The 61,645-nt window shown below is 48.2% G+C and overlaps 1 long non-coding RNA gene, 1 other non-coding gene and 1 pseudogene across 2 annotated transcripts in view; 2 read left to right on the top strand and 1 right to left on the bottom strand.

Moving 5' to 3' along the window:
- Positions 1–26,076: 26,076 nt before the first annotated feature.
- On the bottom strand, positions 26,077–28,308 carry LOC144120811 (cullin-3 pseudogene; annotated as a pseudogene).
- A 17,027-nt stretch (positions 28,309–45,335) lies between these two features.
- Positions 45,336–45,407, top strand: TRNAS-ACU (transfer RNA serine (anticodon ACU)). Its single transcript has one exon. It is a non-coding gene; the product is annotated as a tRNA-Ser (tRNA).
- A 9,800-nt stretch (positions 45,408–55,207) lies between these two features.
- The window catches only part of LOC144099318 (uncharacterized), an 8,468-nt gene continuing 2,030 nt past the window's right edge, over positions 55,208–61,645 (top strand). Inside the window, exons 1-2 of the long non-coding RNA XR_013307374.1 lie at positions 55,208–55,398; positions 60,544–60,650. This is a non-coding gene — a long non-coding RNA (uncharacterized LOC144099318). The remainder of the gene's footprint in view (positions 55,399–60,543; positions 60,651–61,645) is intronic.

The following is a 61,645-nucleotide window of genomic DNA, read 5'->3' as shown; positions in this document are numbered from 1 at the left end:
GGCTCGTGCACTACGATTTCTTGCTCTGCGCCGGCCCCGCTGGGAGCGATATGAAAAACATAAACGCAGTAAACAGGAAAGCACCCATATTGAAGGGCACTGTGGGGCTCGCAGCAAACAATAACATGCTAATGCTTTGGGGAGGGGGGGGGGGGGTAAAGAAAACAAAACGAATGTGTGCTGTCACCATGTTTAAGATACACTGCTGTTTCTGGGGAATCAATCACTCTTCAGGCGATAACACGTCACAGACATGGTACGTACCTGTAGCCGCACCGTTCTTGCCTATATCTTTTTGCTCATGCACTGAAGACAGGCAAGGTGCTCACGAATCACGTTTTTGGTACTCTGACTGCCAAGAGCCGGTCGCAGTTCTCTGAAAAACTAGTATAACTGAACTTGCTTTTTCGAGGTTCTGCATTCCAGGGTCCCAGGCCGCTGACTTCCACTTTTTTAGTAACTTATCATAAACCACCTTAACAATTCATGCAGGCAAGAACGCCTGCTAGAGTCTTCTAACCTGTTCCTTGGAGCTACAAGTCATCGCATAAACACATGATTGTGGCACAGCCGACGAAAGACACAAAAAGAACAGGGAAGGACCGGACTGAAGACTCCCGGAGAAAAAAAGTGCACTGCAAAGCACACGTGCTGCTTGAAGAATATTCGGAGCGAGTTGTTAACAGACGCCCGCTATCGTGTGGCAAAGTGTACATAAGCAAAACGGGGCGGGATGCAAACACACGCCTAAGAGAAAACAGAAATTCAATGCGGTCGAACACGAATGGGCACTTGGCTCCCCATAGCAAAACGTTTCTCTGTCATCGCGAGTTTGGAAAAAATGGTATTCCTTTCAAGCTTGCTGATCAGATTCCAAAAGTGAGACCCTGAAACTGTCCACACAAAAAGGCGCCATGGGAAGTGTGTAAGCTTTCCTTCTTTGAAATTGCATGATAATGCGATTGCCTTTATGGTTGCCTCGTGCAAGGTCTCGTTTCTTTGTTGGTTTATGTTTTGTTCGTGTGTCAAGGATGACTTCTCCTTTTACGGTGTTCTTCCTCCAATAAATATCCGTTTGAGAGTTGGCGAGTGACCTGTGTGTTCTTCTCTGCGTATAGTACCGATCCAGTCTCTATATTACACCAATACATGCCGCGTCGTCGTTTGTATACGCAGCTTCTGAGTAAACGTTGCCGCCAACGTGTTGCCAGCAGGCAGCGCGTCTAAATACAAACACCTGGCATCCCTGCGAGGCAAGGGCACAGGTATACTACTGCAAGTCAGCCTTCAAAGACTCCTTTCACTTTTCGCAGGAACTTTTACCGGGAGAAATCTGGGGCCAAAAAGACATTTAGATCGTTGCGCCTTTGAAGATTTCCTGTTGCGTTACAAGACTACTGAATCGCACGTTTTTAGGCAAATAACGCGTGGATTTTTTATTTAGAGTGAATTCGTGACTCTGAGTCCACGTCTGAGAGATTGCTGTGAAATTTCTGTATCGAAAAACATTCCGTTTTTAGCAACAGACAATGAATACTACAAGCTCTCACTGGTTCAATTTGCATATGAAACTTGTTTCGCCAGAAAAAAAAGGCTCACATAGCTAGCACAGCAAATACTAAAACAAGTCTAATAGCTTCCACATTGACAACACAGGTGACCACTTGGAATGCAACGTGCGCTCCGTAGTCAGATACAACTGAAGTTCTCCCACATACCGGACCGACAGCCAGAATTCCTCTGTGATAAAAAGCAGACTCATAAGACGAAATCATAGCTCAAGTAATTTAATGCCTAAGGATTGTTTGATACAGTAAAACATTAAAAAGCTGATTTTGTTTCCTTTTGTCATTGATCAGCGGAATACAGGACGCCGTGGACCGTGGCCCATTGTTGCACACTGCTGTTTTTTTATAGTATCCTACTATAAAGAAAGCTCAGTCGCCTAATACAAACAATGACCGCCGCAGTCATTAGGGAGGAAACAGTGACACAAAGAGTGGTCTTGGTTTTTTTCCGCAGTATGTGGAAAAGGAGGAGTGAAGTAGACGGGAACAAACTGCTCCGAATAACATAATTCCTATTGCAACGTGGCGCCAGAAAAACATGACTCCTCTCAGTTCAAATGCAATGCGCACATCTGTCTGAGCCAGAACAACTACATTTTGGGCTACTTCTCTCAACAATACAGCCCTCCTGGTTGGTATTACAAAACTCGCGCTTCCGTTTATTTATTCATAAAAACATATATGACACAAAAGTTGAATTGAAGGAGCAATACAGCAAGAGGTCCCGAGACTGTAGAGGGGACCTCTTATGAGAAAGTAATAACTTGAGAAAGTGAGAAAGTAGACTAGTTTGGTTGTCCACTGTCCCGAATTTGCGGATTTTGTAGCAGAGCTGAGTCACTCTGACGTCACCCTGACAGTACCCTAGCATCGTGACCTATTACGTCACTCTCCTGTATCTTTATAAACCCCTTTCCTATCGGCAGTAAAGGATGTTCTTCACTGACTGCAGGCCTGCACACATGGTGGCAGCGGTCCCTAGTCTGCATGTCAACGCCAGCGTCCCTTCCAGCGACCCTTCTTCCGCCACCGAAGCCCTTGGACACATCAGGCAACACTTGGCTAGGATAGCAAACGTGGAAGAGTGAGTTCACGTTGTTTTCTATTGCTACCCAGCTGAACAAGCAGAACAAAGAAGTGCAGGCAGCCACACTGAGAGTGAGGGTTGGTGAAGAAGCAATAAGGCGTACAGCACGTTCAAGTTTGAAGCAGGAGAAGACAAAATTGACGTCGGCGTCCTGCTAAAAAAGTTTGAGGATTTCTATAAGCCCGAAACCAACCTAACCTTTCACGAATTCCGCGTCGGCTCAAGAAACCAAAAGGAAGGCGAAGCTTCGGTGAATGGCTCACAGAACTACGAATACTGGCAAAAAACTGCGAATTCGGAGAGCTAGAAGACCGTATGCTGCGTAGCCGCATTATTCTGAGCATTCGAGACAGAAACTTGCAGCAAAAGTTGGTCGCTGAGAACCCGTCCTATCAGAAGACGGTTGAAATCTGCCGAGCCCTAGAACAAGGGAAAGAACAGTTCCGCGAGATAAACGAAGCGGCAGGAACGACCCATGAAACGACAGTTTGTGCAGTAGCTGCTAAAAAAGACGTCTGCAATAGATGTGGTTATCAGACGCACCGCAGCGGAATATGTCCCGCGAATGGTAAGACTTGCAAGAAATGCGGCAGGCGCAACCACTTCGCACAAGTCTGCAAGTCGTTGCCGCATTCACGCGGCGCGATTCATAGAAGAAAAGATTTGCGAGAGCTGCAGGTAGAAGAGGACGAGGATTACTTCTTGGAAACTTTGACAGTGCACACCCTGACGGCAGACAACTGGAGTGCGATTGTGGACATTGAAGGCACACCAATGGAGTGCAAATTAGACACGGGGGCAAACTGCTGCGTGATTTCAAGTAAGGACATTAGAAAGCTACCAGATAAGCCAGAACTGAACTGCCTGGTCCCACTTACGGCATTTTTTGGGCACAAAACCACTTCCCGTGGGAAAAAACGGCTGTTGCTTACTGCAAACGACAAAGATCACGAAGCAACGTTTTTCAATGTGGACCAGGACGTGCCGGTAACACTGAGTGGTACAGCAGCCCAACGTTTGGGGTTTATCAGCCGCTTGCAGAGCATTCAGCATGACAAACTCTGCCCACAAGCACAGCCTTTTGCAGAAGTCTTCAAAGGGCTCTGCCAGCTAAAAGACTTCGAGTACAACATGAAGCTGGAGACTGGTGCCGCGGGTGTCGTCGTGCCAGCTAGAAGAATTCCGGTCGCCCTTCAAGACAAGGTGAAAGCGGAATTACAGCGCATGGAAGAGCAAGCCGTCATAAAAAAGGTAACAGCCTGACTGGTCTAGTCCCATGATCACAGTAGTGAAAAAGGATAAGGTACGCATTTGTCTCGATCCAGCAGGGCTAAACAAGTCGCTTTTGCGAGAAGACTATACGATGCCGACAATAGAGGACGTAGTTCCGCGACTTTCCGGGGCTGTGTTTTTTTTTCTACTTTAGATGCCGCATCAGGATTTTGGCAGATTAAATTGTACAAGGCAAGCTCAAAACTCTTAAGAATGAGCACGCCATACGGCCGCTACCGGTTTCTTCGCATACCGTTCGGAATCGCCTCTGCTCCAGAGATTTTCCAAGCAGCAATGCACCGCTTGTTAGAAGGGTTACCATGCGAGGCGGTAGTTATGGACGACATATTGCTCTGGGGAAGAACTAAAGAGGAACATGACTACCACTTGACACTCCTGTTGACACGCTGTCACAAGAAAAATCTTAGGCTGAACCAGAAGAAATTCGCGTTTTTGCAGCCCCAAGTGCGTTACCTGGGCCACATCTTCACTGCAGAAGGCCTGCGAGTAGACCCCCAAAGAGTTCAAGATGTACTACAAATGCCAGCGCCCAAGAACTGTAAGGAGCTACAAGTATTTCTTCGCATGATTAATTTTGTGCAGCGGTTCATTCCCAGCATGTCGGATGCGACTGCCCCACCCCGAACATTGCTGCGCAGAAATATTGCATGGGTGTGGACCGAAGAGCAGGAAAGAGGTTTTAAGAGGTTGCGGCAGTTCTTGGTAGAAGCACCTGTGCTATCGTACTTCAACCCAAGTAAATCTATCATCCTCTCAGTCGATGCCAGCCAATTGGGAGTTGGCGCGGTTCTTATTCAAGAAGGCCGCCCTGTCGCTTTTTCGTCTCGGTCGCTCGAAGGCGCACAACAGCGGTATGCGCAAATTGAAAAAGAGACTCTCGCTATTGTGCACGGTTGCACAAAATTCCACGATTACGTTTATGGTCGGCCAGTAGTAACCGTTGGGACCGATCACCGCCCTTTGGTGCCGATATTCAAGAAACAGTTGCATGAGTGTCCTCTTCGATTGCAACGCATGAGACTGACCCTGCAGCGCTATCCTATCAATGTTATCTACAAACCGGGCAAAGAACTATTTCTCGCAGATGCTTTGTCGCGGTTTCCCAGCAAAGAATGCATGGCTGAAGAGACAGTAGCTTGACGTAATAGGTCACGATGCTAGGGTACTGTCAGGGTGACGTCAGAGTGACTCAGCTCTGCTACATCTTTCTTTTCATAAACAATTAGTTTAAAGTCTCTCCGAAAGTGAGTAGCGGCAGAGCTGGAGACGTTGTCGTGTGCTTCGCCGTAGCTCTGGGGGGTCGTGCGCGACGTCTGGGTTGTCAGACGCCGGAGGATCGTCTGGCCAAGCTATTACTTCCCGTATGTGCTCCCTGGTCCTCCTGATCTCCCAGCCGTGGCCAGGAGATCAGGAGGACTCAGGAATAACGGATTTACACCGGCTTTTTCAATGTTGGTGCATTAGCTCGCGTAGTGCAGCAGGTATTATTTTTTCACTCCGTTCTCCCATAATTTTGGCGTTAAAGATCAAAATGTATGGAGATATTAAACGGTACGAACTGCTAGCTTTTTCAAGCAAGTTCACAAAAGAACGGAAAACAGTGTTAAGGCAACGTTGTCGTCAGCGGTGGAGAAAGGAAAGGAGAGGATTAAGGGAACGAAGTCAAGCTTTAGACGCGGCAGTCCCAACCGCACTGCACAACCTAATATGGAGGCATTAAACATAATAATCAGCGCGAAGTAGACTTCAAAGGCTCCTCAGAAGCTGAACAGTCAGTGGAGTTAATGACGGACGGCTAGAACGGATGACGTAGTTAGAATTTGTCAAGCTGTGCGCCCATGCTGTTCCCCACGCATAGTGCCGCCATCACTCGGCGCGCGGGTGAACTGCATCCGCTCGGCGCCGCAGGACTCGGGGAAGGGATGGTGCTGGCGTACCGTTGTGGTTAGGGGTGCTCCAATGGAGCTGACAACTTGGCACAGTAGTTGTGATTGTGATCTAACGTGCACCGAACGACACTGCTGCCAGACATCGGCGTCTTTTCAGGCAGGAACTTGGCAGCTTCGTGTCCACACCACGCCTTACGCAGGCGTCACGTACCAGCTGGTTTTTTAACAGCAGTTAAAAGTGCGCCGCTCTGTGCTATACCACTGTGCAATGCGCCATCCATACCGCCGCCATCGCATTCAGTCAAATAAAAACTGTGTTTATTAAAACGAAATCTCCCTTGCATAAACAACCGTCACACACGCGCACAAGCACACCACCGACGACCATTAAGACTCTACACAAGTGTCTGCACAGGCCTTGAGCCAGGCTGCTGCCACTCGCGACGTGATTGAAACCTTTAGCACTATGTGACAAACAGTTCAGGACGCAGGAAACCACAACCGCCGTTCCATTTCGATACATACGGCTGCGCTTCCGAAGTTGGTGCAGCATCGATGGCGGCGCCAATGCTGGTGATAGCTCGCTCAAACTGCGAGCAGATCAAGCTGATAGATCACGAGGCACCGAACGAATCCACTTTTCGATTGGCGCACGTCGTGTCGCATGCCGCAGTCGCTTCCCATCGATGTACGAGTGACATTTGTGCTCGCTACGCATGACCGGGTGCGCAAGCACCGGTTCGCGGCATTTGTGGGAGCGCTCGGATGTGCTTAACTACGTCTCGACATCGGCAACCTGCAATTCAGTTTGCCGCTACTCGTATCGCCACCTTGTTGGCACGAACATCAACGCTGAGGCGGCCAAGCAGTGCTCAGGATATTAATTGTTGCCTCCGTTCGCTTAGAAATTGGGCGTTTGCATCAAGCTGGACTAAACTGACTCATCGTAATTGGTCTCGTTGGGCTCCTCTAACACTTCGACTGCTACGGACCTCAAGTGGAAGAAAGAAAAGCTCCAGTGCAGCTGCGCAACAGACTGCCACAGCATCACGCCACAGTCGTGAAGGAGACCCAGGCGACAATAGACCTCTTCCCGTCGCGACCGTGGGAAAAATTCACCGCTCGTTTACCGTTCTGCGAACGCGACTCTCAGCAGCGGGTGGCTTTGAGCGAAGTACTTACAACAGTTGGAGTGTCATGTGACTCGATGCAAGGGTGTATACCTCCGTTGTGTTTGTGCCGCTACACTCGCAGTCGCGCACGCTCAAGCTAGAGAAGGCGCTTTGCTTAACGTTATAAAATACAAGGGTGCAGTAACCAGTACTGGGGTGCGGGGGGTGAGCGGTCATAAAAACCGACGATGAGGCCCCGATTTCAACGAAGGTGCCGGCGACAGATGTGGATTGGGACTGTGCCTCCCTTTCCTGGTGGGCAACATTTTCTCTTGCCTTGTGTTTGAGCACAGCTATGAAGGGAGCCTAACACCCTCACAACGGCTTAGCGCGTGGCGCGATGGGAATTCCTCTCTTTGTCTTCTGTCTACGAAAAGCATTGTTCTCTTCTAAAGCCAGGAAGGAGGCGATAACAACTGGGCATTAGGCAACGATGCATAAGTTGGTATGTTATCTTTCTTGTAACTCAGCGTCCCGCATCCCTTTTATAGTGAACTTTAGTTGTGCATGGTTTCGCAAACAGGTACGCTGAGGGCAATAGAGGTCATATATTCAGCGAGTGGTCTGGGACTACTTAGGTTTGATAAAAAGCCAAACATAAGCACCACATAAATAGGCGAAGTCATGCAAAAAAAAATGCAGCACAGATTCGGCACGTGGCATTGTCACAGCTGGTGGAATTCTAGAGTGTCTCGCGATACACGGTAGCGAATTCGTTCGTTAACGCAAGTGCCTTCAATAGCTCCCTGATTAACGTTTATCTTTGAGCGCTTGCTTGTCCACCGGCTTCCCCACACTTGATCCACGCTGATTCAAGGTGCCTAGCTGCTCGGGAACATCAACGAATCTCGTTAATCCCGAGCAGTGATTTTAATGGGGAAAACAGTCGTGGCGGCAGCTGCACTTGCCTGCCTCTGAGTTTCGTGGCGTTGTCAAAAGCTGCAAAAGGCAAACTAAAATTTAAAGCATGGTGTGACATTACAGGGCGAGATTACAAGTAAACATATATGTTGGGGCAGAAAAGACAACGATAGGCAACTGGTATGCTTTCTATCTCGTTAGGTTGAGTCTGCAGACATAAAGTGTGCGTAAAGGTAAGCGTAACTAACTGGTTACTTTGGTAAGCGTAACGGCGCACGCATGCTTATTTTGTTCCCATAGGCACCTCAGGCGCCTCGCCATGAGGTTCTTGCCACTCTCCTCTTTCACGCTTTATACGTGGCCGTTTTTAAACAGGCGCCCTCCTCGAGGCAATATCGCTGGCGGAAAATAGCCGAAAGGGCCCTCGAAGGCTTTAAAACCGTGAAAAACGGTCACCACTGCCTTATAAAATGCCTTGCTCAACTGCCCGACTGCAGCCTCAAGGCTACTCGGCGCCGGTGTTGCTAGCGCGTTGAACGCTGTGCTCCAGTGGCGCCGCCTGGCCATTTAAGGTTGCCTAAAATCGTCTGTTTACGATCGCGGATTTTGCATAGCTGTATGCGGAAGCGTCGCCTAACGAGATAACGAACTTGATGTTCCGCAGTCCCCGCATCGACAGAGCTAGGTACAGCTGGAGACGTACAAAACTGGCGGGCTAATCTTTGGCGTTCCTTGAAAGTCGCGAATGTGGTGTGTAACTTTTATACGCTACGTGGGGAAAAGAGTGCGTAGAAGAAACATGACGTGGATATTCTGGACTACAATTTAGCCATGACCCAACAAGGACGTCCGCCATACGTTCATTGAGAACCAACTGGGAACGTTGGACGTATCTTTAGATACTTTGTAATAATATTTAGTAACAAATATGACGTCCAAGACCTGAAAGCCTGTACACCCTTTAGTCTGTTCGTCGTGCACAAGACATCGAAGGGCTTAATACAACACCGCATGTAGCGACAGTAACTTTAACTTGCCCGTTCTCAACTACTACCCCCATAAACTGTTTTATGCTCTTTACATGTTGTGAATACCTCTTCATCTTAAAGTTTTACCAAGTACGTTACCAGGAGGTTCATTTGGCAAAGTTTTAATGTTTGTACGTTTTAGCCAATACTTCAACCTATTTTAGTGATTATTGGTTTGTAGCGTGTGCACAAATCTGGTATTAGAACTTTACATATCGTGTTTGGTGGATTATATCCTTCATGGCTGCTGTACCATAACGACCGAAATGATTAGCGCGGCTAGCAGCAGGCGCTACCATACCTTAATACGCCGGCAGCTGCTCATGCAGACGTGGCAGCAGTTGATGACCAAATTGCTCGTCTTTTGGGAGAGGTCATCAAGGTCCACCAATACCACTAACATCTAGCTTCCGAATCGATTGACTCCACCACCGTCAATTAGTGCTCGTCACCAGTGTCTTTCAATGACTGGATTCACGTGTATTGTCTATGCTACCAAACATGTTTGCTACATCTCGGCCATGTTTTATAACCAAGCGGTTGTGCAATCAGACACCGGTGCTTTTACGAACCTTGGAATTGTATCCAACCATGCCCTATGCTTGCATTTCTGGCGTGGTTCAGTATAATTACAGACTCCCGAAGTGGGAGTGTTCAAGACTCATCTTCTTAGAGACAAGCGTAAGGAGCCGTACGCCTTGCCCACTCCGTCCGTACGGACAACCGTCGTTCGCACCCCACATTCCATCCCGTCCCCACCAGGAAACGCGGCAGTGCTTTAGGTCACTCGCCAGTAGAGGTGGGCAACGTCATGAGGTGACGTCAACCTCAAAATGATCTCAGCCTCACGTCGTGAGGTGGTGCTGAGGTGAGGTCGGCGATGGCGCGAAATTTTGTGAGTGAGGTCCGCAAATCAGACCTCAACCTCACTCGTGAGTTTGAGGTTGAGTGAGGTCGTCATTCAGTGAGGTCGAAATTTTGAGGTCGAGGCTTTTTGCAGTTGCCACGTCTTACTCCGACGAGTGCCGCTTCCGAAGCGGAGTTGCAGCGCATCACCGCAGTGTTCATGCAATGACGCTTGGTGTTCGGTTTCCCCTGTTTGGACAACCGGATGCCACAGTTCCCTCTTAGCTGTCAATGCTGCGCTGTAATGTCCGTTCAGCCCGAGTCAACACGAAGACGCACCCCTCTGGTCTTCCCGGAAGGAGTGTTACTTTCGAGAAGGTTTCGCTGCGGGGAAATTTGAGTGGAGAGCCATGGTGCTCTTGACAGAGAGAGCGGTTCCCGCTGCCCACTCAAGGCCAGTTGATTTGACCCATGTGATTTTAGCAGTTGGCACAGTGTTCGAAGAGCCGCCGCGGTGGCTGAGTGGTTACGGCTCTCGGCTGCTGGCCCGAAAGACGCGGGGTCGATCCCGGCCGCGGCGGTCGAATTTCGATGGAGGCGAAATTCTAGAGACCCGTGTACTGTGTGGTGTCAGTGCACGTTAAAGAGCCACAGGTGGTCGAAATTTCCGGAGACCTTCGCTACGGCGTCCCTCATAGCCTGAGTCGCTTTGGGACGTTAAACCCCTATAAACTAAACCAAACCAGTGTTCGAAGACGTAATCTAGCCCCTTCTTTCAAAACGCCGCGGGTTCACCGAGTCATCGAATTCCCAGGATTTCCAAAACCATTACCATCGCCACTTGGAGGGAAGTGGCAGAAACGGGGGAGGGCCTTGACCACCCCGGAGCTTCAGCATCATCATCCTTAATTATTAGCGGCAGGTATTCCTATTTTCCCGCACAATAATTGTCTCCGGTTGCTGGGTAATGTACAATATTTAATCAATATTCTGGCAACTTTTAATTTGGTAGCATTATGTCAGACTTCCCCGGGCTCATAAGGGTACACTGTTAGCATCATCATCATCGCCATCATCTCGAGAGTCAAAGGCATGTGTCTTTGCATCATCGTTGCAGTATGTCATACATGAAAACTGGCGCGTTTACCTGCTGGACAATCCGAATGTCATTAATGTGGACAGGGTTGTGGGCACTCTTTGTAATGCGTCATGCGCTCATGTGTAGTAACGTGGGATCCATATGAATCTAGAAATGAGGGTGCAAAGGTAGTGGATGGGAGCCTGGTATGACGAGAAATTACATCGTTGTCACGTGAGCAGATATGACGTCATATTACAGCGTCGTCACGTGCATAGGTTTGATGGCACATTACATCGCTGGCATGTGACCTTGTATAACGTCACAATCGCTTGATGCCATCACTAATTATACTAATTAGTATTAGCGTTATCTAAGTAAATTATTTAGCATTAATTATGTGACGTCATTATCTTCGCCGCGTGACTCGTCGGCTCGTGACGTCGCATGGCGCCGTTTCTGACAGACACTTTACTGAGAATATGACCTTGAAAGTGAGTTATCTAATGCTCTCGAATTAATAAAGAAGCCGCTCGCCTTTACACAGACATAAATATAACGTGCCGCTGTTGGTGCACTACAGTCGCAGCTTGTTAGGTGTTTTCGAAGGAAACATAGAGTACTGAAAGAGCATTCTCGCTATGCCGGACAGAGCTAGAAAATCGAATATACTCATAAGCGTCTGCATAACCGTCGCATTTAAAGTACATCAGCGACCAGTTTCTTTATATTGGGTAACTATTCTCAACCCTGAAAAGGGTATGGTGAATACCTGCCCCCTCCTCCGAATTTCTGGTAGATGGTGTAGAAAGGCTGTGTTTGTCAATTGTCGGTTCGTGCCTGAATTATCGAAAGGATTCCAATATGAACAAGTATACCCGAAACAGGTTGCCAAATACTGACACGTATGAAGTACTCACCGATGTACTGGTGATAACCGCGTATGAGACACCCCTGCCTGCAGGCCATATTCTCTCTGAGGGTTCACCCCAGATTATAAGCTTATCCTATTGCGTGTACATGAATAGTGTCTGTACACACCTTATTAAACAATACCATCATCATTTTTGGCTTCCCTGTCTCAGATTATTCTCAGAATAGTTTTGACTGAAAAACTTCTTAATCGTTTTTTTTTTCGTTTGCTCTCTTAGGTTCAGCAGCCGACCTCAACCTCACAATTTGAGGTTGAGGGGAGGTTTAGTGAGGTCAGCAGTGGCATCACGAAAAGTGAGGTGAGATCGTCTAAGGAGACCTCAACCTCAACTGATGAGGTTGAGGTTAAGTGAGGTCGGCGAATTCTTTTGGAGGTTGAGGTGGGGCCCAGAATTTTGAGGTCATATGCCCACTTCTACCCGCCAGTACTCCCTCTCGAGTTATGGCTGCTTATTGTTTTTTCATTGGCATGCTCTTGGCGATTCAGGTTTTAGTACACAGGGACTTTATCACGCCGCATTGTACTGTGGTTACTTTTCTTGCAATCGCCGTGGCTGGCATGTGCGGGATGCCTTCGCGAACATGTTTCTTGTTCTGCTCGTTTAGCTCATTTCAGCCACGTTTGCAATTCGACATACTTGTGGTGCGCCGTACTTATGGGCCGGATCTACATGCAACCTGGGCTTTGATTCCGGAAGTAGTGATCACGGCACTGCAACAATACGCCTCCCCTCTTCAGGAGGCGTCAAAAGCACAGCGCCTTGAGATTGGACAACTTCTCCTCAGCCTTTGATGCTCTCTTTCTGGGATGCCGCACTATACTTCGTTTCATGCATTAGGTGCAACACTATCAAAGCTAGCGCACTTGTTTGCGCTGCCCGCATCCGCTACCAGAGAGTAGTGCGTTCCTTGTGGTGAGCAAAACATAGTGAATCCTTTGTCTGCAGGCTTACGACATGGCACTTTCCTCATGAACTTGATCAAGTGGACACTTACTGCTGACGTCACGCTGTACCTCTCTCGTGTCGTTGACCACTCTGGCACAGAGCAAGCGCGGAGTAACACGCCTCCCTTTATTTTCCCGTCCGGACTACTTCCATATCTTTCACAGCGTTGCACCTGATGTATGAAACGAAGTATAGACTTCCTTGACCATCTGCAAGGCGCACTCACCTGTGCGACTGCCACTATCTGCTAAGCATAGATAGGCCAAGGCCAGATTTTGGGCGGCTAAACTTAGTGGCACGCCAAGATGCAGAGCCGGCAGCTGGTCAAGATCGTGCTTCCCCACACAAACTTGCTCGCCCAAATGATCTTACTCCATCATGAACTTGACCTATCGCAATGTCATCTGCATACATGGCGTGAGCGGTGTTTAGTAAACATCTTGAGCGCATATTGCGACCGTCCTGCCTGGGAACGTCATATCGGCAGAATTCAATGCGTCCTTTGCTGCTAACTTGTCAACCAATGCTTCAATTCTTTGCGAGGGGCTACTCCCTTAGAAAGCTATCGTGTTCTGCCTAGGAGGTCTTCTGGCACAAGTCGATTAACTACCTTTGGTAGCCAACGTTTGTGGCATCGCTAGGTTTTTTACCACACAACAGCTATTTCAAACAATATACGGTGCAATCAGGAGCTGAGGTTAGAGGGACTCGGGTGCGGGGGGACGGGAGGGGGGGGGCAGAGATAGAGGATGGAAGGGGGAAGGATTAGAATTGGCGACCGCCACTGGAGCGGTTTATATTCCATTTTTATGTTCCAAGTGATTTTCGACAGGAAAATCACTTTTGTCTTCAGGTTTACGACAAAGAAATTTTACGAAATAAATACACTGAGCACGTAGAACCGCCCACTACCCAAGGACGAATCCAAGGGTTGCCCACTCAGGTACGCCTGACAAATTGTTGGAATTTGTTTCTTTTTTATTTTTGGTCAGACAACATTAATTGCCAAAAGATTTAGTATAAGGGTACATTTATTTCTCCTTAGCCTGCCAGCAAGCTTCGAAAAATTTTATGACACATGCGTGCTGTTGCCATCTCTTGTGCTACACAATTTCTTTTCAATCATATAAAGTGAAGAACTAATGATGATACTTCTATGTGGACACGCTTGTGCATACCTAAAACAATTATACAAAACAGGAAATATTCAATACACCCCCGTTAGCTTTCCTATCAGAAACGACTAATTCAGCTTGCTTAGTAAAGGTACTTATTGTTTTTTTAATATGCCACATTTCCATGTGACAGCATGGGCTTGTTGCGTGCATACTAGGCAGTGCTTGAGTACAGCTTTATAACGTGATGACCTAACTGCGGTCAGGCTCAGAATCATGTAAGTTCCACCATGCATTGCTCGCTTTAGCAGTTAAGGCCATCAGTACGACCTGAAAAGTACTAAAATCATTAAAAATGATACAGAAAATCCAAGCAATGGCAAGAAAAATGGCGTCATCAAGCGGCCGCAGGGCGCACAAAGAAAGACGAGTACTGCCGCTGCAGACAATCCTATACATGTCGTTCTTCTATAGATATCACCCCTGGCCGACTTGCGTCTGGCTCCAGCTTTCCCGAAATTCGTACGAAAATAGTGACGCAACCATTTGTCGTACAATGCTACGGGTGGTGGGATTTCTTGTAGCATATAGCTCAGTACATCTGCTAGTTAACTTGGAGGCTAGCTTGCGACAAGGACTCAAACCGACGACGAATTCACCTCTAATTTTGTGCCTTCCCAGAATTCGTATGAAAATTTTGATGCGACCTTTCTCCGTACCGCTTTCCGGGTAGTGCCATACGCGCGTGTGCGTGTGTGGGAATGCGTATGCGTTTGGATGGGTGTCCGTGCACCCAGGGACAGTAATGACAGTAAAATAGTTTTAAAAAGCGGTATAAAGAAAAAGATGACACAGAATAGAGATGAAGGCATTTCAAAGGGGACTACAAAAAGATTTAAAGTTTCTCCACTATATGTGTAATGTCCCGCAGGTAGGCAGACAAAAGGTCATGTTCGAAGCACGGCGCTGTGGCGAAGGGCAGGACGAAGGACCTAAAGCACATTTCATTGCCAGTCACATTTGTGCAAGAAGCGCAGTGGTGGCCGAGTGGGATTGAGTATAAGCCTCGTATGTGTGTGCTGCGGGGTTCGACCCCCAGTGAAGCCGGGTACCCACCGGTGTGACAGCGGGTACAAGCTTTCTCCTGGCCTGGTGCTCGGCTTCTCTGGGGTGAACTGCTTCAAAAATGAACCTATGACCCCCCCCCCATTTCTTGAGTAGATTAAAAACATCTTGTGTCATGGCGCTGTCTGGCTTGCCCTTGCGCCATTAAAACTCATCGTTCCCATCATTTGTTTGAGGGTATCCAGTTTGAACTCATAGTATGTCCGCTGCATTATTATAAGCTGGGCATCCTAACGGAATATGCCGCACACTTTCAACATAGTCTCAGTTGTCTGAGTGCCAGCTGTTCGTTTGCCTGAGGCGATACCGATAGCTGTCCTTGAATGCACCATTAAAACGGAGTCGATAGTGGAGATATCTCAGATGCCGATGAAGTCGTCGGAACGGAAGCCCGAATTTTAGGTGTGGGTCTGTGGAATGCAGATATGTATCATTATGAGATGGTAAGACCTAGAGGCCATTCCTTTGTTCACAAGCCCAAATCTTTGTGATTAGTGGTTTTGTAGATTTTGCAAACTAAATTTTCCGGCAAGTCCCATACTGAAGACGTCTTGGGACCGCTTCGTCTTCATTTTCGGTACTCAAAATGCCACAGGGTGTGGAATCGATTAGAATAGTACACAGTGGCCTGCGATGCTGGCCAAATTATGCAAATATCCGACGTCTCAGGAGGCCGGCTAATGATCAGGATTCCTCAACATGCTAGACAGATTTCGTAGAGTTACTTTAGGGTTTATAAAGTGGTTCATCGCCGAGCTCTCTGCCATTGAATGCACAGGACTGCTTCTTTAGTAGTGTGCAGCTCTGCTCCTATGGGACGTCTGCCACCCAAGTCGTTGGGAGAACACTGGTGTTACTTTGCTGCAGGTTGCTAGAGATGTCGTGTAATCAGCAGACGTGGTGCCGAGATTGACACAGTTCTTTTAGTGCACGGTGCTAAGAAATAAGAAACGTGGATTATCTGAGAAGTAAAGAAAAAAAGTTGTGTTCTCGAGAATGTGATATGTGATTATTTTCATTGTGACATATTGTGTGCTCACAACATCTTCAGATTTCGTTTCGCGACGACTGGTATGGCGAGAAGCGGCACATAAATGAAAACGACTAACACAAGCGCATGTTGAGGTTGCGTGTGCAATCTTCATGGCCTCGAGCGCTCGGAAAGATCTCTAAAGTGGGTAGTCAGCCTCTCAGAACTGCACCTCTCGGGGATTGACCCAAATAGCCTGGGTTGGATTGGAAAACAGTTATTTCGTCAGAAGGCAAAACGCAGATGATCCGTCCTTGGTGGCTATCGGTCCACGGCTTACAGCGACCTGAGTGGCCCATTCAATGGCCCGAGTTTTAACGCCCAGGTCTGAGCTGACCAACATGGCTTCCCATTGTTCGAGAGGGGGAACTTGTATTAGACATTCCGGGCGGCACCTCTTTACAGTTCCACAATATGTGATCGTAAACAGTTATTTCGCCACATGGTTAACATTCCAGGCCGTAATCACCGGGATATATTTTTGACAGTAAGTAAGGAGTAAGTAAGGATCGCGTCTGGAGTCGCCTCCAGGTGGTCTCCTACTCCTTATCTAAGCTTTTGTCTGGGGGAGGGAAGGTCCTCTTATCTAGTTTCAAATGATCGGCAATGTCGTGATATGAAGCTTGGCCGTCCTTTGAGAAACTCTCAGTAACTAACGCATCCCTTGCAAGGCTGACGAACACTCGTGCTTTGATGTGTGCCGCTTCGTTACCAGTATTCCCCGAGTGAGACGGGACCCCTATCAACTCAATAATTCTGAGTTTTTTGTTTGACCCAATATGTTCTTTGCATCGTGAGGAATTTTGCCCGTCGCATAACTCCGTATGGAGAATTTTGCGCCGCTTAGTACAGTATAAGCGTTGGTGTTAATGATAGCAAGGGCGATAGCCGCCTTTTCTGCCGTTTCTGGGGATTTCGTTTCAGTAGTACCGGAGACTATCAGTCGGGGGATGGGGGGGGGGGCTTGCGTGTCCACCGCCGCTTGGGCGAACGCTTGTTTCTGTGGGTATTCTGCGGCATCTACATATACCGGTTGTTCACGTTGGCTGTATACGTTTTGTGTATTTGTCCTACTCTCCTTGTGGTGAGCAACACGCATAATCTTAGGTAGCGGCGTGACTAGTATTGCCTGGGCGATGCGTTTAGCTATTTCTGTCTTGGTATCTAGTGGTGGCCGCTCGATGCCTAGTCCTAAGCGATCAAGTATGGCCCTCCTGCCTTGGTGCTGGAAAGCCGGCCTCGTTGCATTGTTAAGTGTGCTTCCTTAAGCTGGTCTAGGATGTTGTGTACCCCTACGACCAGGAGTCTTTCGGTGGAGGTACAGTTCGGTAGCCTTAATGCAACCTCGTATGCGTGTCTAATTATAGCCTCTACTTTGGCTATTTCAGTGCTAAGTTTAGGTATGCGAGGGCGTAGACAAGCTTGCTCAGTTGAAATGCTTGTACTACTCTGCAGAGTTCTTTCTCCTTCACTCCCATCTTTTTGTTGGCAATTCGCCTTAATAGTCTTACTGTCATGTTGACAGTTGTCCTTGAGTCTTTTTCAGGTCTCCTTCTTCTTCCTGCTTGACTGAAGGGAGAGTCCCAGGGTTCTTATGGTTTGAACTTCCTTTACAGGGAGCCCTTCTACCCAGGTGTTAAGTGGAGACGCAGGGTTTATAATTTTTGGCTCGACGGCCTCTTGGCGTGTTTCTTGTTAAATATAATTTGGAATTGGAGGACGAGCAGGTTAGCCCTGCTTTACCGGCATGGCCTTCTAATATATCTATAGCTTGTTGCATGGTATCCTCTATCTAACCATCGCTGCCAGTTATGGTCCATAAAGTGAAATTATCTGCATATATTGTGTGTTGCAGCCCCGGGAGGGTGTCAATTTAGGAGGAATTTTAACTAGTGAGAGGTTAAAAAGGAAAGCCGACAGGACTGAACCTTGAGACGTTCCTTTACCTCATAGTGATATAGGATGTGATTTGATCTCTGCCGCTGCTAGCTCTGCCATTATGTTACTCAAAAACGACTTTCTGTAGTTGAAAGTTTTTATTCTGGGCTAATATTCGAGAGATTCTTTAAGATAACATCGTCCGTGACGTTATCGAAAGCCTCATTTAAATCCAAGCCTAATAGGCTCTATCTGCTCGGCCACATTTTGGGTCTATTTTGGGTCTGCCTTGAGTTGCAGCATAACATCCTGTGTGGAAAGATCAGCCTTGAAGCCTAGCATGGAGTTTTGAAGTAAATTATTGTCCTCGGCGTATTTTTGTAGGCGGTTGAGAACTACATGTTCCAATAATTTTCCTAAGCAGGATGTCAATGATATTGGGTGTAGGTTCTCTATACATAACTTCTTGCCTGGTTTTAGAATGAATGCAATCTTTGCATGTTTCCATTCTTGTTTGATAATTCCTTCTCTCCAGTACTTGCTCATGAGATTAGTAAGAGCCCTCACTGAAACCGCTTCTAATTAAGTTTCTTAGCGCTTTGTTAGTAAAACCATCGTGCCCGGCTGCCGACGTGGTACGTAGTTGCCCCATGGCAAACCGCACCTTCGCCTGCGTGATCTCGGCGTCCAATGTCTCAGTTGGTGTCCCGCGATAGCCTGGAAGCGGTCATTCTAGGGTTGTGTTTAAGTGCCGATCTCGTAGTTCCGTTAAGAATTCCTCTGTGGTGCCTTGAAACTGATGCACTAATCTCATCACTTGACCCCGTTGAGTTGTTTTGGTGTGTGTGGGGTCAAAAAGGTGCCTCAGCAGATGCCAAGTTTTCTTGTATCAATGCTGACTATTCATGCGGTCACATATCTGTCACCATTTATTGTGTTGAAACTCTACAGTTTAGGACTCAATTCGCCTCGGTAATTGCGCTAATCTCTTCTTAAGGGCAGCGTTTGTTCCTCTTCCAGCTTCTTTGCAAGCTTAAATGTGCTTCCCACATGTGCAATTGCCCAAAGTCAGTGACTTGTCCCTCTTCTTCTATGGCCATTTCAGTGGGGGTAGGTTTAATATCCCTTTTTAGCGACTCCACCCAGTCCCCGAGGTTTTAAATTATTGTGTCTGTGGTTTTCTTAAGTCTCTGAACATGTCCCATTGCATGGCTTTGACTTTGTTCAAGACTGATTTATGTCACACATGGTAGTTACATGAAACACACACAAACAAAACAGGGTACGGGACGAGCGCACCCTGTCTTGTGTGGATTGCGCTCGTCCCGTACCCTGTCTCGTGTGGATTGCGCTCGTCCAGTACCCTGTCTTGTGTGTGGTTGCGCTCGTCCCATACCCTGTCTTGTATATGTATGTTTCGCGCTACTACCATGTCTGAAGTACTGAACCAACTAGCCCGACAACACGTTCTACTGATTTATGCTCTGTTGTTCCAAAGATGGTAGATATATAATCTAATGGTCGCTACTTAGCGTGTGTCCTGTGTTCACTTTCCATTTCGTATGATCCTGACCAGGGTGAGGTCTGGCGAGGTGGCTGTGCATACGCTGTTCCCTACAGTCTCGTGTTGTCTTGGCGGTCGTTCATAGCAGTTAGGCCCATGGTTTGGACTGCCTGCCATACTCTGTCGCCTTTGGGGCTAACTTTAGTGTATCCCCATTCCGAGCGTGCACATGGTGCGTTGAAGTCCCCTACTATTAATGCCTGAACTTTAGTCGCTAGTTTCAAAGTCTTGATAAGTAACTCCGGTATACCGTTGCCCTTATCTTTGTGTGCTGTATAAATTAAGTAGAAAAAAATCGTATCCTCGTTTTTTTTGGAGAGGGGGGGACAATCTCAATTATGACGTAGTCTTCTTTTGAAGTTTCTATGTTTGTTATATTGCCATGATGTTGAGCTGTGTTAATACGGCGGTGGACACGCCCGTGACTGCTCCAGCATGGTACCCTGGCGATAGATATGCCTTATGGCTCATTAATTTTACCGCCCCACTAGATTCTTGCATTGCAATAACGTCCGGTGCGCGTTGTTGTGCTTGAATTAGAACTTGCAGATTCCCCCGTTTGCGTCGGACGGCTCTGCAATTCCACTGCCATACTTCAATTACTTGTGAGAGGTACATAATTTTGAACCACTTTTTGCTGTAATGAAGGTAAGCCTTTCTCCAATGCAGTCAGCTTCTTCATCACTTGCTGGAACATAGTCATTACTAGTGTTTTGAAAGTTCCAAATTCCCCTGTTAAGGCATCTACATCAGCCTCTAAATTTCCTACTCTAACCTCTAGGTTGCCTACGTTGATCACTATGTTATCCACCCTTTTTGTGAGTGCGTTAAGGTCAGCCCTGAGGGTTCCTGTGGCCTTAGCTGGCTGCTGTACATCGCCCTCAGAGGCTTCGGCAGCTCGTTTGTTTTACGTTTCCTCCGCGGGGGACGGGGTCTTTTAGCTGAGTTGCGTTTCTCCGTTTCTATAGCTTCGCGCGCGGGAGAGTGTGTTCTCGGAGGTGTCTGCACAGCTTTTGGTTGTGGTTGTGATGCTTGCCCTCTCGAGGCCATTACAAGTTGATGGAGCTCCGCCATCTATTTCTTTAGTCTCGCGTTTTCCTCGTGCCGCTCGTTTAGACTGTTTTGGAATTTTTCTCTGTTCCTTCTCCCGAGCGCTCATCTGTTAAGAGGCCGAATTTGGCCAGCTCACCTTTTTGTTTGGTCAGCTACTGCTTCTGCCTCGGCTTGAGCTTGTGCTCTTCTTTCCATCGGCCACCCCGGTCAGCTGCGGGAAGGAGCTGGATCTGTCTATGGCCTGGTTCTTTGCTTGGTTCCTCGCCCGGCTCGCAGATCGCTGCCTAGATCTCGGCTGATGTTCCACTTGGTGCGTCGGCGCACCCTTGTTAGGCTTAACTAGTTGTCGTTTCTGGACCACGAGGCGTTGTTTGCAGTTTCGGCTCCCGGTGTGGTGTGCCCCGTGGCACACGATGCAGTCGGCTGTGGTTGAGAGTGGTTCCCCATCACGAGGTGCAGTATCGTCCTAGCCGCATCGGATGCAAAGGTCAGCTTTGGGTCGGTAGCATACGTCGGTTCGATGTCCGACTCTTCTGCAGTTGTAGGAGGATTCTACTTGTTCACGGTAACGGTCGACATAAAAGATGGATCCCCAGTGGTAAATCTGGCTCGGAATTTTCTTCCCTCGTAATGTGACCTGGATCGTGTTTGAATGATTCATTTCACGAGCGCCGACGATCACGACACCCGGGTTTCGGTTCATGAAGCCTTTTCGGGCCTCCTCCGGCGAGCTTCCGTCATACGCTTGGTAAATTACGCCTCGGACCGAGTCGTCTGGCGCCGCTACTTACGTCACCAACTCATAATTCTGGGCTTCAAGCTGTAAAGTCTTGACTCCGGCATACGCTGCAGCTCGCTGGCGTGCCGGGGTGCTCACGGTGAGCGTTTTATTGATAGAGCGTTTTATTAACAGAAACGGTGTCTTCAGTTAGCGCGGCCTGATACAGAACCTCAATTGGCTGCCGCGCACATGGCGAGTTCGAGTTGATGTGTTGCAAAGGTGTTTAAATTGTAGCTTCGCGGACGGCAGACTATTTTATTGTCGCTCAGGGAGAGTTACGGTAGCGGTACTCGCCTTTTAGTGGGGGCCGGCTTCCGTGTTTTTTGGCGGGGGCGCCGGAGTTAGGCTTAGCGCTGGCTTGCCGCAGATTAGTCCTCGCAGCGGCGGCTTGGCTGGCGGCGTCTTGCTTCAAGCGTCTGGCGCGGTCTTGTGGGCGAGGAATGATTTTCCATTTCCCAGATTCCAGCTCCGAAGGAGAAATGTCGTCCCCCTCGGCGGTGTAGTCGATCGCTCGTAGTTTGAGTCTGGCTCGAACAAGCAAGCACAAGGACCCGACGTCCGTGAAGTTCACGATAAAAAGGCGTCGTTGCCAAACATTCTGTCCAAGGGTGCGGGGCAGCGTTCCTAAGACTTTCCCAACAACGGCAGGTCGGAGGATTCACTAAATCCGCCAATAATTGGCTCTCAAGCGGGAGCCAATGTGGAACACGTCCGCACAGCTCGGCGTCTTCGTCTTCGGTTGGTACCGCACCAACGCATGGACTGTTGGTACGTTAACGCCGTTAACGGAGGAGGCGAGAAGAAAGAAAACGCAACCAGCGCTGAGTATCTGAAAATTGGTGTGAAGGTAACAACAACAACGACAACATCTGAAAATTGTGCCGGTAGTGGGCACTCGTGTCTTCTTTCTTCGTCCTTGTCTCGTGGGTCGCGCTGAACGCTGAGAACTTCAAATTTGCTTTTCCCGCCGAAAGAACACGCACGCTACAAGGTCAAGTTTGTTTTGTTTTTGCTTTTTAATTATTACGTCTTTGTTTAGTTGCCCACTCCGAAGGTGGCGCTGGCTCCGCACCACAAGCCGCCGTGTTTAGAACGTATGGGCTTACTACAATACCCTACTATTGTACATCTAGATTGCTGTACATGAGAAGCAACGGGATCATTCACCGCCGCGATCAGAGCTAAGGAAGTAGCAATCAAGTTTTGGATGTCAGTTTCATTAAAGTTACAGCATCAATCTCATGACCGTTCGCAAGAGCTGACTTTAGGAAATTGATAGTTGTGACCGTCTATTGAGCGGAATAACTTTTTTTGCTTACTTGCTAACGGACATCTGTGGTTTGCATAAAAAGAGATCTGAAAGAAACCCAGTATTCTTGCACTGATTGGAGTTTATAAAGATCGATAAAAGTGTCGCTATTAGTATTTACATGATGGTGTACGAGTACAATTTGAGTTCTTATCGGGTCTCAAAAGAATAAGAACGTCTTTATTTGCTGCTAATAATTAGTCAAGAAATAGTAGCACTCCTGAGCATGCCAGACAACAGCGAATAAAAGGGCTTGTTCCCTTTTTCTTCACTTTGCCTTTTTCGACGAGAAGCAATTTCTACCTCCTAACTTTTGGTTTCGCGTCGTTGTTTCAAATAGGGCACAAGAGCGCGGTCATGCATACAAAGAAGAAAAAAATTTAACATTGAGCCCTTTGTTTCTACTTTCCTGCAAATCACTGACAAAGAAAATTCATATCACTGTTTGTTTCTCTGGCAGGTAACGCCGCCGTTGTTTGGTTTGGTTTACGGGTGTTTAACGTCCCAAAGCGACTCATGCAATGAGGGGCGCTGTAGTGAAGGTCTCCGGAACTTTCGACCACCTGGGGTTCCTTAACGTGCACTGACATCGCACAGTACACGACCTAAAGAAATTCGCCTCCATCGAAATTCGACCGCCGCGGTCGAATTTCGATGGAGGCGAATTTCTTTAGGCCGTGTATTGTGCGATGTCAGTGCACGTTAAAGAACGAGCTTCCTTCCGAGGGGCCCGAGTGAGCGGACGCGTCTCGCATCGACTCCGCCAATTTCTGGCTCCTGTGCCCAGCTAAATGTTCCCAAGGACCCATCAAGACCCTCAACGGATCCAGGAAGGTACACGGGCCCTAACCGTTATCATCTTTTGGATGTGCCCGATTATTTACAAGAACTGGCAAGTGAAAACGTGCCCGCCTGCTGTGCCGCTGTGCTAAGCCTCGCCTCATAGAGGCGAGCCTCGCCGGCGCGCTGCGTTCCTCACTCACCGGCAGCGCACCTACCCCCGGCAGCCATGGAGGTGCAAGCGCAGAGGGAAGACCTTCGTCCCAGTGAGTGGACCCCGATACTCCGCGCGTACAAGGGTGAAATCTCAAGCGCGGGAACGCTGCCCATATCCCATCAAGCAGCGCCTGTTCCATCAACGCCTACGGCGTCCGCATCCGCTACCCCTGCGACTTTCAAGCCTACATACAGGCCTCAACAAGAACAGCTGCGCGCGACGCACGCAGTCGCACACCGAAGCAAACAACTTGCTTCACTCCCCCCGGCACTATACGGGTCGTTTACCGACCAAGAGGAGGCCTCGCTTTTAAAGGCACCATGGCGCAGCCACTCCTGCAAGCCCTGCAAGTCAGTGCTGCTGGCCGTGACCTCGGGGATATTCACCTGAGGATCCACCCTACGAATAACACCTTCACGGTCGCTACCCCGCACGAGACAACCGCCCTTCACCTCGTCCAGCTCAGCGGAGTGGTCCTCCAAGAGACCGCTTACCCTGTCGCAGCCTACATTGCACCGCCGGGCCATAGGTATGACATGTGCCCGCACCCCAAGACTGGTCTCTGCCCGCGGTGCGGAGACAAGCATGAACCGCAAGATGTGCCCTCCTGCATCCCGACCTGCATTCTCTGTGGAGGCCAGCACCTCACGGGCACCGGCTCGTGCATGGCTAGAAATCGCACCGCCCAACCACGCAACCCATCGCCCCAGAAGGCAATGCCCCCTAAAAAGGATGACTTTCCTCCGCTGCAAACTAACAAGAACGACTTTCCTCCGCTGAAAACGACCCTCCCGTCTACTGCAACATGGGCCTCCAAGGCTGCCGGGACGAACACCAGGACCTCTCAGGACCCGGACGTGAAGGCTCTGCGAGAGGAGGTAAAGCAGCTCAGGGCAGCCCTCTCTACCGCCACCTCTGCAGAGGAGACCGCCATCGCCCTAGCCCTTGCACATTCGGACACCCAATACATCTTCAGCGACTCCAAAGCGGCTCTGTCCAACTTTGCCAGGGGCAGGATTCACGCCCCTGCCTGGCAATTGTTGAACACCCCTACCCAAAATTTACCGCGCAGGGTAGAGCTTCAGTGGGTGCCGGCTCACTCTGGGAATCCTGGAAACGAGGCTGCCGATAAATTGGCCCGAGGTCTGATTTGCCGGGCTCAGGACAGTCTCGATCCAGGATTCTCGAGGGAGCGGGCGCACACCTTTGCGGAGCTCACGCCAATATCCCGTTTGGACCGTCGGACTTACCCTCCTCCCCACTTCTCTCTTACGCACTCCCAACAGATCCTCTTCAGACGCCTCCAGACCCGTTCTCTGTCATCCCCTCAGCTTTTATCCCCCTATTGCGGCACATCCCCTGCATGCTCTCTATGTGGTGACCCCCACGCCACACTCTCCCATATCCTTTTCGGCTGCCCTGCTGACCCTCCGCCGCGGGGACAGCACGCCATCTCGAGCTGGGAGGACTGGGAGGTCCTGCTAATGTCTGCAGACCCGACATCGCAGCTTGCTGCGGTGACTCGGGCTGCCGACGTCATGTCCCGGCATGACCTGCTTGATGCAGTGCGGGACCGCGCAGTGGCCCAGGGACCCAGCTGGGTCTATATAAAACTCACTTGCTGAATAAAGTTTTTCTGTCTGTCTGTTAAAGAACCCCAGGTAGTCGAAATTTCCGGAGACCTTCACTACGGCGTCCCTCATTGCATGAGTCGCTTTGAGACGTTAAACCCGCATAAACTAAACCAAAACACCATTCTGTAGACTGCCTGTTTGTGCGTCTGGCTGCGATAATAAAGGGAACAGTAAATTTGCACAAAAAAAGAAGAAATTTTGTTGCTACTTCTACACTGAAGTGGAAAATGTCTCATGGCCATTACGCATCCCGAACAAAACTACACAGTAAAAAGGGGAAGTTTGCTTTCCTCTAATTCTTATGGAATACGAACTGAACGCAAATAATATTCGTATTCCCTTTCATGTTGGAGCCGCCTGCACTCATATGCACGCAGTAACACTAAGAACTGCACCTCTATTCTACTTCTTCCATTTTTCTGCGTTCATAAGCGGAATAAGTGCAAAGTATTCGTCATGAGAATATAATGCCGATAATTAAGTGCGGCATGAATGTGTGACGCTCATCATAACGCTGCTTCCGCGTAGCCAGCTGCTACGGTTTATGGGGTCTAACATCCCAAAGCGACTCGGGCTATGAGGGACGCCGTAGTGATGGGCTCCGAAAATTTCGACCACCTGGGGTTCTTTACGTGCACTCTCATCACACAGTAAACGGGCCTCTAGAATTTTGCCTCCATTGAAATTCGACCGCCGCGGCCGGGATCGAACCCGCGTCTTTCAGGTCAGCAGCCGAGCGCCATAACCACTGAGCCACTGCGGCGGCGCCCACCCAGCAGCTACAAGTAAATATAAAAGGCTGTGGCGCAAACCTGGGGAATTTATTTTTCGAAGGAGATTTTGCTTGAAGACGGAGACCAGCTCGCGCTACGAGCGCCGCTCGCCCTTTCATGGCACGTAGGTGTACACGTCCTCGTCATCGAGAGCCCTCTTTATGTACTCTCGTTTCTCCATGGCCTCGATCCTTTTCTTGATCTCATGGGGGCTAGGGATGAACCCTATGCGCAGCAAGCTGATAACCTCAGGGACGAGCTCGTTGTAGGAGAGCTTCCGGTGTTTCTTCATCACTCGCACAATGGCGGCGTCCAATTGAAACCTTAGTTCTCCACTGATCACGTTTCCTGCCACCGCCTCGTTCCTATTCGCCTCGTTCTTCCTCTGGGCGGCGAGCAACACGATCTTCACCTGGCGAGATTCAGGAGCGAAAGAGTGATTCACTGCAAAGACCTGGCCTCGTTTGATGTCATTTGCCTCGGGTTCCTTGACGAGCACCCTCTCGTTGGATTTTCCTGCTGACAACGACAGAAGCACGTTCACCAAGTCCTCCTCGGGAATGCCAGTCTTGTAGGCTATGTCCTCGAACGGGATCCTCTCGAGGTCATTGAACAGCATCAAAACGCACATTTGGTACGTGGATACCAGGATGGTGTACGTGTGTGCGTCACTGGAACGATGTGGGGACGCAGAATACATGGACAGCTCGTTGTCCTCGTCGAACACACTCAGTTCCGCCGAGCCAAACTGTGGCTGCAGAGTCAGCTTCCGGGCCTTGTGCTTCGCCATGTAGAACAGCCTGAATGTCTCAAAAACACCACGGGGGGCAGCAGGAATCTTGATTTGCTGCGTAACCGCTGGAACAGGCCATGAGCCCTTGGTCAACAGGCGTACATTCAGGTCTAATTCATGCAAGTCGATTTCACATGAAGCCAAGATGGTCTTAAACTGCGCTGTCATGGTATTGGAGATAGCGACGTCGTTGAGCACGGCCTCAAGTTTTGACGTGAACATGCGGCCGCACTGAGCCTTGAGTTTGAAGATCATGCTTTTTTCGGCATCCTCTGAAACGCCTTCGTTAAGTAGCAGCCGCTTGCATAGGTGCTCCCTGTAGTAGCTCTCGAAAAGGTCTTTGTCTTTCAGGAACCGGAAGATCGCGACCGTTTTGTCGAGGAGCTGCTCTCGCTGGTGGCGAGTAATTTCTTTTATGCTGTTACTCAGTATGTCATCTACAAACAAGGCCAGATGCTCGGGCGACTTACGGTTGAGGCTGAGGAAGTACTCGAAGTTGGCATCGATCATCTGCTTCACCAGGCGCTCGCCATTGAAAGAGCTGTGCAGTAGGTGGTCAAATTGGTCCTTAAGATCTAGAAGCTTCTTTACAATACAGAGTGAGTCTGTCTCGTCACCGTCCTCCGTCATAATTGACCTGCCAAGCTCCCGCACGTACGTGTTCGCACGATCTAAAAATGTTTCCAGGCCGTTCTTCGTGTGACTAAGCAGACGAAACATGCGAGCTAGTTCCTCCACCTGTTTGTGTACCAGCATGTGTACAACTCCCGAGCCTTCCATATCCACGATTTTCTTGACATGGTTTGCGACCAGCTCCTCGTAGACCACATGTCTGATGAGGCGTTGGGTGGAAACACTCAGGCACTCCTTTGCCAGCTCCACCTCTTCGCTGATACGCTGCTCCGCCATGTCGACGTAGGCGATCGCCGTCATTTTAGCAAGGTGCTTCTCACTTTCCAGGGCGTAGAAAAGTGCGGTCTGCGCCAGAAATGGGCGCTCGAAGTCTTGCTCGTAGACTGAATTATCAATACCAAGCTTTCCCAGCATCTCACAAGTGTCCTTGATCAGCACCCTGTCGACGTTCTCGCCCATGCGCTCGCGGTTTATCATGTGAAGCAATGCATCCCGAAGCTTATCCCGTATGTCAACGTGGCGGGCTACTTCGTCCCGGAAAATAACCCTGCCCAAGTTGTACACACTATGCTCTTCGTTCTGCGGTACGTACACGGAGTCCATATGCAAGGCAATGTGGTCTATCACTTTCATCTTGGCCTGATGTTCGTTCCAAGCGCTGTTTAGTGTTTGCAGGAAGGTGTCTTGAGCGGAGGCCACGATCCTTGGCCGCACGTTGTTCACCAGTTCCTCAACTACCGCTTCGCGCAGGCCGCCGTAGAGTGTCGCCCCTTGTCCGTGGAACACCATGGCGTAGGCTCTGCGGTACAGCTCGTCGAATCGCTCACCATCCGAGCCGTTCGCCTGGATACCTTGTATGGCGTTCCACAAGGGCTGCCAGACGTTATCGGGGATGTCATCTTCCCCCGGACGGCGAAACATCGATACCCACACCTTCTTGGATTTTTTCTTCTCTGAGACTGAGGCTATGGCGTCCGCCGCTTCACGTTCTTTTCGCTGTTTACAGCTCTGCTCGAGCCATCGGCACTTCTTTCTCTTCCGGTATGACTGTTTCGCATGCGCGTGCACGTGCACAAGAACGTCGAGGTACTCTTCCAATGCGGACGTAGTTATGAAACACAAATTAATTCCAGTAATCTAAACATATGAAACTCAGCTGCATTACTGCCAAACAGTTTCAATTAACGTTACATATTTAATGGAGATCTCATAGTGGCGGGATGAGTGGTTTATTGGTGAAAAATTCACAGATTATGTTTACAACATTCGATTCCGAGCGAAAGCACGGGCTTTTGTTTGCCACCTGATTTTACGAATTTTTCATGCTTGAATGACTAAAATGAGGTACGCACATGATGACTGATTCAGTTTTCTGTCCTTTTTTTTAGCGGAAAAGCAAATGATTTTTTTGCTCGGGTCTGAACATCTGGATTAGTGCTGCATAGAAGACGGCGATGAGAGGGCAATGCCGCGGGACGGAGCTCTCGCACCAGGCTGTGCATGCGGCGTTGAAGACGACGATGATGCGCACTCGCACTAGGATGTCCCTTGTGGGTGTATGCCATTTTATGAGGCCAACAACAACAACAACAACGTGTCATTAGCTTCTAAGCCGCCGCGGTGGCTGAGTGGCTATGGCGCTCGGTTGCTGACCAGAAAGGCGCCGGTTCGATCCCGGCCGTGGTGGTTGCATTTACATGGAGGCGAATTTCTAGAGGTCCGTGTACTGTGCGATGCGTTAAAGAACCCCGTTGGTCGAAATCTCAGAAGCCTTTCATTACGGTGCCTCTCATAGCCTTAGTAGCTTCGGGACGTTAAATCCCCATAAAAGAAACTAAACCAAACCATTAGCTTCTTGAGGACAACAACAAGAGCAAGAGACGATCACATACACGCAGGAGACGGTTTTGCTAGTATCTGAACCTGCAATCCGGATTAACTTTATTTTTCATTCTGCGACAATGTCACCTGTCGAACAGATCAATTTGCACAAAGCAGCTAACAGCAGACAAAAATAAGCAGCAGTATGCGCACCACAAAACAATCAAAGAACAGAAAAACGGTTGCGATCAGACTTTCTGGCTAGTGTTTGAGAGTAAGTGCGTGGGGAACAGCCATTTATAGGAATCGTTGCTGAGCCCTTTAGGCGCACTAATATTCAATAAAAGGCGCGGTGCTTTGACCTTACGATTGCTTTTCGCAGGCTTGATCTCTCACATTTTCACTACACGCTGTAATTTGGAGCTGTTGTTTTTTTTTTGGACCTAAAACTACTGTCCATGAACACCTTTTTAGCGGTCACGAAGCTTCCGCTTAGTTTTATGCAGGGTCTTGGAAGCTACCGCTACGGCCATCGATGTGAATGAGGAGGCCACGATTCGGCGCCGGAAATGACGGGTTACGTAATGCGTTCGTGTTCGTACGCACTTATGGATGTTTCTGCGACTTTTCGCTGCTGATTTTTGGCAAGTTACTGGTCCAGTACATATATAGTACATATATATGCAACGCACATTCATGGCAAAACAAAACAAAAATTTTGGGGTGAGACTTGGGGCAACAGTAGAAAGATTATATATATTTAACCTACGCAAAGTAATGCCTGGCTGGAAAAATGTTTCTCCAAGTCCTATGCTATTCAGACATTAAAAATTACCGAGTGCGAGTTCTCGGGAAAAGAATTACTGATGCCCTGCCTCGATACCCAGCCGCTTGGTAAAGTTACCAGCTGATGGAGCATGCACGTTCCCACATACCTTCACACATGTCAGACCATTGGCTTACGTGACTGCATCGAAATATATTTTTTTTCTCGCACGCTCTCATCCGGTAAACTTTTGCGGCCGATAGTACACATTAATGTGGACTGTCAACTCGCAGCATTTTCTGAGAGAGCACTACAGCTGCTTGCCATCTGTTTGTTTCATAAGCATTTTTCACTCTACATATAGCTGATGGGTTGCTCTTTTCTCTTAGCTTGCCTACTCAGTAAATTCTAATTCGCGAAAAAGAGGGCAACGTGCCCTTCGACCTAATCATGTAGAGAGATTTTGTCCTTCGCAATAATAATCTTTGTTTATTGGATTTCTAGCCTCATACACATCTTCGATGACAAAAATTGGAGAGAAAACTTAAGCTCCGCCTTCAGGGTATGCCGCGATAGTGTAATGGGTTTAGATAGCGTAAAGATGATGGTGATGATGATGGATTTTTATGGAGCTATAGGGCAGCTTTGGCCAAAGAGCGCCATGGCACAAGGTATTTTCTTCTACTCACGGTGGAGTCAAAGACCCATTTCCCAAGCATTTCACCCTCAAGAAGCCGAGCACCAGGTCAGGGGAAAGTTTGTACAGGTTGTATCACTGGTTTGTACCCGGCGGCACTGGGGATCCAACCCTGTACCTCCCGCATGCGAGGCGTATGCTCAAACCACTAGGCCACTGCTGCAGTTTAGATAGAGTAAGTTTGGCTTTGATGATTTATGGAGTCTTAACGTCCCAAAGCGACTCAGGCTATGACGTACGCCGTAGTGAAGGGCTCCGGAAATTTCTATCACCTAACGTGCAGTGACATCTCACAGTACACGGGCCTCTAGCATTTCGCCCCCATCGAAATGCGACTGCCGCTGCGATCGATCCGCCGCCTTTCGGGTCAGTAGCCAAGCGCCATAACCACTGAGCCACCATGGCGGCTAAATCGTGTAAAGTCTCAGGTGAAACACCCTGTATTGCACATAAATAACAGCGCGACCGACGGGACAATAAGGAAGAGACACAAACACGAGCGCTGTTTCTGCCGATCGTGTTTGTGGCGCTCGTGTTTGTGTCTCTTCCTTATTGTCCCGTCTGTCGCGCTGTTATTTGTGTGTCATGTACCAACTGGCCCGGCTAATTCCACTCTTGGACCCTGTGTTGTCTCGTGCGAGTTACGACTGCTTGCACTAGTCAAGAAAGCTACGCATGAAACAAATTACTAAATTAACTATGCCGCAACGAGATTTGAACCCGTTGCATAAACGTATGGAGGCGTTCAACTCAAATCAAAGGGCATTCCATGTCAGTCGGCCTACTGCGACCGCTATTGGATGGGAATTATAACTTGGCGGCGTGCGTGGCCGCCGTATATTTGAACCATCCCTCAGAAACTAACGGCGAATTACAAAGGGCGAACCGGAGAATCTCTTTGAACCCGCGAAGCCGCAAGATGCCTGTAAAGGGACCACACCGTCGCGGTCCAGTCAGAATTCAGGATCTGAATCCAAATCTGGCCATTGAAACCAGCTCTTCTGTTTCGCGCAGCAAGAAAACTAGCTCCGGATCCCCGTTTGGAATACGCCGTAAGCCTATAGCATGCGCTGACGAGGGCATGTAAATATGCACCTTTTAGTTACGGATGGCGCAGTGCGAACAGGCGCGTCGAGAGAAGAACGAAACCTCGCGGCGTGCACCCAAATGTGCGAAGTCAGTGACCAACTCATGCACACGCTTGCTCAGCGATGAAGCTGCACCGGGCCAGCCTCCTTAAAGGTGCACTAAAGAGGAATCTGAACTCGTCTTTTTACCGCGGGAACTCTATCTACACGTTCCAGGCATTCATAGAAACTTCGAATTATTGCCCCGTGCGGCCGATTTCCCTAATTAAATCGAATTAAATGTCCTGACTGTTGCCTTTTTTTGAACTCAACGCGGTAGGTAGGAGGAGTCAGACAACGAGTGGAGCGCCTTTCAGCCAGTCCAGTGGCGGCTTCGGTTTCGCTTTTATTCCGCTTTTTAGGTTTCAGTGAATAGACAGTTTCCGTCACAGGCAATATAGCCGCAAATTAAGTCCAGGGAAATAAAAATACACGAGGACTCATTGATTTACGTGTCACTCCGACGATGGCAGAGCGGCAAGCCGCCACGGAACTGTTTGACGCGTTGGTTGACTTCGCCTACCTACCGCGTTGAGTTAAAAAAAAAAAAGGCGGGAGCCGGGGCGCTTATTTCGATTTAATTAGGGCAATCGGCCGCACAGCACAATAATTCGAAGTTTCTAAAAATCCCGGAACGTGTAGATAGAGTTCCCGCGTTAAAAGACGAGTTCAGATTCCTCTTTAGTGCACATTTAATGCCAGCGACGCAAGCGCCACCGTCGCTGCGGGAAGCGGTGACAAGAGGTGGGTTTTTTTATAAGCACCGTTGTCCTGCCCATAGAGTTTCCAAATATCACCTACGCGGAAAGCTGGTGCTACCATCGATGCGAGTTCCTTAAAAGGGCAATCCATGGAGGAAGAATTCTTTACGTCCTCCGTGGGGCACCTCATCCGCCGTGGGAATGCCGGAAAGTCGCGGTGTATCTTACGTGGCTTGGCTACTGTTAGACGTAAAATATAACTAGGACTGCGTAACTAGGACTGCATAACTAGGACATATCAAGGACTACATACCCAAAGCACTCCTTAGTGCTGGCTGTTGAAAAATCTGTGCCACTAGAGCTATATTTTCCGACCCATACAACTGCCTTTAGCTGTCAATAGATAAGTATATCCACCTGAAACTACAGTCAAAGACGCCCTGGAAAGGTTATAGCTATTTGGGCGAATTGAATATAGCTGGCCACAGGATATTTTTGTACGGGAAACATTTGTTCTCTTTCAGTCGCCAGGCGCGCCAAAGTAGTAGAAATCGGAGCTATAACCGGAGTTTTCTACCACTAACGGAGACGCGAAACAGGGAGCACGCAGCAAGCAACACAACATATTTTTTTTCGGCCGCGCCTGCTCCAATGGGAACTGTGTTGAGCATGGAGGAAGGAAAACTTAGGATGGACCCGTGCTATCCGAGCAGTGTGACGAAAAGTGTTCCGGGAGACGCGTGCTTTCGCAAGGACCATTTGGAGTCTTTGGCCGATGGCAATAGATAACGTTGGGCGCAGCGGCGTGGTCTGCATCATCGGCGCCTCTGTCAGTTCTGGAGACGCGAGACTGTCTGCTGCGCATGCGCAAGCCCGCTGAGACTGCTTACAACCAGCGAGGGGAGCACTCACGTCTCGCTAAAAAAAATGACGTTACGGCCTCTCCTAAATTCGTCCCTTCCTCCATGATATTGAGCATCGCGGCCGGTGTTACGGGTGCGCCGCCGTGCTCCACAGCACAACACACCGCTGTCACCTTAGCAGAAATTCGGGACAAGTGCTTTCAGTTCCCATGGCTGCCACCAGGTGGCGCGTAGCTTTCTACAATAAAAGATTAGCACTAGATGCCTACGGAAAAACCACAAACGAGGCAGTACAGGGGGACATGGGCTGGGCATCGTTCGAAGCACGGGAAGCTCAGAGTAAAATACTATGCGCAGAACGCCTGAGGAAATTGGACAACAGGTGGGCAGTTAAGGTTAATAGCACGGCGCATAGTGAGCGTGAGTGATGCTGCCCGGTCGGGAGTAGGGCAGAGGAGGTCGAGAATGTGATGTAGCAGAGAAAGCTGCCGAGCGACTTCTTCGCGAACGAAGTCTTTGACGTGCTGCATAAACTGGGACTGCTCAGAAGACGAGCCACCAAGGGCCAAGCCATCGAGACCCTCTGCAGACGCGCCGGACTGCCGCGTAGTTACACGTTGCTTTCGGAGCTCGTCGTAACTTTGGTACAGCTGGATAACTTAGCGACGGAGCTGGGGTTATTCGCCAGGAGCATCTTAAATGCGTAATCGGCGATCCCTTTAAGGATGCGGTTGATTTTATCAGTTTCCGTCATGGACGGGTTGACAAGCTTCCATAAGCAACGATATCCTCGATATAACTAGTGAATGCCTCTGGCGGTAGCTGAGCTAGAGCACGAAGACGTTGCTCGGCGCGAAGTTTCCGGACGGCGCGGCGGCCGAAAACGTCAGCGAAGGTCGTCTTAAAGGAGGACCAGGTGGGAAGGTCGGCTTCATGGTTGCGAAACCGTAGATTGGCAACGTCCGTGAGGTAGAAGTGGACGTTGCTCAGTTTAACGCAATTTTCCCACAGATTGCAACTGCTGACGCGCTCGTAATAGGACAGCCGATCGTGGACGTCTTGGTCGTCGGTGCCACTAAAGAGTGGTCACGCTGGCGCGGCAAGCCGGAACAGGGGAAGGTGGTAGGGATGGGCTGCGATGGTTCGCTTGGACCTTGCGGCATGGTGGTTAGGACGAGAAGCGTTCCGCTTTGAAGTTCAGGATGAGGAGCGGGACGGGAACCGAGACACACCCACGAAGAATAAAGGTGTTTATAAGAAGCACAGGTCGGTGGGCGTTGGCCGAACAGTGAAGCGATGGACACACTTACAGGCATCACTCGAAATTGCAGCTGCCCTTCGTCTACCTCTTCGCTGCGCTGCTTGAACTGCTGCCGTCGGTCCCATTACAAATTAAATAAATAAATAAAAAATAAATAAATAAACGTCTCAAGGTGCAAATATTCCTCATTACTTACATAATCAGGGTTTGGCGTTGGTCCAGCTTGACTGGCTGGTCAATCTTGCACCACGGAGCCTTGAGATTAACCTTGAGATCACCCACTACTGCTTTGAAGAAATGGAGATGCCTTTTGTAAGAGTTGGTGGTATGAGAAGCAGTACCTCGGTTTAAGCATGGGAATACTGTAAGGTCAGCTGAATTATAGCAAAAGGAGGAGCATTACAACAGCACCACGGTACTGGTGTCGTCTTTGTTTGATTTGGTCTCACATGCTACGAGGCCTGTGGTGAAAGCTGCTGGAAGACACACGCAAGTGATTCCTCGCACATCGGGGTGTACTTACAGTGATCAATGATGACTTGCACGTCTTCTTACTGACACACGCAAGGTCCGCGAGCACTGTACTTGAGTAGCGGGACTATGGTAGTGATATAGTTGGTTGCCACTTCGAAGACACTGCCGACATACTGTTACAACTGAGATGAAAGAAGCAAAGTACAGAAAGAACTCGTAAATTAAGCGGCCATAAAAAACGAACACACACAAAAAACTAACAAAACAGAGCAGAAGAGTCGCATTAAAATTTGTCTGTGAGGCGCCGACACAAAACCATTGAAAACCTCAGCGCTCTCAAACGCAATACAATTCGCCCTTCTAAATATGTGACCCTCCGACTGAAGCTCTGAAACAGCCCAGAGATGCAGTGGCATGAACTCTAGCGGTTATGGCCCACTTATCGTTTTAACGACTGATGCTAGATCCACCGTTATAGAACACGAACACTTTGAGGGGGCAACAATGAAGGCTTGTATTGTGAGCGTACAACATCCGACTGTCGTCAATCGAAAGCCATTGATTTTCAAATGCATTCATGCACATGTTTTGAATGCACGAATGCCGTACTCCTTTAGGGCATGCATGCCTTGACGGTGTTATCCTTGCTTCAGTTCTTGCGCTCTTTGCCACCATCCTCTCCGTAAGAGTTTTGGTTCCGTCGAGCGCTGCAAGTCGTGCAAATGCGATCAGCATCGTACTGATGTTTTCCGTAGTGCAGTGTATACCGCGAAGGAAGCACGCGCCACATGCGTCCAATTTCTGCGGCGCCAACTGCTGGCGCTCGCTTAGAGTTTGTGGTGCTTGATGAACTTCTCGGCGGCCTTCATCAGCTTGGAAGGCATTGGGGAGGCGTCGTGGTACACGTGGACCATGCAGTACCTGCCTTGGAAGAGACCCTCATGATACCGGATGCCGAGGCACTCGTCGTTCTGGCCGTACATCGCGATGCGGCCTAGGGTTATGCCAGCTTGAGGCTTGCCCATGGCGACCACCACTGCGCCAGAAGAAAATGCGATGGTGGTGTTAGAGAGCTGCAATGCACTGCGTCAACTATTGTTCACTCGCTGACAGAGATCCGTTCCGAACACTTATGGTCAGAAAAGACGATGCCAAGACTGGGTATTTTTTAATCTTTTTAATAAACAGTCTCCCAGCGTGCGCTGGGAGTTATAGCTAATGTTAAGAAATAGTCTGAACAGTTTATCGCTTTTCTCTTGTTGTCTTTGCCGAGAGGTGCATTGTGGTATACACCGTCGACAAGCAGCTGTTCATGACAGGCAACTGCTTACTTAATTGGACGGAACCTGGCCCTGATCGCGGCTGCATGATCAATTAAGTCCGCTGTAGTCATTAAAAATTGATAAATTCAACAAAGGATTGGAGTAAGTATTCTAGTTGGTGTGATTAATGGGTCATTTCTGCAAGTCGACCACGGGGCCTAGTACGGTATCAATAAATGAAAAGAGTGCGAGTGTAATTTCGCGAGTCCCAGCTCTGAGTTCCGTTATTAGCTACAGAACTTTTAGCGAGCCGTAGATGTATAAGACACCTGTCACGACATCGCAACAATAAATACACTATTATCAGGAAGAATCGAGCTTAGAAATTTCCAGTTTTTGTTTTTTTCCTTATCTCCTTTTCCGTACGTATTATCATGGTGATTAATAAATTTGACAACATGAAAAACTTATTCGATCACCATACATAGAGAAGTTTTCACAGGTTCACTTCATCAATGTACGTCGCGCTGGCTCTGGTAGGCGAGAATTGCTTTGATTTGCTCTCTTAGCCTTTTGCAAGCTATGAGTTAGGCAGGGAGTGATCTGGCGCGTCTGGGATTGTGTTCATGATTCATTATTCATGATACATCATTGCCGAGTCATGACTGGGAAACACCGCCTGCTGCGGGCCGCAATCTTTGTTGTCATCTTCGTTATGTAAAAACGCGCCTGTACGCTCCGCTTCACAGCGCACTCTCTATGGATGCTTCTGTCAGACACAGATATGGGCATCCTCACGAGGGCGTCCTCACCCTCACCGCATGAGGATTTCACTCGGTGTGGTGAGGGTGAGGGAGGGTGGCCGGATGAAAATACGTGAGGACGAGGGTGAGGGAGGAAGGACATGGTGAGGTGAGGGCGAGGGAGGGAAGACATCAGGAGGTGAGGGTGAGGGAGGGCAGAATTCACTATTCGAATGCGAGGGTGGTGGCCCTAAACGTACTCCGGGCTAACGCTTTTGCATGTGCCGTCTGTTATGAATTCCCATTTTAAAGCGCTACTTATTAGGGTGAAGATCCCGGGGAAGACGTATTTTCTGCACTCTGGAGGTACACCAGATGAACACGAAACGCGGGTTCAGCACACCTTCTCCGTCGTCGTGATGTACTACACCGCCGAAAAATGCGCTCTTCTAGGTAAGAAAGCTTTTTGGTAAAAGATTCGGTGAAACACCTTGTATAGTGCGACAAGTGGCCACTGGCCGGGCCGTGCGAGTGGATGCCAGTCCGACGGGATCCATGGTACCGCAGTCAACTTTTTTATTATCATCCCGGTGTCTGTCGGATGATCAGAGTGAAAAGTAAAACACGTAAAAATTATACCTAGTAAGGCTGTTGAATTCCCAAGTTCTAGGCCTTCGTTGCGGGAACGATGTCAGATTTCATCGTAGTGAGGTTTTACAGTATTGGCTGCAGCGAAAAAAAAATGCTTTTGCGACATTCCACTGTCGAATCAAAGCATGTTGGCGGCGTTGGTGTGGAATTTTTTTTCACGCTGTGAGCAGTTCAGTACAGTCATATCTTCTTTCTATGTGCTATTTTCTCTGGAAATGTGGCATGGGAAAGGGGTGCCGCAGTGTGGTGGGCAAGGGCGACCGCAGTAGCCTTACGATAAAAATAAACAGCACCTTAACAACCTTAGTCTGAATGTCGCTCGCTCCGCCTTGCATTGTACGATGTGCTAAAAGAAGTTGCACTGCTCCCCGAATAACATCAACATCTCTAGGTTTAATTCTGTCCCTGGTGAGAGCTGTAACCGCGTAATCTCGCGCCTGATTTTATGAACTAAATGTCTAGCAGACATTGTAGGTAATTGGCACTCAGTGTTTGAGTATGGCATAGGCGTGCAAGCAAAAAAATCACGGGCGGTTCCGCTTGGGGTTAATCATGAATTATCGCGCGCTAGCATTGTTAGTCCTATTTCGCATGGTTTATCCTGAATTTCTATGCAGTTGCTTGGAAGAACATGCTTACTTTGGTGGATATGTCATATGATGTAAGGTTGCTTGTTATTGCATCATTTTAGACTTGTACTGCTGTAGAATTGGTCATTATTTACAATCACAGATACCTGGGAGTCCTGACTCCGCTCCAGGCGCTGAGGTACAGAGGTTAAGCTACGTGCCACTGCCCTGCGATGGCAGGTGCTGCCAGCCGTGGGGCTTGTGAGACCTACGTTCTTCCTGAGGAATCTTTAGCGACTAATCATTAAATTGAACTGCCACATTGGGTCGTTTGCTCACAATCCGATCGGCAGCTTGTGATGGCGTCACAACGCCACATGACCAAGGTGGCCCACGTGATAGAAGCAGGCTTCGGACAGACAACCACTTTTCGGCGGATTGGAAGCAATAGAGCACTAAAATGGCAACCACAGGAATCTTTTACTCCAGACTCGGGGAGTTAGTGATTACTATTATTCAGCCCAAATGCTGCAGTTTAGCGAGCCGTTTGATTTTCAAGTGGCCTAGGTAATGTTTTATTTTAAGTGACCGCTTAAGGGCCTCACTGCAGCGGAAAGCCGGCACCGCACCGGGGGAAGAGAGTAAAGAAAAAAATTATACTGGGGGAGCGGGATCCGAACTCGCGGCGGCACTAAAAAATCAGTTGAGCCTTCGCCACGGATTTTATTTAAGTATGACATTTATAAGATTGAAAATATGTTCTATTTACATTAACTAAATTATTTACAATGCTCTTACGATACGCCACGAAACACGTCGCAAAAAGATAGCAACAGAGCAGTAGACGCGAGGTATAGGCTGAGCGCATCACCAAGAAGGATTGCCACTCCGGTTTTAAGTCGGTCGGTTCATACATTTCCCTAATTTGAATAATCAGTTGGGAGAAGTCCTAACATCATGCCTTTATCAACTGCCAAGCTCTCGTGCTGTGCTTGCAATGTCGTCGTCTTCGTCACATAGCCGCGTTCAACAGAGTTGTTGAAAGTGCCAGTCTCTCACACTGTAGGTAGGTAGGTAGGCCTCAAACAATGCTGGCACATAGCCACTGCGGTGAAGTGGCCAAGATACAGGCGGTTAATTGCTGGATACAGGAAAGTTTTGACGGGAATAGGAGTGGTAAAAGCATGTAGGCTGATAGATTGGAAGACGCAAGGACAGGAGTCCTTAGTCCTTGTTTGTTGAAAGAAATTTTGCACAGCACAGCGCACATTCCTGTCGCTTCATCCAAACAAAGAAGCGCCAATGGAAAAAACAACCGCGGGCGACACAGGCAAACCCAGTTGATGAAATGGAATTTGCAAAAGAGGCTTCCTCAAATGAGCGAAGCGGCGGCAGAACAGCAGGAAGTGATCTATTTTCTCAGGTTCGGCACAAAAAGGGCGCAATGGGAAACCGCCAGGCCAGATCTGTGAAGGTCGAAATTTAAAAGGGAAACCGGACAACGCGAACGCGTGAATGAGACTTCTAGTCTGCGCGAGCGCCAGTCTGCTACTCCAAGGATGCAGAAGATGCTGATATTCGGGAGATGATGCAAGAGCTGAGGCAGCAAGTTCCTGAAATATTGTGTAGTAGCGAAACATCACCGCAGCTGTAAATGCACAGGTTGGCAGGACAGCAATAATTGGGCCGCCGAGAGAGGCCTTGCTAAGGAATCTGCAACCTCATTTAGGTGAAAGCCCATATGACCTGTTACCCAAATCAACCTTACCGAATTTAGGTGGAGCGGAATCAGGAACTTAAGGAGGGAGGTCCAGCAAATTTTTCGAAGTGAGGGCGAGGGGCGAGGGGGGGGCCAGCAAATTTTTCGAAGTGAGCGTGAGGGCGAGGCAGGGCCGGATAACGTTTCAAAATGAGGGTGAGGGAGGGCCATGGATTCAAAAGTGAAGGTGAGGGAGGAAAAGTAAAAATGAGGGCGTTTGCCCACCTCTGCTGTCAAGCAGCTGAAGGCTCACACCTACAGCCAAATCACCTGCTGGAGACCGAGCGATCGGTTGTTTCCTGGCCGCACGGGAGACTGCATAGGCGGCTGAAGGTTGTGATATAACAGGGCTGGACACGGCTTGGAGTCTCTAACGCTGAGTGCGTTCCGCACACTGGATAGGTAGTGCGCCCATCCTGCAACCCTGGAAAGTGGCAGTTAAATTTATAATTGATCGCGAGAGGCTGGTCACCCAATGAATGATAATAATAATAATAATTGGTTTTGGGGGAAAGGAAATGGCGCCGTATCTGTCTCATATATCGTTGGACACCTGAACCGCACCGTAAGGGAAGGGATAAGGGAGGGAGTGAAAGAAGAAAGGAAGAAAGGTGCCGTAGTGGAGGGCTCCGGAATAATTTCGACCACCTGGGGATCTTTAACGTGCACTGACATCGCACAATGAATGCTCCGGCCTATTGCTGCAGCGCCCCGTGACTTCCACATTGTTGTCAGCGCTAATGCATGCAGCCCGCATCTCTCTCTCACCACCGCCTCGTTCCTCAAAGCGCGATGGAGGCGTCCACTGTCCCAGGGAGCGAGTTATGCGCCTTCCTTTCCTCAAAATCAACGGAGTCTATAGAACGTTGTCAACGCCAGCGGCAATGAACACAATGAAACCTGATGATCTATAGAAAATGAAAATTGGTTTTGGGGAAAAGAAATTGCCCCGTATCTGTCTCACATATCGGCGGACACCTGAAGCGCGCCGTAAGGGAAGGGATAAAGGAGGAAGCGAACGAAGACTGGAAGAAAGAGGTGCCGTAGTGGAGGGCTCCAGAAAAATTAATGTGGATTAGCTCAGCTATTCTAGGATATATAAGACGAAAGATGTCGGCGTTCACTGTGTTCATTAGCGTTGGCGTTGACAATGTTCTAGCCGGCGATGGCTTTATGGAAAGGAAGAGCGCATAACTGGCACTCTAGATATGCGGACGCATCGTTCGTGCTTTGATACATGTGGCGGTGGTGAGAGAGAGATATGGCCTGAATGCATTAGCGCTGACAGCGTTGTGGCTGACATGCGGCACTGCAGCAACAGCTAGGCCGCAGCGTTCATTTGGTGATCAATCTCTCGCTATCAACCATTAACTATATGCCATCTCTCAGGGTGTCAGAAAGGGCGCGCTGTCTATCCAGTGTGATTCCCAGGTGGTCGAAATTATTCCGGAGCCCTCCACTAGGCACATTTTTCTTCCTTTCTTCTTTCACTCCCTCCTTTATCCCTTCCCTTGCGGCGCGATTCAGGTGTCCAACGATATATGAGACAGATAATGCGCCATTTCCTTTCCCTCCAAAACCAATTATTATTATTATTCTATCCAGTGTGCCGAACGCAATGAAAGCAGGCTTTTGCAGTTGGAGACCAACGCCACGAACCTGAAAGCGAGATTGAGGTCTCCACTGACCCGCGAGCCGGTTTGTACGCCTTTCCTTTCGTGAAGATGAACGGCCTTTGCAAAGTTGTCAACACTATGAACACAATGAACGTCGTCGGCCACTTGTTTTGTTTGGTTTTTAGGGGAAAAAATGGCACAGTAACCGTCTCACATATCTCAGTGGACACCTGAACCGCGCCCTAAAGGAAGGGATTAACGAGGGATGGAAATAATAATAATATTAATAATAATAATAATAATAAATATAATAATAATAATAATAATAATAATAATAATAATAATAATAATAATAATAATAATAATAATAATAATATTAATATTAATAATTGGTTTGGGGGAAGGAAATGACGCAGTATCTGTCTCATAGATCGTTGGACACCTGAACCGCGCCGTAAGGGAAGGGATAAAGGAGGCAGTCAAAGAAGAAAGGAAGAGAGAGGTGCCGTAGTAGAGGGCTCCGGAATAATTTCGACCACCTGGGAATCTTTAACGTGCTCTGACATCGCACAGCACACGGGCGCCTTAGCGTTTTGCCTCCATAAAAACGCAGCAGCCGCGGTCGGGTTCGAACCCGGGATAAAGAAGAAAGAGAAAACTGAAAATTTAAAGTTGGATCTTGAGAAGAGGCGCTGCGCAGCGGTGGAACACCTGTGGCTCGCTGCCGCTTTTCGCGCATGCGCAGTAGTGAATAGGGAGCGAGAGCGAGAGAGAAATATCCGTGGCGATGCGCGCGTTTTGGCGTCATGTGCCTCCTCGGAGCACCGCCACGGCGAAATCGCATGTTCGCACCCGTAAAACTTTATCTTTAGTAATTTCTACCACCTGGGGATCTTTAACATGCACTGATGTCGCACACCACACGGGCGCCTTAGCGTGTCTTCTCCTTCGTAAGATTGAAAAAATGAATTGAAAGTAGGTTTTTTGGAAAGGAAATGGCACAGTATCTGTCTCATATATCGTTGGACACCTGGACCCCGCCATAAAGGATGGGGTAAAGGAGGTAGTGAAAGAAGAAAGGAAGAAAGAGGTGGCGTAGTTCTGGGCTCCGGAATAATTTCGACCGCCTGGGGATATTTAACGTGCGCTGACATCGCACAGCACACGGGCACCTTAGCGTTTCGCCTCCATCGAAACGCAGCCGCCTCGGTCGGGTTTGAACCCGGGTACGCCGGATCAGTAGCCCAGCGCCCTAACCACTCAGCCACCATGGCGGGCAGGTTAGGCACCCCAAGTTTGACCTTGAAATGACCTCTGCCGGATTTGGCTTTTCGGTGATTATGGTGTGGGTGTAAGACAGGCTCGGGTGGAAGACAGGCATGACCTAGTCTCAAAATGGAATTGACGCACCTCCAAATATGAGGTTGGCCACCATCGGAAATTTCAAATTTGACTTGGTCCACGTTCGGATCCGACCTGGGACAATGGCAAAATTGGCTTGGCCGACCCCCGAAAATTTGAAAATTAAGTGACCACCGTTCGGAAGGTACCTGGGACACTCCCGAATAGGGTTTGGCCCACCCGCAAAATTCGCGTTGCCTAGCATGCTTTCACACAATATTTCGTGCATAGGAATGCTAAACCACAAGTCATTGTTTTAGTGCGAAAACACTTCTAGCCGCACTTCCTGGGTTACAGTGGTGTGTTCATGTCTGTGAAGCCTCCGAGAAGCAAATGTAGCTGGTTCATTCGTTCAGTGGAAACCTCAATAGCGCTGTGACTAAACGGTGGCATCCACCTAAATATTGAGGCAGTTATGCGCCTTTCCTTTTCTCAAAACCAGCGGAAGGTTTATTATCTGTTGATTTTGAGGTGGTGGTGGTAAAACTTTATTGGATGCACTGGGACGGGTTTTAGAGGAGGGTGGAAGGTTTCACCGCTCCCTTGCCTGAGTGGTGCTCCTCATTCCGCGACACCATTGGCGGTAGCTGCTGCCCGTACTCTTTGAACCAGAGCCCTCTGCGACTCCATGTCCAAGAGCCCGGGCAAGGTCGGCTCCCAGCCCTCTCTCATTTGTTGATTTCCTCTCGTTATTTGCGGATTATTCTGGCAGGCCCATATCATATGATATGCGTCTGCCCACATATCACAAAATTTGTGCTATTGGGGATATGCAACTCGATTCCTTCATTAGTAATTATGTCCATCGTCCTTCGTATCGTTAAGAAGGTAAACTGACACAAGTTCTATGCTAGGGCAATGTTGTGGAATTCAGTAGCCGGAGGACAAACATCACCGTCTTGCAAACCTCACAGGACCAGCAGTACAGAAGCAGACCTCAATCCTGCACGTTGTGTGCAATGTCTTGAAACTGTGTCTACGTTTGGGTGTACTCTGTGCTACATCAGCAACCTGTCATCATTGTTTCACAACGTCTCCTATTGTTTCATGATCTGGACTATATTCTCTTTACTCTCTGACCACTATCCATTTGCTGATAAACTGCTACACTCTTAGGTGGTAAATGCTATAAATATATATACACAGACTAAACGATACCGCAAGAACATTTCAATCATGTAACTTCCTTTTAATATAGCTGTTGGAAGGAGCGGCATGACCGTATTGTTCTCGATGTATGAGACTCTCTTTAATCTATAGGCGCACTCCCTCTACGCTGTCCCTATTACCAAGCATGCACTGCCAATATATTACCGACTTTATCTATAAAACTGCAGAGGTACAGTGCCCGCGTGCTCATCCTCTTTACTTTGCGACGAGAGCAGAAATGCCACAACTTAGTATTGAAAACCCAATGACCCCCTAAATGCCTCGTATTTCTAAGACTAGTGGAGGTGATTGCGGCTGCACTCACCTTTCCTCGCTCTGTCTTTCCACATGGTACCCCATGGGAAAGATAAGTACTTTTATATATATATGAGTTTAACGTTCCGAAGCGACAAATGCATATCTCGGCTTGGGAACTTAGTGTCGTTTCGGTGCTTTCAACTCAACAATGTAGATTTTCACTTCGCTTTCCTATGTCTCTCCTTTCGCCGTGCTTTGCACTCTCCTACACCTTCGAGGCTATGAGCCTAACAGCATTATCGCGCATTAGGCGGTAGGGTATACAGCTCGTTCGGTCGAAAAGCCGTCGACGTAGTAATAGTCGGCACAGCGAGTAGGAAATAATCGGGGGTTGCGGAAAAAAATCGTAGCATGGTAATTTGCGGTTCTAGTGATTGATGATTGATTGGTGTGTGATAGGCGATGACGAGTTAATGAAGTCCTTGTAATTTATTGAATAATAAAGAAAAATAAAGTGGCACGATTGGGAAAAGGTGGTTCAAAGGTATCAATATGCTCAGAATGAAACGCCAATGCTTGATTATGTTGATTAAGAAAACTTAGTGTGTGCAATTGATTGAGTAATTAAATCAAAGAATTTTAAGAAATGAAAAAAGCGTTCAAAGGTGTCAAACTCGTCAAACTACTCAGGATGGAAAGCCTAACCCACTGCGCTACCACGTCATACCCTTAAGGCGGAGCATAATTGTCCTTTCCAATATTTCTTACCAGAGTGTCCAGTACTTCTTCCAGACATGAAAATCTTATTTCGGATTAAATATAATTAACCCGCCGCGGTGGCTCAGTGGTCAGGGCGCTAGACTACTCATCTGGAGTTCCCGGGTTCGAACCCGACCGCGGCGGCTGCGTTTTTATGGAGGAAAAAGGCTAAGGCGCCCGTGTGCTGTGCGATGTCAGTGCACGTTAAAGATCCCCAGGTGGTCGAAATTATTCCGGAGCCCTCCACTACGGCACCTCCTTCTTCCCTTCTTCTTTCACTCCCTCCCTTGTCCCTTTCCTTACAGCGTGGTTCATTGTATTATGCCATCATCAGCCTTCATTCACACTTTCCTTTTCCTCCTCTTCCCTTTCCCCTGTGTGGAGTAGCAGGCCAGGGCCCTGTTACCACCGGCCGACCTCTCCGCCTTTCTTTCATTAAAATTCCCTTTCTTCTCTTCTCTTCAGGTGTCCAACGATAAGTTGAGACAGATACTGCGCCATTTCCCTTCCCCAAAAAGCAGTTATTATTATTATTATTAAATATAAAAGCGTCTCATTAATAATAATAATTGGTTTTGGGGGGAAACGAAATGGCGCAGTGTCTGTCTCATATATCGTTGGACACTTGAACCGCGCCGTAAGGGAAGGGATAAAGGAGGGAGTGAAAGAAGAAAGGAAGAAGAGGTGCCGTAGTGGAGGGCTCCGGAATAATTTCGACCACCTCGGGATCTTTAACGTGCACTGACATTAATGCAATTGGCGTAATCCATGTGATTCAGTATGGCGCCTCCCGATCGAACGATCAGTGTCGCCACCCTACCAAAGGCATGCTCTATCTATGCAGCATTACCCGCCGCGGTGGCTCAGTGGTTAGGGCGCTCGACTACTGATCCGGAGTTCCCGGGTTCGAACCCGACCGCGGCGGCTGCGTTTTTATGGAGGAAAAAGGCTAAGGCGCCCGTGTGCTGTGCGACGTCAGTGCACGTTAAAGATCCCCAGGTGGTCGAAATTATTCCGGAGCCCTCCACTACGGCACCTAATTCTTCCTTTCTTCTTTCACTCCCTCTCTTATCCCTTCCCTTACGGCGCGGTTCAGGTGTCCAACGATATATGAGACAGATACTGCGCCATTTCCTTTCCCCAAAAAACCAATTATTATTATTAATGCAGCATGAGAGATTATAAAAAAGCGGCTTTTGAGGAAAGTAAATGGCGCAGTACCCCTCTCACTTCTCAATGCACTCCTCAATCGCGCCGTGCCACTCGGCCCAGCAAGTAAAAAGAAAAGGTGCAGAAAAGATAGTTTTTCTTGTATTTACATTTTACACTATTCTTATTTCAATTAACAATTTTGTGCAGCTCCTTGAGGACAGCGATTGTGTTTGCAGTTGTCGAGCCTTCGATGAGGATTTTAAGGAAACTCTGCCTAAATATTTAGTTGAGTGAGCAGACCTTTTAGCGCAGAGTACTAATACATTCGGTAGAAAACTTCGGGTAAGACGGCGTCGGCGAACGTTTGGCAGCATTTGTTGTGCAACGCCGCAAAGGCTACGGAAATAGATGTAATAAACATATCAGATAAGCCCTCAAGGCACTACTGGACGAAAGCCTACATGCTTATATTGTTGTGCGTGTGCTATCGCGATGGAAAGAAATGCGAGCAGAGCGGAGCCTAGGCACTCCGCTGTTTGAATTTCTTTTGATCGCGTTTTTACCTGGGTGGCAATGAAACGATATTATAGAGTCATCCCAGAATGATTGACGGACGACTCTAGCGTCGTCTTCCTGCCACCTAAGTAAAACCGCGATGAAAAGAAATGCGAACTGTGGAGCGCCTAGTCCCCGCTCTGTTCGCATTTCTTTCCATCTCCCCTGTACGTGTGCGTAGTGTTGTTTGAGCTAATACGTGAGAAAAAAAACCGAGACAGTTTGAGCCCCAAAATATACCTCTGCCTTTACTTCTGCCACGCGCCGCATACATACATGTGTCCTGCACTTATAACATTTCATTGTTATCTATATGCGCTGCTCAAATGAGACAGAGCGTTGTTATGTCTGTGTAAAAAAAGTAACGTACGCCAAGAATATTTAGAAAACAATGCAGTAGCGTTTACCACGACAATTACAATAAGTGCTAAATACAGAATAGACTCACAACAAGGAAAGTTAGTAGGTCGCTTAATTACCCTTACCCGATGACATTGCCACAGCACTGGGTCTTCTAAATTTCACTCTTCTAATCTCCCGCCATTTTGTGCGGTGTGCGGCATGCACGTCTGACGACGCTTCCACGCGCACCGATGAAAGGGGATGAAGACGACACTTTCAAACTACAGCATGAGAGACTGGCAGTTTAACGCGTGTGAACGCGGGCACGGGACGAAGACGACATCGCAAGCACACCTTGAGAGCTTGGGAGTTTGCTCAGGCAGGATATTAAGGTTTCTCCACACTGATTATTCAATTAAGGGAAGTGTATGAACCAACTTACTTTAAACAGGAGTGGCACTCCCTCTTGGTGATGTGCTGAGCCTTACCTCGCGTCTAGTGGTCTATTGCTCTCTTTTTGCGATGTGTTTCGTGGCATTTCCTTAACGGTTTGTAAATAATTTAGTTAATGTAAATGGAATATATTTTCAATGTAACAGATATCATGCTTCAAAAAAAGTTGTCGTGATGGCATATTGGTCGGAAGCAGTGGCCAGCGGAACTTATTTTTGAGCGCTGCCGCGGTTTAGCATCCCACTCCCTCAGCTATGAAGTTTTTATTTCTTTAGGGCTTTTTCCCAGTGTGATGCCGGCTTTCCGCTGCAGAGAGGCTTTTATGCAGTTGCTTAATGTTAAACATTATTCAGGCCACTTCAAAATCAAATGGGTCGTTAAATGCAGCAATTGGGCTGAATAATGCTAATAAATAACTCCACGAGTCTCGAATGAACAAATCCTGTCGTTGCTATTTTAGTGCCCTAGCGCTTTCACTCTGCCCAAAAGCGGTTGTCTGTCTGTCCGAAGCCTGTATATAGTACGTGTTCCACCTTGGTCACGTGACGTTGTGAGGTCATTACAACCTGTCCCCGGATTGTGAGCAAACTGCCCACCATGCAGTTCAATTATTGATTAGTCGCGAGAAGTTACTCAGGAACAATGTGGGTATGATAGGCCCCATCGATGGCAGCCCCTGCCATCGCAGAGCAGTGGCGCGTAGCTTAACTGTTGCACCTCTGCGTCGAGATCGGAATCAGGACTCGCAGGAATCAATGAATGTAGGGACTGACCATTTCTACCGCAGTGCAAGTCTAAAATGATGCAATTTCACATAAACTTAAATCGTATAATGTGTCACCTTAAGTAAGCCAGTTCAGGTCAAGCAAAAGCATAGAAAGTCAGGATAAACCATTCAAACCCGGGGCTAATGGTGCTAGACCACGATAATTCGTAGCTAACCCCAAGCTAAAACGCCCGTGATTTTTTTGTTTCCACGTCTACGCTTTATTCAAAAACTGAGTGTCAATTTTCAACAATGCCTGCAAGGAATTTGGTTCATATAGTCAGGAGCGCGATTACGTGGCTACAGCCCTTACCAGGGAGAGAAATAAACCAAAAGATGTTGTTGTTGTTAGCCTATCAAAAGATGGCACATACCCACACTGGGGGATCGGCCAAGAATCGGGTGGCTATTCACCTGAACGCAGTTAACAAAAACCAAAAGTGTTACTGTTATTTGGAGAGCAGTGCAACTTTTTCTTCTTTAGCACACCGTACAATGCAAGGCGGAGCGAGCGATGATTCCGACCAAGGTGATTAAGGTGCTGCTTTATTTTCATGGTAAGACTACAGTGGTAGCCCTTGCTCAACACATTGTGGCACCGCTTTCCTATACTGCAAATCCAGCGAATATAGACTGTACTTAACTACTCACAGTGTGAATGAAAAAAATTCCACAGCAACGCCGCCAACACGCTTTGATTTGACAGTGGAATTTCATAGAAGCATTTTTTGCGCCGCAGCCAGTTCTTTGAAACCTCACTAAGCTGAAATCGAGCGTCGTTCCGGAAAACAAGGCTTAAAACGTGGGAATTCAACAACCTTGCGAGGCATAATTTCTACATGTTTTACTCCCCACTCTATCATCTGACAGACTCGGGGCTGTTAATAAAAATGCTGACTGCGGTACCACGGTTCCTGTTGGACCGACGGCCACCCGCAAGGCCCGGCAAGTGCCCCCTTGTTAGCGCACTATACAGGGTGTCTCTTCTATGAATTTACACAATTTTAATTGTTTTTTTGTTTTTTGGAAGGAAGGGGGAAATGGCGCAGTATCTGTCTCATATATCGTTGGACACCTGAACCACGCCGTAAGGGAAGGGATAAAGAAGGGAGTGAAAGAAGAAAGGAAGAGGTGCAATAGTGGAGGGCTACGGAAAAATTTCGATCACCTGGGGATCTTTAATGTGCACTGACATCTGACAGCACACGGGCGCCTTAGCGTTTTAAAGAATAGGCTTTTTGAGTTAGAAGAGCGCTTTTTTCGGCATAGCATTGTCAGCGGTGTAGTACATCGCGGCGACGGAGAAGGCGTGCGGCTCCCCGCCTTTCGTCTTCACCTCGTGTACCTCCATTCTGCAGAAACAACGTCTTCCCCGGGAGCCTTCACCCCAAGAACTAGTGCTTTAGAATGGGAATTTAAAACGTGCTGCACAGAAAAAAAAAAGTTAGCCAGGGGTATAAATTGGAACCCAACCCTCGCTCTCAGACAGTACATCTTGCACTCTCTCGCCCTCGCCTCACCATGTCTTTCCTCCCGCACCCCCGTACTCTCGAATTTTCTTGCACCCACCTTCCCTCTCCCTCACCTCACCGAGTGAAATCCTCTTGAGGTCAGGGTGAGGACGCCCTCATGAGGGCTCGCCCTCGTGAGGATTCAAATCTCTGGACTCGGGCAAACTGGCCCTGAGCCGATGTGTGTCAGGAGACGACGCAACTTGCGGCGCGAGAGCTCAACTTCAAATTTTTTTTCTCGCTTTTAACAAGAATTACCTCGACAAAAATTTCAGAAATGAAAGGCAATAAACTGTTCTACGTAACACGTTATTGCTTGTATTTTGCTTGGAACACCGCAGGGTGAAATTAACGAGTGTTTATAGCTAAAAACGCACTTTTTGGAAATTTAGTATTTTTTTACTTCCATGTACGCAGTTTCATCACCTGTAACATTTGTTATAGGTACTAGACATCTAGAAAAACAAAACGGTTATTTCCGAATTTGCGATAGCAAGTTGATATTTAAAACAAAAAACGGCAAAAATGTTACGGTTAGATACTTTGTTCAATTTTTTTTAAATATTTACGCCCTATAAAGCTTCATGCTCCAAATTATATCGAATGGCATTATCTGTGCAAATGCCAATGAAATAGTGGTGAAGTGTTCTGTAAAAATTTGATTTTCTGTGCAGTGCCTGGTTTCTCGCATTTTCTGAGTGTTCAAACTGCCCTCACCTCACGAATAATTTTTTTTTCGACAAAAAAATTTCAGGCTTTGATTACGCAGATTACGATAAGTTACCATGAATTTTTTGAAGAAATTCGAGATGGTCGAGCTCAACGTCTGGGACGTTTGGCGTAGAATGACCCAAAAGTGATTTTCTTGTGAAAAATCACTTCGAAAATAAAAATGGAATATAAACTGCTCCAGGGGCGGTCGCCAATTCTCATCCTCATGCCATATATGCGGATGGCATGGTGATAGGTCCAGTTCATGATGTACTAAGATCATTTGGGCCAGCACGTGTGTGTGGGGAAGCACGATCTTGACCAGCTGCCGGCTCTGCATCTTGGCGTGCCACTAAGTTTAGCCGCCCAAAATCTGGCCTTGGCCTATCTATGCTTAGCAGATAGTGGCTGTCGCACAGGTGAGTGCGCTTTGCAGATGGTCGAGGAAGTCTATACTCCGTTTCATACATCAGGTGCAACGCTGTGAAAGGTATGGAAGTAGTCCGGACGGGAAAATAAAGGGAGGCGTGTTACTCCGAGCTTGCTCTGTGCCCGAGTGGTGTAAGACACGAGAGAGGTACAGCGTGACGTCAGTAGTAAGTGTCCATTTGATCAAGTTCATGACAAATGTGTCATGTCGTAAGCCTGCAGACAAAGGATCCAGTATGTTTCGCTCACCACAAGGAACGCACTACTCTATGGTCGCGGATGCGGGCAGCGCAAACAAGTGGTTTGTGGTTTATGGGAATTTAACGTCCCAAAGCGACTCAGGCTATGAGGGACGCCGTAGTGAAAGGTTTCCGAAATTTCGACCACCTGAGGTTCCTTTACGTGCGCTGACATCGCCCAGCACACGGGCCTCTAGAATTTCGCCTCCACGAAATTCGACCGCCGCGGCCGGGATCGAACCCGCGTCTTTCGGGCCGGCAGCCGAGCGCCATAACCACTCAGCCACCGCGGCGGCTGCAAAAAAGTGCGCTAGCTTTACCAGTGTTGCACCTGATGCATGAAACGAAGTATAGTGCGGCATCCCAGAAAGAGAGCATCAAGGGCTGAGGAGAAGTTGTCCAAACTGTACTTTTGACGCAGCAGGCCCACTTTTGAAGAGTGGAGGCGTATTACAGCGTCGTGATCACTACTTCCAGAATCAAAGCCCAGATTGCATGTGGATCCGGCCCATAAGTACGACGCACCACAAGTATGCCGCATTGCAAGCGTGGATGAAACGAGCAGAACAAGGGACCTGTTCGCGAAGGCATCCCGCACATACCAGCCACGGCGGTTGCAAGAGAAGTAACCACAGTCCAATGAGGCGTCATAAAGTCCCCTCTGTACTAAAACCTGAATCGCCAAGAGCATGCCAACGGATAAACTGTAAGGAGCCTTAACTCGAGAGGGAGTACTGGATGCTGACCTAAAGAACTGGAGCGTTTCCTGGTGGAGACGGGATGGAATGTGGTGTGCAAACGACGGTTGCCTGTACGGACGGAGTGGGCAAGGCGTAGGGCTCCTTACGCTTGTCTCTAAGAAGATGGCTCTTTAACTCTCCCGCTTCGGGCGTCTGTAATTCTACTGAACCACACCAGAAATGCAAGTATAGGGCATGGTTGGATAAGATTCCACGGTTTGTAAAAGCACGGGTGTCTGATTGGACAACTGGTTGGCTATAAAACATGGCCGAGATGTAGGAAACATGTTTGGTAGCATAGACAGTATAAGTGAATCCAGTCATTGAATGAGACCACTGACGAGCAGTAATTGATGGTGGTGGAGCCAATCGATTGGTAAGCTAGATGTTCGTGGTAGAGGTGGAACTTGATGACCTCTGCCGAAAGGCGAGCAATTTGGTCATCAACTACTGCCACTTCTGAAGGAGAAGCTGCTGGCGTATTAAGGTATGGTAGCGCCTGCTGCTAGTAGCGCTAACAATTTCGGGAGTTATGGTGCAGTAGCCATGAAGTATATGATCTACCAAACATATATATGTCAAAGTTATAATGGCAGATTTACGCACACGTTATAATCTCTTTACTATTAGCACTAAGATATGTTGAAGATGGGCTAAAACGTGCAAACATTGAAACTTTGTCAAATGGACCTCCTGGTGGCTTACTTGCTAAAACTTTCAGATGTAGAGGTGTTCGGTGCATGTGAAGAGCATGAAACAGTTTATGGTGGTAGTAGTTGAGAACGGGCAAGTTAAAGTTACAGTCGCTACACGCCGATTTGTATTAAGCCCTTCAATGTCTTGTGCACGACGAATAGACTAAAGGGTGTACAGGCCTTCAGGTCTTTGACGTCATCTTTGTTACTAAATATTATTACAAAGCATCTAAAGATACATCCAACGTTCCCAGTTGGTTCTCAATAAAGGTATGGCAGATGTCCTTGTTGGTTCATGGCTAAATTCTAGTCCAGAATATCCGCGTCATGTTATTTCTACGCCCTCTTTTCGCCACGTAGCGTATGAAAGTTACACACCAGATTCGCGACTTTCAAGGAGCTCCAAAGATTAGCCCGCCAGTTTAGTACGTCTCCGGCTGTACCTAGCTCAGTCGATGCGGGGACTGTGGAACATCAAGTTCATTATCTCGTTAGGCGACCCTCTCGCATACAGCTACGCAAAATCCGCGATTGTAAATACACGATTTCAGGCAACCTTAAGTGGCCAGGCAGAGCCACTGGAGCACAGCGTTCAATGCGCTACCAACGCCGGCGCAGAGTAGCCTTGAGGCTGCAGTCGGGCAGTTGAGCAAGGCATTTTATAAGGCGGCGGTGACGGTTTTTCACGGTTTTAAAGCCTACGAGGGCCCTTTCGGCTATTGTCCGTCAGCGATATTGCCTCGAGGAGGGCGCCTGTTTAAAAACGGCCACGTATAAAGCGTGCAAGAGGAGAGCGGAAAGGACCTGACTGCGAGGCGCCTGAGGTGCCTATGGGAACAAAATAAGCATGCGTGCGCCGTTGCACTTACCAAAGTAACCAGTTAGTTACGCTTACTTTTACGCACGCTTTATGTTTGCAGCCTCAACCTAACGAGATAGAAAGCATACCAGTTGCTTGTCGTTGTCTTTTCTGCCCCAACATATATGTTTCCTTGTGATCTCGCCCTCTAATGTCACACATGCATGCTTTAAATTTGAGTTTGCTATTTCCAGCTTGTGACAACGCCACGAAACTCAGAGGCAGGCAAGTGCAGCTGCCGCCACGACTGTTTTCCCCATTAAAATCACTGCTCGGGATTAACGAGATTCGTTGATGTTCCCGAGCAGCTAGGCACCTTGAATCAGCGTGGATCAAGTGCGGGGGAAGACGGTGGATAAGTAAGCGCTCAGACATAAACGTTAATCAGGGAGCTACTGCAGATATCATGCACTTGTGTTGCCGAACCAATGCGCTACCGTGTATAGCGAGGCATTCTAGAATTCCACATGCTGTGACAACGCCACGAACCTCAGAGGCAAGCAAGTGCAGCTGCCGCCACGACTGTTTTGACCATTAAAATCACTGCTTGGGATTAACGAGATTCGTTGATGTTCCCGAGCAGCTAGGCACCTTGAATCAGCGTGGATCAAGTGCGGGGGAAGGCGGTGGATCAGTAAGCGCTCAGACATAAACGTTAATCAGGGAGCTACTGCAGATATCATGCACTTGTGTTGCCGAACCAATGCGCTACCGTGTATAGCGAGGCATTCTAGAATTCCACATGCTGTGACAACGCCACGAACCTCAGAGGCAAGCAAGTGCAGCTGCCGCCACGACTGTTTTGACCATTAAAATCACTGCTTGGGATTAACGAGATTCGTTGATGTTCCCGAGCAGCTAGGCACCTTGAATCAGCGTGGATCAAGTGCGGGGGAAGACGGTGGATAAGTAAGCGCTCAGACATAAACGTTAATCAGGGAGCTACTGCAGATATCATGCACTTGTGTTGCCGAACCAATGCGCTACCGTTTACAGCGAGGTATTCTAGAATTACACCTGCTGTGACAATGCCACGTGCCGAATCTGTGCTGCATTTTTTTATTACATGACTTCGCCTATTTATATGGTGCTTATGTTTGAATTTTTATCAAATCTAAGCAGTCTCTGACCACTCGCTGAATATATGACCTCTATTGCCCTCAGCGTACCTGTTTGCGAAACCATGCACAACTAAAGTTCACTATAAAGACGATGCAGGACGCTGAGTGCCAAGAAAGATAACATATCAACTTATGCATGGTTGCCTAATGCCCAGTTGTTATCGTCTCCTTCGTGGCTTTAGAAGAGAACAATGCATTTCGTAGACAGAAGACAAAGGGAGGAATTCCCATCGCGCCACGCGCTAAGCCGTTGTGAGGGTGTTAGGCTCCCTTCATATCTGTGCTCAGTCACAAGACAAAAAAAAATGTTGCTCACCAGGACAGCAAGGCATACTCGCAATCCACATCGGTCGAATGCACGCTCGTTGATATCACGGCCTCATCGCCGGTTTTTATGACCGCTCACCCTCCGCACCCCAGCACTGGTTACTGCACCCTTGTATTTTATAACGTTAAGCAAAGCGCATTCTCTAGCTTGAGCGTGAGCGACTGCAAGTGTAGCGGCACAAACACAACGGAGGTATACACCCTTGCATCGAGTCACATGACACTCCAACTGTTGTAAGAACTTCGCTCAAACCCACCCGTTGCTGAGAGTCGCGTTCGCACAACGGTAAACGAGCGGTGAATTTTTCCCACGGTCGCGACGGGAAGAGGTCTATTGTCGCCTGGGTCTCCTTCACGACTGTGGCGTGATGCTGTGGCAGTCTGTTGCGCAGCTGCACTGGAGCTTTTCCTTCTTCCACTTGAGGTCCGTAGCAGTCGAAGCGTTAGAGGAGCCCAACGAGACCAATTGCGATGAGTCAGTTTAGTCCAGCTTGATGCAAACACCCAATTTCTAAGCGAATGGAGTAATAATAATAATTGGTTTTTTGGGGAAAGGAAATGGCGCAGTATCTGTCTCATATATCTTTGGACACCTGAACCGCGCCGTAAGGGAAGGGATAAAGGAGGGAGTGAAAGAAGAAAGGGAGAATAGGTAGCGTAGTGGAGGGCTCCGGCATAATTTCGACCACCTGGGGATCTTTAACGTGCACTGACATCGCACAGCACACGGGCGCCTTAACGTTTTTCCTCCATAAAAACGCAGCCGCCGCGGTCGGGTTCGAACCCGGGAACTCCGGATCAGTAGTCGAGCGCCCTAACCACTGAGCCACCGCGGCGGGGCATGTGAACGGAGGCAACAATTCATATCCTGAGCACTGCTTGGCCGCCTCAGCGTTGATGTTCGTGCCAACTAGGTGGCGATACGAGTAGCGGCCAACTTAATTGCAGGTTGCCGATGTCGAGACGTAGTTAAGCACGTCCCAGCGCTCCCACAAATGCCGCGAACCGGTGCTTGCGCACCCGGTCGTGCGTAACGAGCAGAAATGTCACTCGTACGTCGATGGGAAGCGACTGCGGCATGCGACACGACGTGCGCCAATCGAAAAGTGGATTCGTTCGGTGCCTCGTGATCTATCAGCTTGATCTGCTCGCAGTTTGAGCGAGCTATCACCAGCATTTGCGCCGTCATCGATGCTGCACCCTCTTCGGAAGCGCAGCCGTATGTATCGAAATGGAACGCCTGTTGTGGTTTCCTCCCTCCTTAGCTGTTTTTCACATAGTACTAAACGTTTCAATCACGTCGCGAGTGGCAACAGCGTGGCGCATGGCCTGTGCAGAGACTTGTGCAGAGTCTAAATGGGCGTCGATGGTGTGCTTGTGCGCGTGTGTGATGGTTGTTTATGCAACAGAGATTTCCTTTTGGAAAACGCAGTTTTTATTTGACTGAATGCGATGACGGCGGTATGGATGGCACATTTGCACAGCGGTTGCACATAGATGCGCTAATTTTACTCCTGTTACAAAAGCAGCTGCCACGTGGCTCCTGCGTAACGCGCGATGTGGGCACGAAGCTTGCGAATTTCTGCCAGAAAATACGTCGATGTCTGGCAGCAGTGTCGTTCGGCGCACGTAAGATCACAATCACAACTACGTACGGTGCCTTGACATTAGCGTCATTGAAGCACCCCGACCAAAGTTTTTAGATTAGGAAAGTTGGAGATTTGCCACCGGGATGCGGCCCCACTTCCGTTGCCGCTTTCATCTCAAAGAGTCGCGAGCGCCATCTCTAGGATTTTGACAGTTCCACATTCGTTTCCTTGGCTTGTCTTCGCCGCCGCAAGGCCCATTGTCTGCGCTTGGTCACGTGGACAGTTTGCTGCATTACTGGTCTAGGCTGGCTCGCGCCTCGCATCGTCTGCGCCGGGTGCGGCTGCTTCAAGCCGCGCTCGTCTACGTATTGCTCTACGCCTGCGGTACGAGAGGCTAGGATGCCGTGGGTGTAGTTTTTGGCTGTTCATCTTGACCGAAACTTAAAAGCTCTTCTTTCCGCGGTTCCACGCGTCAAAATCGGAGAAACACGACGTGCCGCTTACCCCCTCGTCGCTTCGGTTCCTCGCGTGTGTAATATGTGGTTGTGCAAATTAGTCTTTAAACTTTCCTCTGCTGATGGGATCACTAAAAGTTAGGTGCATGTAAATAAAGGTAGAAAACGTAGCGCAAAAACGACAGGGACACAGAAAGACAACACACACAGCGCTAACTTCCTACAAAGATTTATTTCCCAAGGGAAGGGTGGTTTTTTATACATACTAATCATACCACTGTCAAGTCATGCGCTAGCAAAGCATATCAGTCAGATATGAGAGCTCCTTTCGGAACCGAGCGACTAATTGAAGGGGAATGGATTTCCTTGTTGGAAGATGACTGTGTGAGTAGCCCTTCTGTCGCTCTGTTGCCAAAGAAGCTCTCATATCTCTCTGATACGCTTTGCTAGCGCATGGTGTGATAGTGGTTGTATGATAAGTCGGTATAAAAAACCACCCTTCCTTTGCCTAAAAAAAACCTGTCTTGGAAGTTAGCGCTGTGTGTGTTGCCTTTCTGTGTCCCTGTATTTTTTGTGCTACGTTTTCTACCCTTGAAATGAAGCAACAAGCCCAAGTGTCTACCTTTCTGTACATAAAACCTGGCAAAAGCTTGCTAATACACTAAATGCTTATTCTTCCTTTTTTTCTTGCGGCGTACGCACTTTTAATTTTTCCTTCAGCCACTTTCTCTGTTTTGATGCGTCGAGGTGAAAAAAATTCAGGGTGCACTTTGTTGACCGAAAGTGCGGTGAGGCGAAAGCATTTAGCGCAGTGTTGCTGCTTGTGTTACTGATGTTTGGTTAAGATGTTAAGTACAAAATTGTTTGTGAATATTAAATGCTGGAGACACTGGATGGCGTTTGGGAGGCATCCATCTGATTCGACGCCTTTCCGCAAACACTCTCCAGCGTCCTAGAAAAGGAGAACTACATATACGTCGGCAGGAAGTAGCGTAGTTGTTAGCAGGCGCAGCTGCGGAACGGAGGGATGGTGGTTCAAATGCTGTCGTGCACAAATATTTTTTGTTATCGAGTTGAAGAGTGCCACGGACGGACGGACGGACACCGCGAGAATGATACATTAAAGGCTTTCGCCGTAATATAATCGTCCTGGTGGTTGAGGCATTTTCTGTAAGTAAACTGATCGACACTGGGAGCACGGTAGCTTTTTTCTTGAAAGCGTATCAAATACGCATGTGATAAGCTGTTTGCCAACGCGTCTTCAAAGTGCCCGGCTAATGTTATGGTTATAAATGCAACTAAGCCGTCTTGTTTCATTAATGCAAAAGAGATGAAGGCGAAAGTTGCGTTTGTGTTCATTATAAATACGTTTCTGTGCGCACGCGAGTCACCGTCTGCTGACGCTCCTCAAGCTGGAAGTAGCAGACGACGCGCCGATCTGGCGCGCCGCCGCTGTTTTCCAACTGCCCTTATATTAAAACGTTGACCCCGACTACAAGGCTACACCCGCGCCATCCCTTGACTGAGTCCTGCGGCGCCGCGCGGATGCAGTTCACCGGCGCACAGACTGATGACGGAACTATGCGTGGGGAACATAAAGGGCGCGCAGCTTGACAAATTCTATCTGCGTCATCCGTTCTAGCCGTCCGTCATTAACTCCACTAACTGTTCAGCTTCTTATGAGCCTTTGAAGTCTACTTCACTCTGATTATTATATTTAGTGCCTCCATATTAGGGTGTGCAGTGCGTCTTGGACAACCGCGTCGAAAGCTTGACTACGTTCCCTTAATCCTCTTCTTTGATGATGATGACGATGAATTTTTATGGCGCAAGGGCATCTGAGGCCAAAGAGTGCCATGGCACAAGGTATTTTCGATTTCTCAAGGTTGGGTCAAAGACCCATTTCCCAAGCATTTCACCCTAAAGAAGCCGAGCACCAGACCAGGGGAAAGCTTGTACCCATTGTATCATCGGTGGGTAGCCGGCGGCACTGGGGATCGAACCCCGCATGCAAGGCAGATGCTCAACCACTCGACCACCGCTGCTGTCCCCTCTTCGTTCGTTTCTCCACCGCCGACGACAACGTTGTCCTAACACTGGTTTTCGTTCTTTCCTAAACTTGCTTGAAAAACCTAGCAGTTCGTGCAGGTCAATATCTCCATATATTTAGACCTTTTAATGCAAAAATTATGGAAGAACGGAGTGAAGAAAGAATAACTGCTGCACTGCACCAACATTGCGCAAGTGCACCAACATTGAAAGCGCACCTGAAAAACGGCACAATTCTGCGAATTCGAGACAGTGGACAATGAAACTAGTCTACTTTCTCAAGTTATTAGTTTTCTCATAAGAGGTCCCGCTGCAGTTTCGGGACCTCTTGCTGTATTAATTTTTCAATTCAGTTTTTGTATTATATATGTCTTTATGATTAATAATAATAATAAAAACTGAAAGCGCAAGTTCTGTATACTAACTAGGAGGGTTCTATTGTTGGCGGAAGTAGCGCAAAATGTAGTTGTTCTGACTCAGACAGACAATCGCATTTCATTTGAACTGACAGAAGCCATCTCTTTCTGGCGTCCCGTTGCAGTTTGAATTATGTTATTCGGAGCAGTTTGTTCTCGTCTACTTTACTACTGCTTTTCCACTATATTGTCGAAAAAACTAAGACGTCTCTTTGGTTGTGTCACTGTTTTCGCCATAATGGTAGCGGCTGTCACAGTTTTGTATTAGGCGCATGAGGTCTCTCTATAGTAGGACAAAATTTAAAAAAAAAGCAGCAGTTGCTAACAACGGGCCACGGTCTGCAGCGTCCTGTATTCCGCTGACCAATCACAAAAGACAAAAAAAACAGCTTTTAGAGTTTAACTATATCAAACAACCCAGAGGCATCAGATTTCTTGGGCACAGCGGAATTCTGGCTGTCGGTCCCGAATGTGGGAGAACTTAAGTTGATCCTACTATATAGCGCACGTGCATTCCAAGTAATCGCCTGTGTTGTCAACCTGAAAGCCATTAGACTTGCTTTAGTATTTGCTTTGCTAGCTATGTGAGCCGGTTGTCTGGCGAAACAAGTGTCATCAGTCTAGTGAACCAGTGAGAGCTTGTAGTATTCATTGTCTGTCGCGAAAAACGAAATGTTTCTCAGCACAGAAAGGTCACAGTAATCTCTCAGACGTGGACTAAGGGGCCTAAATGTTCGCAGTCACGAATTCACTCGAAATAAAAAATCGACGCCTTATTTGCCAAAAAACCTGCGATACATTAGTCTCGTACCGCAACAGGGAATCTTGAAGGGCTCAACGATATAAATAAATATTTTTTTTGTGCCTCAGATTTCTCCCGTGCAAAAGTTCCTGCGAAACGAGTGCTTGCAGGCTGACTTGCAGCGGTGTACCCGTGCCCCTTTCTCCTTGCTACGTTTGTCCCGCAGGGATGCCAGGTTATTGTACGTAGACGCGCTGCCTGCTGTCAAGTGGCAACACGTTGGCGGCAACGCGGCATGTATTGGTGTAATATAGAGACTGGAGCGGTACTATACACAGAGCAGAACACACAGCTCACTCGCTAACACTCAAATGGATATTTATTGGAGGAAGAACACCATAAAAGGAGAAGTCATCCTTGACACACGAACAAAACATAAACCAACAAAGGAACGAGACCTTGCACGAGGCACCCATAAAGCCAATCGCATTATCATGCAAGTTCATAGAAGGAATGCTTACACACTTCCCATCGCGCCTTTTTGTGTGGACAGTTTTAGGGTCTCACTTTTGGAATCTGATTAGCAAGCTTGAAAGGAATACCATTTTTTCCAAACTCGCGATGACAGAGACACGTTTTGCTATGGGGAGCCAAGTGCACATTCGTGTTCGACCGCAGTGAATTTCTGTGTTCTCTTAGTCGTGTGTTTGCATCCCGCCCCGTTTTGCCCATGTACACTTTGCCACACGACAGCGCCCGTCTGTTAACAACACCCTTCGAACACTGCTCAAGCAGCACGTGTGCTTTGGAGAGCACTTCTGTTTTTTTCTCCGGGGGTCTTCAGTCCGGTCCTTCTCTGTTCTTTTTGTGTATTTCGTCGGCTGTGCCACAATCATGTGTTCATGCGATGACTTGTAGCTCCCAGGAACAGGTTAGAAGACTCTAGCAGGCATTCTTCACTGCATATATTGTTAAGGTTGCTTATGTTAAGTTACTAAAAAAGTGGAAGTCAGCAGCCTGGGACCCTAGGAATGCAGAACCTCAAGAAAGCAAATTCTATCAGTTATACTAGTTTTTCAGATAACTGCGACCGGCTCTTGGCAATCAGAGTAACAAAAACGTGATACGTGAGCACCTTTGCCTGTCTTCAGTGCATGAGCAAAAAGATATAGGCAAGAACGGCGCGGCTACGGGTACGTACCATATCTGTGACGTGTTATCGCCTGAAGA

The sequence above is a fragment of the Amblyomma americanum genome, chromosome 1 (assembly GCF_052857255.1).
Source record: "Amblyomma americanum isolate KBUSLIRL-KWMA chromosome 1, ASM5285725v1, whole genome shotgun sequence".
Taxonomy (NCBI): Eukaryota; Metazoa; Arthropoda; class Arachnida; order Ixodida; family Ixodidae; genus Amblyomma; species Amblyomma americanum.
Note: the sequence above shows the minus strand (reverse complement) of the source record. Positions and strands in the feature narration are given on the sequence as shown.